Below are 72089 nucleotides of genomic sequence, written 5' to 3'. Positions count from 1 at the left end.
CAATACTGTGGGGTTTTCGAGATGTGAGATGCAAGACCTACGAGTAGAGTGACATGTGACCCCTCAGAGGAGAGAGGAAGGGGGTCTACCCATCCCTGTGTTAAACCATTTTGGCTATCCCCCGGAACTTTCACACTACATCACGATATTAGCCCTTGCAAGGTTTTAGAGTGTTAGAATCCCGCCTATCCATAGATATTGTGGGATTGCGGGATACGGGGTTGTTGCGATGTGGGAACCTGCCATGTGGAGGAGAGAGAAGGGGGGCGGGGCGGCCCGGCTATGTTTTGCCCACCTTTTCTGTGAGAACTCTTTTGGCTCTCCCTGGCGGTGTAGCACTTTGTCGCAAATCAGCCCCCCCACAAAGTATTTGGGGTTTTTTGTGACCATGGACCTACACTGACATCTGATTTGCGGGATTTTTTCTCATGCTTAACCATTTTTCTTAATTTGCTGGGTTTTTGCATGGCAATGTTGAACGTGCTTTAATTTATGCTCCAAGAGTCCATTTTTCGACTTCTATATATACCATTGGAAAGATTTTTCTGAGCACTAGGCATTAGAGGGGGGTTGATTGAGCTTTGAGATCATCTTTGGCCGGGACAGTTGCTCTAAATTTCACTGCTCTTGGCAACTTTGACTAATTGAAATCCACAATGCAGTGAGTGGCAACACTATGTAAGCTATTTTTGTTTTTAAGACCCATATATTTGAATACATGCATGTCATGTATAAACAACATGTAATTTTATATCATCTTGATAATAAAATTACTCATTTTTTTATGGGGAAAAAAGTTATTTATGAAATAAGGGACACAAATAATTATATGTAATAAAATTTCTAAGGGGGAATTATATTAAATGAATATTCTTGTCTGTGTTTGTATTGTATAAATGATCACAATATATGATGATTGGTGACTATAACAATTATGTTTAAATTAGATTTTTAGTTCAAACCATTTCCTCAACTTTATCCACAATACCTTCATGAATCTCCCCTATGGTTATATTTTTTTCTCTTTGCCCAATACGAAAGCAGTGTGTTTAAAATTTATGATAACAAAAAGATTTAAAATAAAAATGTGGGTGATAAATAATATTTTAGTGGTCATGTTAAATAAAATATTTCAATGTCAATTATGTATATATTTTATAAAAAGAAAATGAAGATAAGAAAGAATTTATTATGATCAAACATTATAGTATTTTGTTTGTCAAGATATAAAAAGATGTTATATATATATATATATATGCACACACACATGTTAAACTTGAACTGATCAAGTACCAAGGGATCAAATATATCATCTCTAAAGAAGTTTCTATCTCAAGGGATTTGATTTTTCTAAGTGTTTGATAGATTCGGGGTTAAGATGGATCTATGGTGAAAAAACATAGTGAGAAAATATTGTGAGGAATATATACTCTTTTGAATATTGTCATTGTAATAATGATATTTTTGTTTTATATCTAGAAAAATCAGCAATTGGGTTGGTGACATAAGGTCAGTTCTGACCACTACCATTATAACCCCTAGATGAACTATGTTGCCCACTAGCACGCACCCACGAGTAAGCAACTAGGAATTTGAATATCAAACTTTATACTGACATTTACTTTACATTCTCACGAAATAAAATTCTCAAATATGAACCATTATGATAATAATATTAACTAAATTTAATATTTTATTTTTTTTTTTATTAAATACTAAATAGATAAGAGAAAGTAGTTTATTTATAAATATTATATAATTATAAATGGATAAGAGGAGTACAAGTAGGGAAGAGGGAGAATAGAAAATCTTATTGAGAGTAAAGTTAAATGTTATTGAGTATATTTCGTATATCTTGATGAACTAGAATAAAATTTAAAATTTACTAACCTCTTGTAAATAAGAAGATTAACATATATCTGTTTTTCCTTGAAATAGTGGATCTAACATATTGTTTTGGAAATTTTTAGGGTTTATTTTTCGATTTCATTTTTCTAGAATTAGTTGGGGATTCATTGATATCACAAGTTTGACAGGTGAACTCTTCACAATAGAAGTGCACCGGGGGCTTTTGATGGTGTCGAATCTATATATGCAGTCAAAAAACTAGTTTAAACAACACAAATCAAGATTTCACCACAATTTTTTTCACCGGATTCCAATAAAAAAAAATCAGTTGTAAACTCCAAAATGTTGCATTATATATATATATATATATATATATATATATATATATAACATTATATTAATATTTTGTAATTTATTTTATATTCATGAATGCAATTGTGAATAAAGTGTAAAAGATATTTTATTGATTTTTTTAATTTAGTTTTCATGTATTTAATTATTTATTTATTATTAATAAAATTAGATGGTAAATTATCCAAAATCAAATGTTAAAAATATAAAATACAAAATAAAATGTTAAATTTTAAATTAAATTAAAAAAATTAAACATTAGAAATAAAAGTATAAAAAGTATAAAGTGATAAGTGATTATTATTTAGCAAGTGAGTTATGATAGGTTTTCTTATTATGTGTAAAAAAAAAATATGACTTTTATATGTTGTTGATTATATCCTTTATAAAATAAGAATTAATATAGGATTTGAATTATTTTTTAATCTTTCACAAATGATGATGATGATGGTTAACGTCCAATGAGACCAAACCACCACCATCACCATCATAAACCATGAAATATGCAAATAGTCCAATTTATTCATATTGTTCTTAGTTACAAACTATGCAATATGCAAATAATCTAACTTATTCACATCATTTTGAGTTTTTTATCATTCATGTTTTTATTTGAAAATTTACCGCATTTATTTAAATTTATATTAATATTTTGTAATTTGTATAGTAATTATTATTATTATTATTATTATATAATTTTGAGATTATAAATAAAATCTTGAATAATATTAATATGAATAATAAATATTAAAATATTTTGTTTTTATATTTATATATATATATATATATAAACTAGTATAGATTTATATTAATTTGAGATTTATCAAGTGAGAGATTATTTCTTTCAAGGTGCTAATTTTGTTTTAGAGAAATTTGATCCCCCTTGAGACTTAATAGATGTAGAATTCACATGGATTAGTGTTGGTTATATATATATATATATATATATATATATATATAGATATATATAGATATGCCATGTGTCAACTCTATATTGAGGATAGAAGGAATTGTGAGAATAATGGAGAATTCTCGAAGTTCCTATCATTATAATTTGTTATGCGGTGTTAGAGTTTTGTTTGGACTAATTATCTTAATTAGTCCTTATTAGTTTTTAGATCCTATATTATATGATTATGTTCAACTAGAATGTATTTCCTATATATGGATGTGATTGTTGGCTTGGTGAATGTAAGTGTGAATTTTTTTCTCATTATTGAGTTGCAAATCATCTTCCAATAATTTGTCTTCCATACTTTCTAAGTTGGTATTAGAGCCTAAGCATGTGTTTTTCCATGACCTTGTGTGCATGTGTTGTTGAGAATTAGGTTTAAACATTGTGTTGAATAGGCCAAGGAAGTGAACATTGAAAGAGGAGGTTGTGCATTGTGTGGAGCTGTATGAGAATGTTGTTCAATATGGTGTGGTGAAACCCTATTATGTTGTGTTGAGGTTGTCATGATCCCATGTGAATTTTGAGGGAAAGTGAAATCTGTGAAGTGTGGAAGTTGAGCATCATGAGAACTAATCACTAAGTTGAAGTTGTTGATTGGGCTTAAGAGATACAATGGGATGTTGCATAGGGATTGGGTCGATGCTTATGTGAGGATTATGAGCCAAATCTTGTGTGAGGATTGTTGTTTTCATCAAAAGGCGTTGTATAAAGAACTAAGCTTAGTTGGAGCATGAGAATACTATAAAAAATTGTGTAAATTGTATGTGTGATGACAAAATGTGAAATGTGCAAAGCCGATTAGGTCCAACGAAACCTATATGTAGAGAAAAGAAGACTGTGAAACTTTGTGAAGCATGTATAGAGCCTATTCAAGAATGAGGTGTTGAGCATAAATCCAACCAATCAACTAGTCCATGGACTATGTAATATAATTAAATATGAGCGGAAACCTAGAGTTGAAATATATGTGAATTGTTTGTGTTATGTGCATTTTAAATGTGCTTTTGGTGAGAAATTTTGGGCGTGGACTCCTTATTTTTGTTGTGTATGATAGTTGCGGTAAATTCGATAGAAAATATACATGTTTGTGTGATATGAAAGTAAAGTGTGGCTATATTTGTCCTTGTGATGTGAAGCTAATGTGAAGGCAACATTTGGGAGCTATAACTACATAATCAGGTTATGACATAAATGGGTTGCTACCGTATTATGCTACTACATAATTGTGTAAACTTGGTTTGACAATATGTTATTTACATGAACTTTTTTAAGTTGTTTTTTCATCCTGTGAAATAGATAATCATTTTTACCTACCTATGAATTATTGTGAGCTTAAAAATTATTGATTAATTTGAAGTTGGAAAAACATTTGTTTCAAAAAGGATAATCCTCTAGTAGAATCATATTTGAATGAAGAAACCATGTTAGATGGCACTAATAATGTGAATTGGAAGTTTAAAAGGAAGACATTAATGGAAGGATATAATGTCTGATTGATAACAAGTGGTGATGAAGTGAAGGTAGAGGTTGTTGTAGGATATACAATTACATCAATTCATGATTGGGAGAGGTGAGAGACTAAGGAGAAAGTGTTGTTGAGAAGTTTCGTATAAAACAAAATTATAAGACATCTAATGAGACTTCGACAACACTTGAATACTTGTATGAGTAAAATTATACAAATTTACTCCTATCCCTAAAGAGTAAGCATCTTTCTGTTAAAATGGAAGAAAATGAAACCGTTGGTAATTTCATTTCATAAATGATAAACTTGGAGATATAGGTTAAATGATATCTAGCATTGACCTAGTCACTATAAAATTAAATGGAATGTTATATGAGTGTAAAATGTTCATCACAAGCCCTTGAGAAAGGCATATGGCTCCCACTTTTGATGATTTGGAAAATATACTCATGCCAGAGGAAGAAAGGAAAAGGAAGCTTAGACCTCAAATTTCTGATTTGGCATTGATGGTAAAAGGGAAATTTCCTTCCAAAGGGAAGCCTGGGGAAGGTGATGAAGGAGGAAATCCACCACATGGAAAGCCATCATTTGGAAATCCACCACTTGCTAAGCCACAACGAGGTATGTTATCTCCAAAGTTTGACATTAGATTTAGATTTCATTACAATAGAAAGTTTAGACATTATTCTATAGATTTCATTAACAAGAAGTTTCATGAGTCCAAACATTAAAAAACAAGGAACATTAGTCATTTTTCTAATAAAGGAGAAGAAATAAATTATGAATTTAAAAATATTTGACTCATTATTTGAAAGGCTACACTATCTATTGAAATATATTATTCAAACACATGGTTTGTTGATTTTGGAGCCTCCATCCATGTAATAACCATTGGTTTGAGAACTTTCATTAATTTACTAATAATGGTGCAAATATATATCTTGGAGATGTTTGTTAACACCAGATTAAAGGGTAAGGTGTTGTATCTATGAAATTATCAAATGTTCATGTTAAAAAAATTCACAATGTGATATATGTGCCTAGCATTAAGAATAATTTAATCGTAGTTTCCAAGATAACATATTAGTGTTTGAGGTATAATTTTCCAAGTTCACATTGTAGAGCGAAAGATCTGCAAGATCACTTCAAGTTTGTTGCAACAAGAGTTAGAATTGGATGTTTATATAAGCTTAATGTCACAAGAAAAATTCATCAAGAATTGGTATAGATAACCATAACAATATAAGTTCTTTGGAAAGAATGTATGTCCACATTAATTATCATGATTTTATTGCTACTTTAAAAACTAGGAATGATAGAAGGGATTCAAATACTTAAGAATGAAAATTCTTTATGTAAAGGGTGTTCATTACAAAAGATGAATAGCGAAGAGTTTACTACTCATATAGATATAAGAAAAAGGGATATTCTTCAAAATTGTGCATACAAATGTGTGTGGTCCTATGAAGACAAGATCATTAGGTGGAGCATATTATTTTCTTATACTTATTAAAAAGTGTACTAAATATACATGGGTTTACTTCATGAGAAAGAAAAGTGATGTATTGGAATATTTTAAAGAATTAAAAATCTAGTTGAGAAGCAAATAGGAAAATACATCAATATCGTTGGATCAAATCAAGTGGGAGAATATACTTCAAGTGAAGTTATCAAGTATCACAAAGCCCATGGAATAGTATAACAATACATGGTATAATATACTCCACAACATAATGGAATAGCTAAAAGGAAGAACACAACCCTGATAGAATGTGTATGAAGGATGTTAAAATGTAAAATCCTTACAAACGCCTTTTGGGTTGAAGTTGTTAGCACTATTGTTGATTTGAAAAATAGAAGTATAAGTAACATTTTAGATCATAAGAATCATTTTTAATCTATTTATGGTTATAAACCAATTGTAAGCCATTTAAGAATATTTGGAGCAAATAATTTCTCATGTTCAGAAAGAAGATAGGAGAAAACTTGATGCAAAAGCTATCAGTGTTTTTTCATTGGTTATCATTCTAATCATAAAGCTTATAAGTTGTTTGATCAATGCAAACATTTTTTTTTTGCAAGCAGATATGTGTTATTTCATGAGCATGCAGATGAAGCCCATAAGGACAACAAGTATGATGCATGGCATATTCCTTATGATTATGATGATGTCAAAGAAGAAGTAGATGATAATAAGGAACATAAAGAGGAGAGAGTCTAATGGCATGGGCACCTTGGCAACCAAAACACACCAAGTGGAATAGATGATTCACCACAACGCAAGAGAAGAGATGAAAGCAGTGAAATGCCAAGAAGGTCATTACTTCAAACTCAACCACGAACAAAATTTAAGGATTATGTCTTAATGACTGAAGCAATGAATTTCATAGAACCTTTGAATTTCAAACAAGCAAATTAGCATAAAGAAATGGGAGATAGTGAAGGAAGAATATGAGTCCATAATGAAAAATGATACTTGGAAATTAATAGAATTTCCTACAAATAAACTACCCATGGGATCTAAATGGTTGTTCAAACCTAAATTTAGTGTTGATGGAAGTACAGATAAATATAAGGCTAGGTTGGTTGCAAAAGTGTACTCATAGAAAGATGGAATTCATTATGAGGAAACTTTTGCACCTGTAGCTAAGCTAAACATTATTAGATTAATGATTGCATTAGCTAAAAATTATAAATGGAAATTATGTCAGCCAAATGTTAAATATTCTTTTATGAATAGGTAATTAAAGGAAGAAGGATTCATTAAGGAGGGTCAAGAGCACCTTGTTTTCAAATTAAAGAATTTTTTATATGGATTAAAATAGGAACCAATATCTTAGTATGTGAATATTTACTCTTGCTTTCTTCATAAAGGTTTTATGAAAAGCAACAGTGACCCTAGCCTATATATCAAGTCATATTAAAATGGGAATGTTGTTATGATTTCCATGTATGTTGATGATCTTATTATAATAGTCAATGCTTCTAAATTAATTGATAAATTTTAAAGAGAACTATCACAAGTTTTTGAAATGAAAGTCCTTGGTAGATGAGATTATTGCTTAGGTCTTGAAACACGGAGAAAAGTTAGTCAAACATTAGTTACATAGAGAAATTATATAAGATATATTCCCAAAAGGTTAAAAATGGATCAATGTATGGAATTATTAATACCTTTATAACATAATACCAAACTCTATAGCGATGGAACAAGGGAGAAGGATGGTACATTGTATCGTTAGTGTAATAACCTTGGTAAAAAATCCATGTAATAAAGTTAATAAAGGTGAAATAATACCCAAGGTCATGGGACATGTATTCCAAGAGAAATGTTGGGCAAAGAAACATCCTAATGTGGGTGTTCATTTGGTTTATTATGGCTAAGGAAATTGGCAAAGGAAATGGAAAGACTTTGAAAGGAAAAGTGGCATTAATTAGCATTTTGTTTATGAAAATAATGGAAAATAGGAGAAAAGGAAGGTGAAAGTTCATAGGTTTCATGTGAGGAGGAAAATTAAGGACAAAAATGTAAAATGAAGAAAATAGAGGCATCATTGACAAAAAGGATTATGAGGTTCAGTTCACAACATTTTGTCAGTTCAGTTTTGGAGCTCTCTCTCTATTCTTTCTACTCTCTCATAATCTTTCACACCTAAAGAATTCTTGGAGCACTATAGCATTAGAGGAAGGAAGGAAAAGGAAGGAAAATAAAGAAAGAGGAAGCAAAGATAAAGCAAGGAAGAGTGGAATTAAAGCAGCTACATTGGGATTACTTGCAGGCATCGAGTTGCATGTATGATTTCCTTCCTATTTTTGGCATGCATGGTACATGCATGTGTGTGCTTGGTTCTCTTATTATCATTGGCATGGGTTTTTCAAGGTGTGATAGTGGTTTTCATCCTTGCCATGCCATTTCCAGATAGTAATGGTGTGATGGGGTTCTCTTGTTTTAGTTGAGCTGGATTGTCAGATGATTTTCCAAATTAAGTGGGGTGGTCTCAGGGGAGAAACACAAGGACTAGGAATCCCTAGACTGTGAAGGTGGGATTGTCGTAAAGCCTGATTGTGTATGCCCTCGTTAGGCCTAGGAATCCTTGAATAGTGAATGGCGGGATATACGTAAAGCCTAGAGGGTGGAGCCTTGTTGGGCCTAGGAATCCTCGATTGGTGAATGGAGGGATATATGGTAAAGCCTAGAGGTGGAGACGGGAAAATTCCTCATGGTTTAGGTGGATAGATCTGAAGGCATCCATGATTTTTTAGTGTCTAGTGATCTTGTGGGGCTGTGATAAATCCTAATTGTATTGAAGAGGGTTTTGCGCATAGGAATCCCTTGGTGGATATTTGATAAAGCCTGAGGCAACCTTGATTGGTTCTATTGTGAGTTCCACATTCATGCGTGGAATATAGCATGGGGCTGATTGGCTAAAAGAAAGATTTTGTTCAACCTAATCTGTGGTCTAGTGGTACATGGAAGTCGCTGTCTTGGTTGGATTATGCATACATTAATAATAACTCATTTTTTTTGGTATTTCATGTGTAAATGTACTTGCTAATATGTGGTTTTTATGGTTGTTCTACTATTTTTATTCTGTTGGATATATGCTAGTTACAAGCATGGTTCATATATTACTTTGGTTATGCATCTCATCATGATTTGATTAGTACATGAAATTTGAATGATTATTTGACCTAATAGATGATAATGCAACTATTGTAATAAGGAATCAATTTTTTTTAACAATTCTCAGATAAGTATGAGACCACTATGCTCAGATTTGTGGTTATGACTTGTATATTACATGTTTGGGATATTGTTGACAATGCTGGAAATCTATCAACCAAAGAGGTATCCTCGATCTGAAGTCCCAATTAGACCTCACACAGTTTGGAATAAGAGCGCCATCTAGGATATTGATCCAACTACCATATATTCTTATAGGTTTTCCTTGGTTACAAGGTTCAACACAAAAGAGTTATGCATAGGTAATCACAAATCAGCAAGTGAGCATGTCTGGAGAGTATTCGGTTGTATATGTGTCAATATTCTTCTACTACAGAGGGAAAGTAAAGTGAGCCTCTAGGAGAGAGGTAAAAGTACCACCTTAATAGACACACACACACACACACACAAAAGATAAATGTCTGGCATCCATTAGAATAGTCCACAAAGATGCGATGGTCATTACAACCATTATAAAGAATAAAGATATGTCCAACATCTAGTGAAATAGTTCACAAGGATATGATGGTTATAAAAACCATTACAACACATTCTCAATTAGATAAGTACTAAAATAACTGAAATAGTCTAACTAATTTAGCATAGGTGAAAGAAAACATGAACCATATAAATTCATAGAACACTCTTACAAATATTCACAATCCATTCATAAAAATGTGTTGTCCATCATGCTTCAATTATTAAGTAAAAGTCACAAGGCACATGTATACAACGAACACCACTATCCCCAATAGTGGAGCATTGGAGCCATCTCCTTGCTTGCTAAAATAACTAAATTGTATCTCTAATGCCTTGCTGAATGTGCCAAGGTGAAAATCCCTTTGCTCATACAAGGAGGTTGTATATAAACTAGTGGGGTGATGCTTCACCTTCCTTGTGACTATTTGACTACCCTCATGATTGTTTGACTTCCTCTGAATTTTAAACTTTACATGACTCTTCATCTTCCATACACAGTCTTTGGACTTCCACTTTAAAATAAATTTTGAAATAAGTAATTACATAATCCATAAGAATGATGTGGCATATGACGACCCATGAGATGATATGGCATGACACTGCTGGCAAGGAATCCTTAATAACATGGAAGTGTCAATCCATTCTTGTTGCTCATTTGTCTTCAAAAATAGATGTGCAATTCTTCACCTTCATGAGAGATATGATTTCTTCTTCATATCCCACCCTCCAAAGTGTTGTGAATCAGATGAAGTTTTCATGAAGTCCTAATCTTTAATATTTCTTTTAATCTAGTGTTCCTTCGTCTTCTTTCCTGATGATCATGCTATCTCCTCAGATCCATTTGTTTCTTTTAGCATGTCCTCCTTATCCATATCCTTCATCATCATCTTTCGATAGCATGATAGAGTTCCTGCATCTACAATCCACTCATGACAAGATTAAATCAATTTGATAAACCCATAGTCAAAGATGTTGCCTGATGATCCACATACTGAGCCAAAACTGGGTAGCAAGCTGAGGAAGATACTCAGTGACTGCGCAATTGTGCAACTCAGGTAGTCAAGGGTGAGGCTTGAGCCTTAAGATTATGCAATAAATAGTTTAGGCTTGGACTGAGAAAATATATTGTGTAGTTGGGGAGCTCAAGGAGCCAGGTTGGCGACTTGAACAATGATTTTTCCTATTGTGCAGTTTTGAAAGACAGAGGAGTCCATGTGATTGCCAATTTCACAGTTCAAGAGCTTAGGGCTGAGGCTTGAGACATAAGACTACATAATGCACATTTTAGGCTGGAATGTGCAGGTAGATTGTATAGTTTTGAGGCTCAATGAGTCAAGCTACAAGATTTTCCTTTTTTTTGTCAACTGCACAGTTCTGGGAAGCAAATTAGACTTGGTGATTATGCAGTTGCATAGTTAAAGAGATCAGGGTTTGGGATTGATCTTAGATACTGCATAGTGCATAGTTGGGGCAAGGATGGAGGGTTGAATTGTGCAATTTTGGAGGCCAAGACTCAGGCTTGAGAATTGAAACTGCACAGTGCACGATCCTAGAAGGAAGGAAGTACACATTGCAAAGTGTCAAGAGGAAATGTTATAACTTGAGGGTTGGGACTACACAATGCATAGTTCAGGAAGGCTGGATAAGGCTAAGTTGCTGGGAATTGTCCAAAATTTGGCTAAGTGTGGGATCAATAAAACTGATGTGGGTAGTGATAGAACTTGAGTGTGCTCACGCACTTAAACACTTGACAAAAAAACATAGATCATCTGGAACACATGAACACATACTTCCTTTAGTGTGACAACCTTTGTGACAACTTACGACAAGTGCGACACTAAAGATACACTTTGCGATGACAATGACGACACTTGTGTGATAATGCATGAAACTTTGGGAATGAGTGTAAAACATTCCTACATGATAAGAAAAACTCATTATCATAAATATTTCCCCTTGAAGAAAACAAAAAATCCACTTTACATGATGAGCAACAATTCCCATGCCAAAACACAACCCTTTCTATATGAAAACAAAATTGAAAACAACACTTCAATATGTGAATGACGGTGAAAACCACACATTCCAGGGAAAACATAACATGAAAATGACACTAATTAAAGGGAAATCGAGTGAAAAACATTGTATTAAACATAAAAACAACACTTGTGATGGAAAAAGTGCACAAAAGAAACAATTCAAGAAACTCACCAAAATAGAGGTATGATCACAAAAAAAGTGAAGGATTGTCAATGTTAATGCTCAGTAGCTACAAACATGGGTTGAACATTGCACAAGAATAGTCTTCATGAACTATTCTATGATTTTTCAAGCTTGCCTAAAATAATACACTCATGAACTTGTTGCGGATTGAGCATGTGTGAGCGAGTGACTTTGAAGCTTCTGATCCAAGAAAGGAGCTAAAAAGGCATATGATGAACAAGAAGTGACTACGGAAAGAATAATGACAAGATACACAGTAGGCTCCCAAATTTGAGTGTACGCAAAATTTTAGAGGGTGTTTGTTGCAGTGACAACACTTGGTGACACACATTGGTAGAACTCCAACTTCTCTACCTTGGTCAATTCCTTTTTGCAGTGCAGGTTTTGTCTATAGACAGAGTGATGCAGAGCACCCTTGGCCTGAGGACAATGCTCTGAAGTGCACTGTCTCCCATTGAAGGCTGCGTTGATCCTCCTCAGGACAAAAATCACTCCTTTGAGTTTATTTTTTGCCAAATTTCCTTCTATTTCTGCTTGCTGAAAGGTCAATGATGCTTGTGTCTCTAAAATCAATTTGTGTTTCCTTTGCAAACCCTACGTTGTCTTTGATTATTTAGTGTTTCTTAAGTGATTTATTTATCACTATCAATTCATTCTCAAAGTTATTTTATAGTTTATTAATCTTTGTTCAAAAGAATGTGTTGTAAAAGTCTTCATTTCTTTCAAAACAGAACTGTCATAAAGTCTTCATTCTTGCAAAAAGATTGATTGATTGTATGTGCATTAGTTTCCTTTTGTTCATCACAACATTAAGGGAATTGAAAAGAAAAAATTGCATTGTGCATTAAAATAGTTTGTGTGTGCTCATAGGAATAGTTTAGGGAAATTGAATTAGATATGGTCTTTGTTCTTTGATTATAAGAATCTAATTTCTCTATCCCTACTAGCTAAGGTTTTCATTGTCAAAATTGAATGAAAAGGATGCTTATCATTTTAGTTGCATTCTAGGAATTGAAAATAAATCATGTGGTGAACCTTGAAAGGCCAATTTTTAATCAAGATCAAATTAAAATTAAGATCAATTAACTTTTTTGGAGCATTGTCACCTAACGCAAAACATTTAGAGGTTCTAGGCTAGAGACGTGTTCTAGCATCGTAAAACATAGCAGCTGTCATTAACTTGTCTGTGATACATTCTGAGTGTGATACCTCATTCCATGTATGTGAGTATATTGTAGCTCATCCACGTACCTTAAGGTATATAGGGTGGTCTTATAGTACGTAAAGTATATGGGAATTCTCTCACTGTGCGGTTTCGCATTAGACAACACTAATATGGATTGGGCCTCCACATACTTTCAGGTATATATGGGATGAAAACACTAGGTTTCTATCCATCCTTAGGTAACTGAGTCGGATGCCCTATACACTGTGATACACAGAACAGAACATTCGGGGAGATTTCCTGCCCGTACTTCTTGGTTCACCAAGAGGTATTCTGCAGTTCATAGTTGCTTGGTAAACCTTTTTGCCTAGCTTACCCCTTTTTGTTTATTTCTTTTTGTAATAAAATCAATTAGCAATCGTGGAGGAAAATCAACCCTTACCCCATCATTTACGGAGAGCAGTGAGTAAACCGCCTTTACCGCCCGAAGCTACACCTATTCGGTTGAAGCAGTCTCATTTGACTAGATCTAGTACTTCACAAGCTTCTGGTTCTTCATCTGAATTACCAGAAACACCTATAAGTACTTTCACCCTAGTTACTCTATGGTTACTAGTACATCTATTACTGAAGTGGAATCTCCACAATTACCTGAGGAAACTAGAACTGAATCTAGTGAAATAGTAACCCAAGTTGTTCAACAACAAGTTGATTCTCAATCCAAAGTTGTTCAACAAGAAATTACTTTTGAACCTGAATCTGTTCAACCAGAAGTGGATCCTGAACCCATCACTGTTCAATCAGAAGTTACTTCTAAACCAGAATTTGTTCACGAAGCCCAACCTGAACTTATTCTTTTACCAGAACATTTGGATATTGAGTTTCAACAACTAGAAGTTGTTACCTTACCAGAAGAATATTGACTGGTACATCCTTAGACATCTGTAACTGTCAAGACTTCCTCTTTATCTCAAAAACAAATACCAGAAATCTATTATGGACCAGACGATGAAATTCTTCCACCTAGTTTGATTTCGATAGAAGAGGAACCTGAGGTAGAATCACCCAGAACTCCATTCCATTTTGGAACTGGACTTTATCTGTATCCTCATACTCCTCATTTTACTGCTCCTTTTGATCCTGATTACTTTCAAACACCCATTGATTCGTTAGGAAACTTATTTGGACATTTGACTATGGTAGAGTCAACATCCCAGACCGTACCATCTATTATGGCTATGACAGAATCTTCTGTCGCAACCTCTTCGATGTTTACTACGACACCTGAGTCACACTTGTATGGTGTTCTGTCTATCCCATCGGGTTACCAATCTTTATCAGGAACCCACTCAGGTGTTGCTTCTAGCCCTTGGTCTTCACCAATGTCCTCTACTAGAATTTTATCTGGTTCTTCATTAACGGATACCAAATAGCTGGACCCATCAAGTTCATATCAAGCTGGTTCATCTGGTTACCATCCTATGTATTTGCTTTACACTGGACTACCCCCATATGGAGAACAATATGCACATTCTCCTTATCCTCCATTTTCTAGGGGGCAACCATATGTCAGTATGTCGTCGTCTTTAGGTCAGCCTGGAATGACTGTCTGTCAGTGGCAGCCAACCATGCCCGTTCAACCTAGGCTTGTTTATCCATCACAACCTATGAAATCTATCTCATCCATACCTACAACACCTATTGTTACAACTTTACCGCAGTCACAAGCTTAGATTATTGTATCTCAACCTGTGCAAGCTGGTCCTTCAACCTCAGACCCCCAAGTTTCAGGTATACAGATCTAGCCTTCTCAGGCAGTTTTACAACAACCACTTGTGTCTAGAGTCCAACAACTTTAGGCTAGTTTATCTTTTCTGGAATGACTCAGACTACACTGGTTTAGTGTACTCACAACCTGGTCAACCTTACATCGGTGGGAAATAACTGTTAAATCAATAACCATTGTATCAACAGCAGCAACAGTTGCTTCAATAGCCTTGGTAGCCCCAATATCAACATCAACAATTCCAATAATACCAACCTCAACATGGACTTGGACAAAAAGCTTATGCTAGGTTTGGTAAGCAACAAGCTTATCCAGGTCCTGGTCAACAAGCCTATGCTGGGTTTGGACAACAGAAAATGTATCCCAGTGCTCAACAACAACCTTATGCCAGATTTGCTCAACAAACTTACCCTTATCAAGGTTACCAGTAGCAGATGCCTTATGCTGGTATGCAAAGGCCTATTGCCCAAGCAATCCCATCTTACCCTAGATATGCTCAACCTAATCTCAGTAGACAGTTGTCTTTCATTGTGACACTTAAATTACCATATCTAAACTGGCTCACCAATGACCCAATTCATTATGCACCTTGGTGGCCAGTGATTCCTCATAAGTTACCTTCCTATATTCTAAAATTCAATGGAAACCCCTAGAGAAGACCTGTCCAAACATGTCATGAATTTTCATTTATGGTGTTCATCAAACTCCTTGAATGATGATTCTGTTAGACTATGTATTTTCTAGAGAACACTTACTAGTCTAGCTGCAAAGTGGTATATTGAGTTACCATGAGCTTCTTTTGATAACTTCACTACCTTAGCTACCACGTTTTTAACCCACTTCCAGTTACCCATATGATATGAGACTAGAATGGAGCTATTAACCAACTTTAAATAGACTACTGCTACTCATATCTTTGATCATATTCATGAGTGGCATCATTGTTGTCGAATGGTTAAATCTTATGTTCCTGGTCATCTTCTAGCTAAGTGGCTTATAAAATACTTACTGCCATATATCACTGAGGATGTGGCAAAAGGTGGAGTTTTCACTGTAGAGCAAGTAATTGCTCGTGCCCAATATTTGGACTTGATTTATACCTAGTCTGGAATGCTCTATGAAAAGATCTCGAATGCACACCAGCCAACTTTCATTGTTCCTCCTATACCATCGAGTAAGGACTTTCACTATTCCTCCTCCACCATCGAGTGTAGACCATCTGGTCAAACACTTTCCATTTCCAATCAAACTACAAATGCACATGATAACACTCTAACTTCCGAAATCAATGTCATCTCATCTGACAAGGGAAATAATGAAAAGCAAACAAGAAGTAAGAAGAAGGGGAAAAATAAGAAGAAACAAAATAATTCCCCTCAAGTCAAATCATTTGATTCATCTCCTTTGGCTAGGAAACCTCGTTACCTGTGTTTGATCTATAACAATAAGCATTTTATGAAAGATTTTCCTCACTGCTCCAAAGTCTCAAAGATTTTGAAGAATTCTAACACATCAACAATATTGACTGATCCTTTTCCAAAATCGGAGACAAATATGGTTGCTACAGACCATGCTTCCACTTCCCAAGTTCTTATGTTATCTGCCTCTACGCCTAAAATTGAATTTTTGGTGTCAACACGAAGTAAATATTATGGAAATCAACCATCGTCATCGACTAACCAGGCTGATCAACCTAACTCTTTGTCTTCGACTTCGAATGATCCTATTCCACCACCTTTTGCACCAGAGTTAACAAAAAAACCTCCTAAGGGAGTTGTACATAAATCAACATTTAACCCTCCAGCTTGAGCTGCACAAAACTATAATATAATAGAAGATTTGGCTTAGTTACCTTCTGTTATGCCAATGCTCGAGGTGCTTCAGAACTATCCCTCCCAAAAGCAAGCTTTGTTGTCAACAATTAGTGGAATCGATCCAACTGATTCCAATCTTGTGGTTTTCAACCATGCGGGTTATACACCACAGTTACCAGCACAATTAGCATTCCGGATTCAAGTAAATGCCTTGAATAAACTTGTTCATTGAACCATTATTGACAAGGGGGAATCTACTTGTATTATGTCTATGAATTGCTAGAAAACACTTGGCTCACCACCTTTGTCATGTTCACCAACAATGTTAAAAGCTTTTGATGGACGTACATATACGCCTTGTGGAATATTGAGTAATCTGCAAATCAAACTAGGAGGCAAAATAGTAACTGTTGAAGTTGAGGTTGTTGATGGACCCCTTGACTACAACATTTTACTAGGAAGACCATGGGTTTATGCTATGGCTGTTGTGGTTTCAACGTACTTTCATACGATTGCATTCCCTCATAAAGGTGGAATCATAGTTATCAACCAACTCGCCTTCTTTGCCTCTAGTTCATAGGCTACTGGAAGCATTCTGTTGGTACACAAACCCCTGCTATCTCTTCAAAACATTGGTGTAGGTATCTTTAAAGATCCTTCCCTAATGGGTACTTTTTCACTACTGTCACCATAAAACTTGGTGGAAGTGGCAAAAGTTGAGACTTGCAACATGATATCTTCCACTTCATATGATTTAAGGAAGATTACCAATAGCTTTGAAGTTGATAGTCGTACTAAAATCATGCCGCTAAGCCCTATTGATCTAGCATAGCAATCAATCTTTCTGGCTTGCACGACAAATCCAAATCCATTTTCGTCAATTGTATGGGTAGATCATTCATTAGAATATGGTACTTCCTCCGATCCTTTTTCACATATATTTTCTACTGATGAAGGAATCATCCAATCAATGATGATGGAAGGAGAACCATGGGAAGATTATCATCATTGTTCCCATCTTCCAGATCACATAGAAGATTATTCAAATGAACTAATCACCCTTCAGTTGTCGATTTCCTTTCAAATTTTGTTTTCATAGATACAGTAGATTCCGAGCGAAACCTGTCAAATATCGAAGAAACTATTTCTATCAATATTTCAACCAAACCTAACATTGTAGAAAACATTCATGTTGGCAAATATTGTTCTCCATCAGAATTTTATATCTACCGTGCTCTCTTTCATGAATTTCGAGATATATTTGCATGGTCATATGAGGAGATTCTAGGAATTGAATCTAGTATAGTTGAACATGAAATAAAAAAGTATCCTGATGTCAAACTAGTGCGATAGCGCCTTTGTCCTATTCATCCAAAGAAGGTTGCTGCTATTAGAGTAGAAGTTAAAAAAAAAATTCATGCTGGTTTCATTTATCATGTTCCTCTTACTGATTAGGTTTCCAATATTGTTCCTGTCATGAAGAAACAAGGGACAATACGAGTGTGTTGATTATAGGGATGTTAACTAGGCTTGTCCAAAAGACAATTATCCTACTCCCTTTATCGACCGGATTATTGATGAATGTGCCAGATGTGAAATACTCTCATTTATGGATGATTTTTTGGCTATAATTAGATTAATATCCACCTAGAGGACCAATCTAAAACTGCTTTTATTTTTCCATGGGACACATTTGCTTATAGGAAACTCCCTTTTGGTTTGAAGAACATAGGGGAAACATTCCAGAGGGTGATGAATTATGCCTTCCATGACATCAAACATATTTTTCAACTATACCTTGATGATTTACCTGCTCATTCACGAAAACGCACTTATCACCTACAACATTCACAATTTACCTTCTCATTCCCTTGGACAACTATATTTTTACGATGCCGACACTACAAAATATGACTCAATCCACACAAATGTTTGTTTTTTGTTGGTTCTGGTCATTTGCTTGGATTTGTAGTGTCTAAGGAGTGAATTCAGCTCGATCCACTTATGGTTTAGGCAATCCTTGACTTGCCCCCACCTTCCAATCTACTACAGTTACAAAGACTCCAAGGAAAGGCTAACTTTTTGAGGAAGTTCATTCCCAATTATGCTAAAATGACAAAAGGATTTACACATTTATTGAAAAAGGGGATACCCTTCCATTGGGATTAGGTCGTCCAAGCTTCCTTTGATGCTCTTAAAGATACCTTGATTAGAGCCTCATTAATATATTCCCCGAATTATCAAAATGACTACTTCTTGTATCTCGCTGGTGTAGATACAACCATTGGAATAGCTTTAGTCCAAGAAGAATATGGGATTGAACATCTGATACATTATTTGAACCACAATCTCAATGATACAGAAGTTAAGTACTCTTACACCGAAAAGTTGGCTCTAGCTACTGTTCAAGCTGTATAGAGATTTCTCTATTACATCCTACTCCGAAAGATGACTGTCATTTCGGATTGTAGTCCTTTGACATATATTTTTTCATGTCATTTGCTAGGGGGCAAATACTCAAAATGGATCATAATTTTGTAGGAGTTTGATTTGGAGTTCATCAAATCCAAATCAAAGAAATATCTAGTCTTCGTCAGGCTTCTTTGCGGCCTTCCCTCGAATGCCATTGATTCAACATCAGAACCATAAATCCTGGATGAGTCTCTTTTCCTGATTTTGTCATATAACATGTGGTATGGAGATATATTGATTTATCTCCAAACCCAAACTTTTTGGCCTGATACCTCTTGCTCACAACAGTGACGTATATGATACCAAGCCGAATATTATCTAATCATTGGTGACACTCTTTATCGTCATGGTATCGATACGATTTTGCGAACATGCCTCACTCATGAGGAATCCAGGAAAGTTTTGAATGATTTCGATTCACGTTCTTGTGGTGGAAATTTATTTGGTTATGCTACTGTGCACAGAATTCTCCATGCTAGTTTCTTCTGGCCTTCCATATTCAAAGATTGCATAATTGATGTCAGAAGCTATCACGCATGCTAGATCTATGACCATAAAGCTAGATTACCACCTGCACCATTGCATCCTGTCATCGTTGTTGGACCATTCGCCAAATGGGGCACTGACTTCATGACATGTAATCCCACCTCGGCCAAGGGGCATGGGTACATTATAGTCATTGTTGACTATTTCACAAAATCAGCCGAGGTGATGCCAACATTAAAAAACAGTTGCAAGATGGCTACTCTTTTCTTTTTCAACCATGTGGTTGCCCGATTTGGTGTACCACAGTCTATAGTTACAGATCATGGATCGCATTTTTGCAACCACATGATGGTTGAGTTAACTGCCAAGTTAGGACTTTCACATGATAGTTCTACTCCTTATTATCCACAAGAGAATGAAAAGATTGAGGCCATCAACAAAGTCCTGAATCGAATGCTAGTCATAGTACACAAAAATGTCAAGGCTCGTGTTTTCTCAGAAGGAGACCTAGTCTTGCTTTACAATCAGGAAGCTAATAAACTAGGAGTGGGAAAATTCAAACCGCTTTGGATGGGTCCTTATATTGTCAAGTGTGTTTTAGCAAAAGGTGCCTATGAGTTGGTGGATTATGATGGAATTCCATTGTCATAGCCCCAAAATGGGTTTTATCTCAAACCTTACTGTGCTTAATTGAGTGTAGGTAACAATCACTGTATATATGATTTTATTTCATGTGTGTGTGTTAGTGTGTATTTTAGAGTTTTTATGTGGTTAAGTAATCCACTTTTTATTTGTTGTAGATGTCAAAAATTTTGCAACCATTTGTTGGTTACGCCGACAGTGCTAGTCATAGTACGCAAAACCTATCTTCTACAGCATGGGCCATTTTCACTCCAAGTGGCGAGTTAGTGAGTTTCCAAGGGATTTGTATCGGCTGATCGACGAACAACATCGTTGAGTATAGCGTGTTGATCGAACTTCTCTCTGATGCCATTTCACTTGGAATTAGCCAAATCATCGTTAGGCTAGACTCACAACTCGTTGTACTACAACTAACAAACATTTATACTGTCTGAAACCCAACAATTCTTCGTATGTTCCTTAGAGTTCGTATTTTGGAAAGACATTTTGAGTACATTAGATATCAACATATTTCTAGAAACTTTAACACATTAACTAACTTATTAGAAAACTATGTGTTAAATAGACATTTGCAACACATGTAAAAGTAAATTTTCAATTCACATCATTATTTGAATAGGATTGCACATAACCATATATATAAAAATTATGAAAGTAAAAATAGATAGATGTTTTAAAAGTTTTTACAAAATTTGTGACTAAGACATGTTTGGTCATCTGACCTAAAAACTCAAAATACATGCAAAAATATCCTAAGTAGACCTAGTGATGCTCATGATAACAGGTCACAGCCTCAGTTATCATGCATAAGAGCCACATCCAACGGCCTGGAACACCAATAGTATGGTGCTACAACCTCATAGGTAACTCCTCGATCCAGACATCTGGAATACCAAGGGTCAACCCCCTATATGATCCTGCAACCCAGCTAATGTCTTGGCCAAATCCAAATCCTGGAGAACTGCTCTCCCAACATTTCTCTAAGCTGGCCCACCTGCCTCCTATCAGTGCCTCATAGGTTGAACAATACCCACATATGCATGCATGAGAATGATGTTAGTTTAGTCTTGGAACATCAAAACACAAAAACATGTAGAAACTTGAAAATCAAAAAATATTTTGGTTAAAAACAATTTACCTATAGCACCCCATTGAGCGCCCACTGGTAGACTCAACTCTGGATCTCCATGAAAATCCATCCATGAGTATGGATGCTCCTGGATGAAAATGTGTTTTCAATCGAGCCAACTGAAGAATGTAGTGGAAAATGTAATCGATGACTGACCAGCATGTCTAGCCATCAATTCAACCCACTGTTGCATTCATGGATCTCTAGGACCAGCCACACCCAGTGTTACATGATGGGGTTGCATCAATGGAATTATTTCTAGGGTAAAAGTAATTAAGAGCAATCCATAGCTAAATTTCTTTGTCTTACCGCTCTTTACCTTTGTTAGATGCTCTTTCAATGAAGAAAGTACTGCGTCACACCAGTTGAATAAAGTTGGCTTAATACACTCAAGAGCATATTTCACATATGATCTGTTCCCTAGATGAAGTGTCACACTACCTACCACCTTTACGACGGTGAAAAGGATTATTCTTAAAGGAAAATCATGGATATCTTTGATGATTATCTTTCCGTCCATACTAGGCTATCTACCTGGCCGACAAAATTGTCGAACATAGTCCCTCACTGTCTCCCCTCCATGGGAAGAACCTCAAAGAGATATGGGGGCACCACGTCTCGACAACCTTGTAAGAAAGTAAACATCATCAATCACAATAGGGACAACCTTGTCCCTTATGTGAAAAGTCCGATTTGTCGGATCCCATGCATGAACTATGAAATGCAATAGTTTTGATTGTTGCCTCATTCTGAGAACCTGAAGTATTTGAGCAACCCATAGTTTTTGAGGGCCTCAATTGTACCCAGATCATTTATGAAAACCATGCCTTATACTTCATGCTCTCTTTCTCACCAAGTAATAGACATTTTGATCCGATGAAAGCCTAAAATCAAACCATAACCTTAGTTAGGATCCTTTTCTTGCAAACAACTGGAGAATTTTTGGGTCAATTTGGTGAAACAAGTTTGTGAAACTCACCCAGTGCAGCCCAAGCAAGGAGACACTTAGCTACAATGTAGAATGCCTTATGTCTAGGTGCTCCCTAGTGCAGTTTTCGACATGCAAGCCTGCATTGATCCTAGGGTGAAAAATTCAAACCCCAGAGTCCCTAAAAACCCTAAAAACTTGCATTAAATAGTAAAAGAATGACATGAAAAGAAAGAGGAGCAGTAGATCTCCTACATGGTCTAGACGGAACAAGAAATGATCCACAAAATCTCTCGAAATTAGCTGATGAAGATTGAGGTAAAAAATAGGGTCAGAGCACAAACAGAATGGTAAATATCAAATGGTGAAAATAACATGGTAAATTCTTGTTTTTATATTTATTTCATGAGCATTAAAAGAGTAAAATTTAGTATTTACCTATTTTTTACCAATGAAACATGTATGTTTAATCCATTTGGTGTTGCTTTGAACAGATTTACAGTTGACTTACAGAATTTGACGTGCACGATCATGAATTGTAATTTGACCACAAAGCATACTTTTATCTCTTTTTCGAGCTCTGTTAAATATCGAAAAGGAACCCCATTGTAGTCATCTTTAAGCTCTTTTTAGACTCTTGAAATATGAAAAGATTGTCGAGCACTTGTCCATTTCAACTTGTTAACGGATTGGAAATGACATCTACTCAGTATAAGCTTAACCCTTTTTTGGGCTGAGATAGATTATTAATGAAAAAGGAATGCGTTGAACAAACATGGTGTTATAGACATTTTTGTGCCTTACAGCTATAAGCATGAAATGTCCATAATTCAAGGGATCCAAAGACCCCAAAGATGTGGTTACAGCTCCTAAAGGAACAAGGTCAACCAATGACAGCTTCTCCCAGAAGTTCTCCACCAAAAACCACTCAGAAATAGTCAATTCAGGATCAATTCAGAGGCTCCACTAGCTGCCTGCGTTGAAATGCAGAGACTACACTGGCTAGGTGCACTGCAACGCAGGTGGAAGCACTACCAGGGTGCGCTGAGCGGGAAATGACAAATGGCAAGCTCATTCAACGAGGTGGAAAAACCATGGAAGCTTCCAGAATCTTCTCCAATGACACTTGCCTCAATGAATTCGACTAGTGATGAGTAAGAGGTTCTCAACCTCCAAGTGGAAGCAAGAACTGACAGAGAGAAGCCACAAGTCAAAACATAAGCTGACTCATCCTCTCTGCTTACATCTATATATGGATCTCTCACCCAGAGGTTCAGGAGGCTGGAATTTTGTACTTTGCAGAGAATTGCTGTTGGTTTGAGATTGAGATTAGTACATTGGGTGATTTATGCTTTGTTGGAGGAGAGGAAGGGATTCCTTTGTTGGGAGGTAGATGCTGGATCAGAACTCACTTGGTTGTATCTCCTCTTGGACTTTCTTATTCTATCAATAAAATATTTGAGTTTCTCCTACATGATGTGTACCAATGATGTTTTGTTATGCTTACATGTTTAGCTTAATCTGATCTTGAGCTTTTTATGAATGTATATTTGTATCTTCGTGTAGTTTCTCTCTCTTGTGATCTTGCAGGAATTCGGTGAAGCTGGGCCGGTGAAGGAGCAAGAAGCTGGGAGCTACTGAAGAGAGGAGTGATTGGGATCGACAAACTAGCGGAAGACACAGGTTAGTTACATCCTTCTTCCTCATTTACATTTCATAAAGAAGAATACTCAATTAGTTTACCTTGTTTGTTGCTAAGGCACTATCACACCTTAGAGTGGGATAGGGGCATTCCGAATTGGATACTTTTCCCAACAACAAATTGGCGAATCCACTGGGGACAGTATCTTGTTAGTTTATTTGTGTTTCTATTGTTGTTCTTCTCATAAACTCAGGAGTGCCGAATCGAAATGCATTTGCCATTTTCAAATGCAAAGTAGAGATCTGCCACTCTAGTCCACTCACTGGGCCTGTTTTTATGATCTGAACATCTGATCCACAAGTGCTCTAACAACCCTTTGTGATAGATCTTAGTCCTCCTTTAAATCATCCTCCTAATTGTACCTAATTGATAGCTTTTATCTGGCCAAAAACTGTAGATTAAACTGCAAACTGTGACCCAGAACCCAAAGACAATTCTCGTTTCTGCTTCAGCGCAGACTCTGTGAAGAGGTTCTGCATTTCAGCGCAGGTCCCGTGAAGGATACCTGCGTTGAATTTCAATTTCTCTGTGCTGAGGGTGCGTTGATCAGCCTTTGCCTTGTGCAGCTGTGGTTCCCTGCTTCCTTTTGCTCAGTTTTATCTTTGTTTCTTGCAGCCTGTTATCAGTCAGTGTACCTATCTGAAACCCCTTTTCTTTGCCTCAATTCCACCTCAATTGTATAAAGAAACTATATTTGTTCTTTGTGTATTTGTTACATCATTTGCAGTTTCCCATTACAAAAGTAAACTAGTCATACTGTCACCCTTAGATCTAGACCTGTTGTAAGTGTCGTTTTGATCTTAGGAGTGAGTTTGTTTGCTGTTCATAGTTGATTACGCTTTTACTTTTGTCTTTTGGTTTGAATTTATGCATTTCTAGTGTCTAAACAAGTAAATCATAAAGTGTCGTAATCGTCTTTTTGATTTCGAAAAAGGAGCTTGTTTATGTTTTCACTTGAGATCGAATTCAAATTTGTACAACAGCTTTCTTTTTAGGCATCAATATTAAGAAATCGAAAACAAATACATGCATATGTGCATTTTCATTTTGATAGTTTGCATGCTTTGATTTGGGAAAAGTGCATTTACAGTGTGCTCTATGCTCTTTGAGAAAAGATGGTGTCTTTCTTTTCCCCTTGTAGCTAGGATTTTCATTGTTGAAAAGATATAAAAGCTTGCTTATCATCTTTAGACTGCATTTAGGAATTGTATCATACATCTCGTGGTGATCCAAAAAGGCAAACTTCTAAGAAAGATCAAACTAAAATAAATTGAATGAACTTAACAATGCTTTGTAACTTAACGCACAACATAGAGGTCTAGGCTAGAGATGTGTTCCGGCGTCGTAAAACCTTGTGACTGTCAATCTCGCTGATGGTTGGGTGATTCCTCCTGAGAGACGATAGCGCCAGTACGGATTGTGCTCCCACGTACCGTCGAGTATATATTGGGAGACCCCTATAGGAATAAAAACTTTATCCTTAGGAAGCCGTGTCGGCCGCCCTACTGATCACAATGCACTGAACACAGCATTCAGGAAGATTGACCGCCCGTACCTTAAAAAGTATTCTGTGGTTTTGCGAAAAGTTTAGCACACCCTCTACCTAGAACTCCAGAGCAGTTCCTTTTGGCCTTTTTCAAACTCTATAATGGAAAAAGTCCATTCGAGCATTTGTCACTTCGAGCTCGTTAAAACATCGAAGGAGACTAGAGTCATCTTTAGATTTTTCTCGACTCTTTAAAATTGAAAAAGCAAGTTGTGTCTAAGCGTCGTTAAAATTTATTTTAAACGGAACAATCACCCTTTTTTTCCTGCGTTGATCTTTAGGTTGAGAAAATGGAACCCACTAACCAAGGAATTCCCCTTGCTGGAAATCCTAGTCCCTTCTCCTCTTGGGGAGATGTTGGTGCGCCCCATATGGCCACATTTTCGCTTCCAAGACTGACAATTGGCTTGCCGGTCTGGCTCTTCTCAACCAATGTCGTTTAGAACACCACTATTCTTGAACAGTCGAATCAACAGTTAGACCAGTCTAGAGTTACCCACCAGCCTTCTACTTCCTCTAATTCTTCCTCTCCTCCTTCCTCTTCACTTGACGGAACTGGTAAAACAAAAAACCAAGTTCCTAAGGAGAAGAAGGAAAAGAAGAAGAAAGAGAAGAAGAAGAAGGAGCCAAAAGCGACTGGGGGAAAACAAGTGTCGTATAACAAAAATCCACACACAGCACTGACTAGGCCTAAATCACCATGTGTCATATGCAAGGGAGACCACTTCCACAGAGATTTTCCCTGCATCCCTCAGATACTAAGGGACTGGTCTCCCCGTTTGCACAATCCGGTGGCATCAACCTCTGATAGCCATGTTGAATGCATACCGTCAACTAGCGAAAGTGAAGTCCTTGGACAAAAAGGGAGAACTAGATCTCCCTGTAGATTGTGCGAAGGCAACCACGCCATTCACCGTTGTCCCTTCTTAGACGAAGCGAAAATAGTTTTGGATTATCGTCCGGTTTCACCATTACGACTCCCTCCTGGATATAAAAAACTCTTGCCGAGTCCTTTGTTAGTTGAAAATCCAGCTGGCCCGCTCAAATGGTCAGCTGAAGCGACGGTCATTGAAGATGAACCAGCTGAATCCATACCCGACGAAAGTCAAAAGGTCGAGGCGGCAGTTGACCCGGTCTTGCCTTCAGAGGATTTATCTTCGAATGATACAATCACTGAAGAGGGTAAAGATGACACCATCAAAATTCTCTTCATCAACATAGACTCCGACGAGCACGGGGGCAATTCCCCCATTTCTTTATCGCAGGAAGGAAGTTCGTCAGAGCGATACCCGACCGTCTACTCGGTCCCACCACCAAGCAACCTAGTTGTCTCCTTTGACTGGAACCAACTAGGCAGACCCCGTTTGCCAGCAAGAATACCATTCAAAATTATCGTCCAAATATACAGAATGGTCATGGATGGCACCATCATTGATGAGAGGGAATCTGTGAGTATCCTTTCCTCTATTGCTTGGAAAGCGCTTGGTTCGCCAGCGCTTTTGCCTGAAATGAGAAATCTGACAGGCTTTGATAAAGGAACCAGTCGACCTTTAGGGATCCTCCCCAATGTGCCTATCACATTGAAAGGGAAGACCGTTCAAATGAACGTGATGGTCATTCAAGGACCCTTGGATTATAACCTACTCCTTGGACGAGACTATATATATTGCATGGGAGCCATCGTCTCCTCACTCTTTAGAGTAATGTGTTTTCCGCACGAAGGAAGAGTGGTCAAGCTCGTGGACCAACTTTTATTTCCCGGATCACGCATCGCAAATAGTCATATACCATCCCTAAATGGTCTCTTCACACAAGAAATGTCTCAACCCACGGTCCATCCTCCCGATGAGCGCGAGTGATTCGGAAGGATATGACTGGAACCCACGGGGCATGCGTCCTGGTCTGCTTCGGCAGGAAAACTTTGGGTATAGGGTAGGTTTCCGCGGGAGAATATGACTAGTCCGTACCCCGTCCATGATTGGAAGAGGGTTTGTTCTAGAATAAGATTCTTTTGTCAAAGTTATGTGTTTGACAGAACAAAGTCACTCACCTTTGTTCATCTCGGTGGACATTGCCGAAGAAATTTTTTGTTCGCTACTCGAATGAGACAAATCTTTGGTAACCGGAAAGAGGTAGGCCTCTCTCGGTAAAACAAATGTTTTGGTGGAAGTGAAGTAGGGGTAACCTTGAAATCGTACTTTATACCTGGGGGCATGCAAACCTTTTGGAGTGCAAGCAAGGGGCGGCTACTTATTTTTTAAATTTTTAGGTCCTCCCTTTAAACCTGTAGGTCTAACCCTTTAAACTCGTAGGATTAGTCGTTTCCGAACTTGCATAAAGAAAGGATTCCAGAGCAAAGCTTTGTGAGGCGCAAGCTCCATAAAAAATGGAATCTTACATGATACATTTTTATCATATGACTGGATTATCGAGCAGTTTTAGCACACAGTTCATGCTCATTAAAAAATAAACATAAGATCGAGCAAGTGTTTCAACCGCGTTTAAGCTCGCTAAAAAATGAACTATCCTTCGGTAAATAACAACCGTGAATGTAACATTATCAGCCACTAAAGCCTTGGTCATGTTTGCACCGTCACCTCCACTTTTCCATTGGCCGATCATTCACCTCCATATTGATTGTTTACCCATTTTGAGGAACAGCTGCGAAGAGTGATTTCACTAGCCATCCTTGTGACACTGCCGTGATTGGAAAATTCCAACCCTTACCTGGAATCAGCTGCTAACCCGTTTTATCACTTGTTCCTCAAAAGACGAGTCTTCTTTAAGCTCTTTTCATCTGACTCGTAAAATATGAAAAGATTGCCGAGTTTTGGCCTTGCAGCTCGTTAAAGCGACCGGAAGTGCTATCCCTCCTCTAGATTTTAATCTTTTTAGACCTGAGGGATTATTGCACAAAAAGATCGAGCGCTTGTTTTGTTCGGATCGTTAAAACTATCGAAAATTCATCCCTTCTGTATTGTTTTATACTTTTTCGGACTTAAGGGATTAGATGACAAAAAAGGAATTTCGGAGTTGACTTTACATACCTTTTCAAACTCTCTAAAAATGAAAAGGACCGAGTTATCTTTGTCGCTAGACTCGTTAAAAACATTAAATAGCGACAAACTTGTCTTTAGACGAGAACGAGTTTCACTATCGCTAGGCTCGTTAAAACATAGCGATGGGTTTGCCTGAAGGGGAAATTATAGAACAAGCATATGTTATCCTCCTCAAGCTTGACAAAAATAAAGAGGTACTGGTCAGCAATGACTGGGGAAAAATTGGGAAGAAACTCAAAGAACTTTATTGGTAGCAAGTCGCTCTTGAACATGACACTTCCACTCCGTGCTAGAGTCAGGTTGGGTTGTTTCATTCACCGGTCACATCGCCATGGTCTCACCATACCATCCACCTTTGGGGTAAATGCTACCAATCCATCACACAAGTGTCGCCGATATGTTCAAGAGAAGTCAACCGTGTCCCATCCACTACCATACATTATCCTTCATTCTTTCATGACCGCCACCCTGAACCATATATCATCAGATCGTTTTCACCTCCATCAAAATCATTTGCTCCGTTCCGTGTCACTGATGTGGGATACATTAAGGCCCTCCTTTGACGGATCGCTTCTTGTCCACATCAGCTCATTATCCAAGAAGTTGATCTAGGGACACCCCCTTCAGCACTTTGAATCTTGCATGCCTCAATGGCAAGTTTCTCACTTCCGGCGACAGGTATACATCAATGACCTTCGACCGAAAGATTTTGCGTGGTTTTCGACGCTAAGTCCTTTATTCACACCACGTGAATTGTACTGCAGTACCTTGAGGGTCATTATCATTATCGGTGATTCCTCTCGCGCTTGTTAACGGTTTACATCATTGACCGGTAATCAAGCAATGTCTTTCCATGTTCGACTTCAGAACATTTCTCACATGGATCGACTTGTACTTAGAGTGAAGATCGGACGAGATTGAAGACCTCGGATCTAGTTTCATCCATCCGGGCTGCAATATATATTCAGGAAAAATAAAGACATTGACATGTACAGCATTGCAGCACAGACAATCATCCTACCAAAGGATGATGATTTCAGCAGGATCATCAGTCTATCATCAGACAATTGCCTGTCCTATGTACATAAAAATGAATTTATAAAGCTGAGCATGGGAATGCCCACCTCAGCTAGATCATGAAAACAGTATGAAAAATAATGTATTGTATTGTATCTTATTACAGGTCTCCTCCTAGCATTGAATGAACTTCGGATCCTCCTAATAAATCATTTCACCCGATAAACGGCCTCATACTTTAAGGGGCAACTGTTATAGACATTTTTGTGCCTTACAGCTATAAGCATGAAATGTCCATAATTCAAGGGATCCAAAATCCCCAAAGATGTTGTTACAGCTCTAAAGGAACAAGGTCAACCAATGACAGCTTCTCCCAGAAGTTCTCCACCAAAAACCACTCAGAAACAGTCAATTCAGGATCAATTCAGAGGCTCCACTAGCTGCCTGCGTTGAAATGCAGAGACTACACTAGCTAGGTGCACTGCAACGTAGGTGGAAGCACTACCAGGGTGCGCTGAGCGGGAAATGACAAATGGAAAGCTCATTCAACGAGGTGGAAAGACCATGGAATCTTCCAGAATCTTCTCCAATGACACTTGCCTTAATGAATTCGACTAGTGATGAGTAAGAGGTTCTCAACCTCCAAGTGGAAGCAAGAACTGATAGAGAGAAGCCACAAGTAAAAACATAAGCTGACTCATCCTCTCTGCTTACATCTATATATGGATCTCTCACCCAGAGGTTCAGGAGGCTGGAATTTTGTACTTTGCAGAGAATTGCTGTTGGTTTGAGATTGAGATTAGTACATTGGGTGATTTATGCTTTGTTGGAGGAGAGGAAGGGATTCCTTTGCTGGGAGGTAGATGCTGGATCGGAACTCACTTGGTTGTATCTCCTCTTGGACTTTCTTATTCTATCAATAAACCATTTGAGTTTCTCCTACATGATGTGTACCAATGATGTTTTGTTATGCTTACATGTTTAGCTTAATCTGATCTTGAGCTTTTTATGAATGTATATCTGTATCTTCGTGTAGTTTCTCTCTCTTGTGATCTTGCAGGAATTCGGTGAAGCTGGGCCGGTGAAGGAGCAAGAAGCTGGGAGCTACTGAAGAGAGGAGCGATTGGGATTGACAAACTAGCGGAAGACACAGGTTAGTTACATCCTTCTTCCTCATTTACATTTCATAAAGAAGAATACTCAATTAGTTTACCTTGTTTGTTGCTAAGGCACTATCACACCTTAGAGTGGGATAGGGGCATTCCGAATTGGATACTTTTCCCAAAAACACATGGTCCATAGGTTCTCTCTTATATTGTTTTACACTTTTTCGGACTTGAGAAACAAATATACGAAAAATAACTTGTGGATTTTTCTTTTTGTCCCTTTTCAAACTCTCTAAGCATGAAAAGGACTGACTTATCATTGTCGTTAGACTCGTTAAAACACCAAATAGTGACAAAATTGTCAATCATGACAAGACCGAGTCTCACCTTCGCTAGGCTTGTTAAAACATCACATAGTGATGGATTCACCTAAAAGGTGGAATTATAAAACAAGCATATGTTATCCTCCTTAAGCTTAATAAAAATAAAGGGGTATTGGTCAACAATGACTGGGAAAATTGGGGAAAGGGGTAAACCACTTTCTGGCAGCAGGTTTCTCTTGAACATGACACTTTCACTTCATCATTGTGACTATTTGGGCTGGGTTATATGCTTCATGGTCATAATACCTTGGTCTATCATACCATCCATTACTTTTTTTTGGGTCAATGCTACCAATCCTTTTAGTGTCACTGACATGTTCAAGAGAAGTCACTCAGTTTCAAATTCATCCTTTGCAATACTCATAAACCTTCATTTTCATGACCGCCATTCCTAAACCTTGTGTCATCAGTAAAATTCCGTCTCCAAAATCATTACACTCGTTTCGTGTTGTTGGTGTGGGATACATCAAGGCCCTCCTGCAATGAGTCGCTTCTTGTCTACATCGGCACATTATCCAAGAAGTTGACTTAGAAACACCCTTCCAGTACCTTGAGGCTTGCATACATCAATGGCATGTTTCTCGTTTCTGACGATAGTTGACATCACTAGCATTCGACTGAAAGACTTTGTATGGTGTTTGACATCAAAAAATACATTCACACCATGCAGAATGTGCTACAGTACCTTGAGGATCATTATCATTATTAGTAATTTCTCTCACGTCTGTTAACGGCTTACATCATTGGTTGGTAATCAGATGGTCTCTTCCCATGTTTGACTTCAAATCACATATTCGCATGGTTAGACTTGTACTTGAGCGAATGATTGGATGAGATAGAAGACCTCGGATCTAGTATCATCCATCTAGGCTGCGATTCCAGGAAATGTACCAAATCATCCATACAATGGCTTTACATTGATGGTCATCCTATCATGGGTCTATATCTATAGATGACTATCTATGTAATTGTAATGAAAGTTTATATGTTGATCATGGGTATGCCTTCCCTCAGAGATTCATGAGAAAAATCAAAATATCATTATATTATGTATTGTGATCGATGCAGGTCACCACTTTGAATGTCTCCTTTCCTAAGAGTTTCTTGGCCTGAAGCCCTCTAGAATTTCCTCCTTGAGGGACCAATGTAGCCTTGTTCAGGGGTAAGTGCACTTCAGTGTAGGTAGTCCCTGTCAAGGAGCTCTGCAGAGCACCTAGGCCCACTTTGACTTGCATTGGGTGAGATTGAGTGAAATTCACATAGGGTTCTGGGAATATTCTTATCTTCTCGAGCCATCGAGAAGATTCCCACACTTATCATCTCCTATGAGCTTGAAATTGGATAGGGAATCAGTTAAGTAACCTCCTATCCTCTCATCCCTTCCTCCATGGAAACTAGCTCTAAGTTTGGAAGGCCATTCAATACCCTCATTTATGAACAAACCTCCTCCATTTTCCTACAAATTGAGCACTCATCTAAGTGATCAGGGGATGGAATTTGAGAATTTGTAAGGAGATACTGTTGGTGTGGTGATTGAAATTATAAGCAAGTATTGTTATGCTGCCAGAGTGTTGTGCTATTGATGTGATGTTGGTTGGAACCCAAGTTGGAATAGTGGCAATGGATTAGACTTCATGGTTGTAATTCTTCCTTCTACCTAATAAAGTGGTTTACCCCTTTTTCCATATTCTTATTTTGATATATGATGCTTATATGTGTGAAAGTATCTGATTCCATTTACTTATAGTCGATAGATCTCTTGCTTTGATTAGTTCTTTGTTTTCTGTTTATGCTTGCAGGTACTTTTTGACTGAGTTAAGTTCGAGAAGGAGTGATGGGAGTCATACAAAGGAGACAAAAGGAAAGAAAAAGAACAAGTAGGTATTTTGATTCCCTTTGTATTATTTATTATCTATAGAAAAAGGATAAGTGCTTTAAATCTGTTGTTCTAGGTATAGCTACCTACCTAGGGAATTAATATTTATCCGTAGATGAAAAATTCCTCATAATACAAATATGTACAACAACACAATCTTTGTTGTATTAAACCGGCTGAGTAAGACAATAGTCTAGGGCTCCCATATAAGGGATATAAGATACAATAACAATATCATTGTAGTCTCTATGTCATATCCCGTCTTTTCAGTCCTTCACTTCCATTCTTCTCTCTAACTACCCTTTAGTCCATCAAGAGCCAACACATAGAGTATACAGGAGGGTTACCACCTATTATTGATGCAAGTCACTTCTGCTTCAATGAACACAGGTTGATCCAATATTCTCTTCTATGCTGGCCAATACCTGAGCTCCAATGTACCTTCTAATAGCTTCTTTCATCGATTGAATAGATACACAATAGGCTCAACCTTCACCCAACCTTCAGCTGTCAATGTCACTTTGTGATTTCTTTTCAATTGCTACTTTAGTCAACCAACACACTATCATCCAACAGTCCAATGGTACCCAATAATTCATTGTGAGATCTGCTCCTAGTTGAGGTCTCCAACTTCCCAAGTCAACCTAAACCAATGGCTCCCATAGGGTACTTATCAAACTAATACAACCACTGATCCTCATTGTGGAAATTTCCTACTAGTTAGGGCTTCTAATCAACACATTAACCCTCCCTCCTTGGCTTCCACAGGATGCAACTATCCACACACTAGGGCACGATCCCAAACATCAAATCAACACAAACTCTTCATCAAAGCATACATTTTTCTTAGTTATGTTTAACTACATTTTATTTTGGTTCTGGTTAGGATTGATAGCTTGTTGCTACAACTCCTCTTTTCTCCACCAAAATCTCCCTAACTATTGCGTCTTTGCTTCCTGAAATTTCTCCTCTATTACGTTGCTCCTTGAGACTTATTTTAAGACCTTAATCCCCTCATGGATCCATGTTCTAGGCATAGTAGCACATGCATCCTACTCCAATATTCTGTGGCCTCATCAATAGAGGTAACATTCACACAAAACCACCCATCAAAGAGGCCAGAACATCCTCTCTCCAAATGGTTGTCTTCATCTCTCAATTCGGACATGAAAGCAACACTTAATCTCACACAAACAACCAAGAAATTACCACCATATTTGTGGTTTTATTTTTGCAGCACCTTAGCCTTGTTGTGGATGTAATTTATCTCCAAAATACTCCTTTATTCCCATGTTTTGTCCTCTTCTTGAGTTCAGACTTATTTCAGAGATGTATGTTTATATTTGATGCCCTTGGATGGATGTGAAGTGACCTCCAATGCCCCTCATCTATATACAATTCTATGTGGTGTTAAAACATAACATATGGCACATCAATTGTCAAGCCAACCTCCATTTGGTGCCACATTAACCCACAATGTCATTCAAAATTTCATATCTCACTAAGGAAAACTCAGAATTTGACGATTCTTAAAGCATTGGATTCTCCTTTTTGCCATCTGTCATCTCATTTCATCATATGCCAAAAATTATCCATGGTTTTTTCCCATATCACGAAGGGTGAAAAACCACAACCTTGGGTTCCAATCCTAGAAGTGATTGTTGTGGTGCTCCACCCTCCAAACCCTGAATCCTAGAGCTTGGGCTACCTCCCAAGCTACTTAAAAATCAACAATCCCTTTAGAGAAGCATATATAAGACCTTTGTCATTGGTTTTCTTCGTTATATTTTCCCCTTGTCCTTCTCTACTTGATCAAATTAGTCTAAAAAAACTTAAACATAAAAAATTGAGTGTAGGAATGAGTTTCCATAATAGACATGGAGGTCATGGTTCGACACAAGGATTGTATTTTCCGTTGAAACATCATCGACCAAAAGATGTAACCAAGACAAGGAAGACAGTTAGCCAAATGTTGCAGTGTCACAAAGTCCTTTTCTATTTTTCCACATTCCCTTTTGAGCCAACAGGGCATATTCATGCAAGGTCTCATAAAATGAAAGGAAATAAAACACACAACAACGAAACAAAACCAAAAGACCAAAAATGGCTAAAGAAAAACATGATGTGAAACCAAAACTAGAAAATCAAAACTACATGAAATGAATGTAGGATGAATGTGAAGGTAAACTAAAATGCAACTAGACCTACTAACCTAACCATCTAGAATATCAGGGTCACATATAATGGAATTTCTAGTGTAGCCACCATAATTTTTCCCAACTTACAATCACAAAGGTGATCGATTAAAACAAATATAAGACAATGTGCAATGGAAAATATAAGAGCGTGTATAACTTTCACAAAAAAATGACGGTATTTCTTGTTAGTAGAGAGATATGTCGTAGTTACTACCTTTAACCAATTCATATTCTTACCCTTTCGACGAGAACCATCATTCAAAACATCTAAGAAGCTTCTCACAGATGTGTCTCCATCTACACCAAACTCCTTAGCAAGCGCGAGGAAAGATCAAAACTTGTTATTTGCGACAAAGCTTGCTAGGTAAGATTGTTCCAACCATTCAATGATTAGATCGTAAAATTCATGATAATCCTCTTGAAAACCCCGAAATATTTGAAAATATGAATTTTCAATTAGAGGCATGAGATTATGATGAGAATCTTGTGAGGGAAAATAGATCTAATCATATCCAGCAAGCATGCCAATATGGTAAGGAACTGACATAACCATCAACAAAGGATGAAGTGCCTCAACTACTCAACAAATATCTTAATAGTGAAAGTTTGGACCATAAATATCAAAGGATTTAAAACAATTGTCATTGGATATGCTGGTCAAAAAATGATAAGTTGAATGATAGTCATAAGAGACATAATACTCATCATATGTGTTGATTAAAGCATGAGATTCCTAGTTTGTAATTAACAAAGATAAATCAATTTGAACAACTTTGCGAGTGGTGTGAACAATCGAACCAACTTCCTCGTAGGTTGAATGAGATAAACCATTTTATAGTAACTTGTGACAAATTGTACAAGCATCATAATCATTGAAAGAATTTAAAAGGGACGCCAGCACAACAAACACATGAGACTGGTCAGGACATAGTGAACAAAGAATAATTTTATTCACACAATATCTCATGCATTCATTATCACTCAATAGGATTTTAGGTTTAATGAAGGGAAAGGTTTGCAATATAACATCCACAATAAAATATGGGAGTTGATTGTTAAGAGATGAATCTGATAGGCATGATTCCTTTGGTCAAAGATATTCTTTCAAATGATAAACTTTGCAATTCCATGACTTTATGAAAGAAACATATTCCAAACCCAAGTTTGATTCAAGAGATTTTCATGAAGATGAATCAACTCAAGAATATTCTTGAACTTGATTAGAAGTAAAATCTTGAAAAATTGAAATATTACATCCAGAATACCAAACATATTTCAAAAATAAATTTGCATCTAGTGAAACCATGCAAAGAGAAGTATTGTGTGAGAGAATCTAGATCTGGCTTAGTTTGGGGGGCTCACCAGAGTTGCAAGATCCTGAAATAACCATCAACAGAAGTTGAAGTGCCTCTATTTCCTGTCAAGTCCCGAAATGTTTACAGTTTGTAAAATCACATATTGAAGATTGAAACATATCGTGCATGGTTTGAGGATAATTGCTACCATTGGTTTCAATAAGACCACTTCTCACCGGATGGAAACCATCTACGTCACTGATTTGACCGTATTTCTCAACTTCAACAACCAGATTACTCAAGTTGAAAAAGTCTTATGATCGCAAATACGCAGATGTATGAATTGGAAAAATTTCAAGAGAAAGCTAATTTAAAGAGTTGTCTTCATGCAAGTGTAGATATGATGAGGGATGGAAAGAGTACTCAATGATTTTATTGTTTTCATTTTCGTCATGGAAATCTCACCACCTTGTGTGGATTAAAAGGTTAACTCATCGAATGAAGAACTTGAAGAGCATGGATTATCTTTGCTGGAAGTAGAAGCATTGCAAACAGTAGAGCACAAGGGTTAGTGATATGAAGAGCAGGTTTTGATAAAAGAAACTTCTCTGAATGAATCGTATTCTAGACCTAAATTAAAATATTCATGAGAAACCAAAATATCGACTGGTGCACTTGGGCATTCGTCATCACTTACATTAATAGAATTATCATCATCAAAATGGTTTCTTCCCAGGGTTACTGATTGATTGAAAGAATTGATTTCATTTGATTCACTACCAATATTAGCATATTGAGAATTATCCAAGAATGGAAGAACATTATTTTGACATGGAGAATTATGAAAAAGTGAAGAAATATTGAAAGAATTTTCACCTTCCTGATCCTCTACCTATGTAATGAGACTTCCTTCTATCTGATCACAATTTGAAACAACAACTCAAAAATCAAGAGAGTGTGAAAAATTTGTTGGTGTAGTAGATTGATTGGGTGGATCATGGTACAAAGGTTCATGGCACAAAGATGATAGAGGATAACAGAAATATAGATTAGATTCAAGACGAGATTTATGAATAGTAACATAATCTTTCGGAATAGAGTAGTTCTTCTCCATGGGATTCATGAGGCATTTTGGGATTTCCTCCATTGAATCTGAATCATGACAAGCATAAGAAGAATGCAGAGATGGATTAGGAATTTTATTAGCAAATCTCCCAACCTTTTATCATCACATGGAGGAACCCTCATCGGAACAGGAAAAGGAGGAGAACAAGGAACAAAATGAATAGTAAGTTCCTCCTCTAAAATTAGGAGTGTCTCATGATTTACAAGAGTTTGGGAAGGAGAAACATAAGGTGGTTTGGATTCACCGTGCAAAGAGTTATGAACCAAAAACTTGAACTTGTGTTTAGAAAAATCCTATTCCGTATTTTCTTAAGGAAATTCATAGAAAAGGTGAAGGAATCAATTAGATAAATCCTCAACTGATTCATTAGGCTTCATTATTATTTGATTAATTATTTTAACAACATCTTAGTAATCATACCTATTGAATTCTTTATGAAGCTCCTTCATAAGTTGGTCAAACAAATGGATCAAAGTAGTGGTAACGTATAATACAATCTCTTAACATGACCTTCAAATGTAAGGGTGAGCAATATAGCCATAAAATATGGGCAATGTATTCCATTAGAAAGGAAAATAAACAACTTGGAAGAAATGTTTATGAAGATTGAATTCACCCTCAGCATCAAACTTAAATTAGGATAGCTTATGGAAAAATTTCCCAAGGATGGTAAGCTAAAAAAATCCCAAGATTATAATTTGGGGAAGAGCCATTTTGGATAGGATATTCAAAGTAGGCTCAATGAATAGAACTTGTCGGCTAGCCCTCCTTTTAGTGCTATTGGATTGACGGCGCTTGAAATCCATCAACCAAGGGGGTCTCCCCAATGTGAAGTCCCAATTAGACCTCACACCATTTGGAATAGGATCCCCATCTAGGATATTTCCTGACTGCTATATATTATTATAGGTTTTCATTGGCTACAAAGTTTAGCACAAAATAGTTATTCACATGTAATCTCAGATCAGCAAGTGAGTATGCCTAGTGAGTGTTCATTTGTATGTGTGTCAATATTCTTCTACTGTGAAAGGAAAGGAAAGTGAGCCTCTGGGAGAGAGGTAATAGTACCACCCTAAAAGAGACACATAAGATATATGTCTGAGATCCAGTGGAATAGTCCACAAAGATGTGACAATCATTACAACCATTATCAACAAGAAATAGTTTTCTAACATCCAGTGGAATAGCCCACAAGGATGCGACAATTATAGCAACCATTACAACACATTCTCAATTAGATAAGCATTAAAATAACATAAATAGTTCAACTACTTTAGTACAGGTGAAATGAAAGACGAATCGTAAATATTCACTAAATAGTCTTACAAATATTCACAATGAATGCATGAAAACATGTCGGTAATCAAGATTCAAGTATTAAGTAAAATAAAAGAGACACATGTATACAACGAACACCGCTAGCCCCAATAGTGGAGTGTTGGAGCCACTCCTTGCTCCCCAAAATAACTAGCTTGTCTCTCTAGTTCCTTTCCAAAGGATCCAAGGTGAAAATCCCTTTGCTCATACAATGAGGGTGTATATTTAACCAATGGGGTAATGCTTCACCTCCCTTGTGACTCTTTGACTACCCTCATGATTGTTTGACTTCCTATGACTTTTCAACTTTTCATGACTCTTCACATTTTGTACACATGCTTTGGACTTCCACTTTACAATACATTTTTGAATAAGAAATTACATAATCCAAAAGAATGATGTGGCATATGATGACCCGTGACATGAAATGGCATGACACTACTGACAAGGACTTCTTAATGACATGGAAATATCAAGACATTATTGCTACTAATTTTTCTTCAACAATAGATGTGCAATTCTTCACCTTCGTGAGAGATACTTTTTTCTTCATATCCACCCTCGAAAGGGTCTCTGAATTAGATGAGGTCTTCATGTGGTCTTGGTCTTTGATCTTATATTGTAATCTAGTGTTCCTTCATCTTATCCCCTGATGATCATCCTATCTCCTGAGCTCCATTTGTGTCTTATAGCATTTCCTCCTCCTTCATATCCCTCTTCATCATCTTTCCATAGCATGATAGATTTCCTACATCTTCAATCCACTCATGACAAGAATACATCAGTCTAATAAACCCCTAGTCAAAGATGTTTCATGATGATCTAATGACTGAGATGGAACCAAATAGAAGGCTAAGGGGGAGGCTCAGTGATTGCACAACTCAGGTAGTCAAGGGTTAGGTTTTCTCCTTCAGACTGCACAATACACAATTATGGCTTGGACCGAGCAAAAATATTGTGTAGCTGGGGAGCTTAGGAAGCCAGGATGAGGGCTTGAACACTGATTTCTACCATTATGCAACTCTGGAAGATAGAGAGTCCAGGTGATTGTGCAATTGTGCAGTTCAAGAGCTCAAGGTTGAGACCTGAGCATTGAGACTATGCAATGCGTCGTTTAGGCTGGATTGTGCTGGAAGATTAAGAAACTTTGAGGCTCAGTGATTTAGGTTATAGAGTTTTTCATTATTTCTATCAAGTGCATAGTTTTGGGAGAAATAGTAGACTTGGTGATTTTGCAGTTGCAGAGTTCAATATGTTAGGTTTAGCTATTGATCTTAGAGACTATGCAATGCGTAGTTAGGGTCAAGTTGGAGGGTTGAATTGCACAATTTTGGAGAACAAGGCTCGGCCTTGAGAACTGAAACTATATAATGCGTAGTCCTAGAAGGAAGGAGATGTGCATTGTGTATTTTCAATATTGTAGCTTGAGGGTTGGGACTGCACAATGTAAAATTCAAGAAGGTTGGATGAGGCTAAGTTGTTGGGAATTTTTTGAAATTTGGCTAAGTGTGGGATCAATGAAATTGATGTGAACAGTGATAGGACTTGACTATGATCACACACTTAGAAACTTGAAAACACAACATAGATCATCTAGAACAGATGAACACATACTTCCTTAGTGTGACAACCTTTGTGATAACTTACGACAAGTGTGACACTAAAGATACACTTTGTGACGACAATGACAACACTTGTGAAAAAGTGCATAAAACTTTGGGAATGAGTGTGAAACATGCCTACATGATAAAAAAAACACATTATCACAAATATTTCCCTTTGAAAAAAAAAAATCCACTTTACATGATGAGCATCAATTCCCATGCCAAAAGACGATACTTTCTATATGGAAACAAAAGTGTGAATTCCACTTACAATATCTAAATGACGGTGAAAACCACACATGCCTGGGCGAAGATGACATGAAAATGACACTAATTAAAAGGAAATCAAGAAAAATCCACAGTCATAAACATAAAAACAAAACTTGTGATGGTAAAAGTGTGCAAAAGAAACATTCAAATACACTCACCAAAATAGAGGTACGATCGCAAAAAAGGAGAAGGAATGTTAATCTTAGTGCATGCTGACTACCGACATGGGTTGAACATTGCACATGCACAATATTTATGGACCATGCTATGCTTTTCCAGGTTTGCGTAAAACAATGCATTCATGAACTTGTTTCGGACTAAGCATGTGTGAGAAAGTCACTTCGACACTTCTGATCCAAGAAGGGAGCTCAAAACGCATCAATTGACCAAGCAGTGACTATGGAATGACCGATCAGAAGATCTGCAGTAGGCTCCAAAATTCGAGTGTATGCAAAATTTTAGAGGGTGTTTGTCACAGCGACAACACTTAGTGACACACACTATTAAAACTTCGACTTCTCTACCTTGGTCAATTATTTTGTGCATGGTCTAGTTCTTCAGGAAGTATTGATTCATCATTGAGCTTACCATAGCTTCACCACTTACCCCGTGCATAAACATAGTCCCCTTCTTTCCTTTACTCAGCTAAACAAAAACATAAGATCAATTATCACACAATGTTTTGAATCAGGATAGGGTAATGAATTTTGCGAGCTTTAGATTTTCATAGTGTATTTTTTCTTCTCTGGTGTTAGTCTGCTTCCAACATGCCTCGAATATACCCTAGTGGAGTCACTTCATGGACACAAACATTTCTCTGTTGCCAGTAGGCATGGAAAATTCCCCAATAAAGTTTCTTGCTTCACCTCTCTGCGTAGGAAGCCTTTCTCTTCTTTCACATTTATATATTATTTTATATAGGACTATGCATCAACACTTATTTATTTCATGGGCAGAAGATGGATCTAAACGTGTTAAGAGCATGAGAGGTTGTCCCTTTAGATAAGCATATATAATATCTTTGATATTAGTTTTCTGGTTTAGATTTTCCCCTTTTCCTTCTCTACTTGATTAGCCTGAAAACATCGAAACATAAAAACTTGAGTGTAGGCATGAGGTTTCCAAAATAGACATGGAGGTCATGGTTCGACATAATTCTTTCTTAATTCAAGTATGTTATTTTACGTTTGAACATCATTGACCAAACGATGTAACCAGGACAAGGAAAGAAGATGGAGAGTTAGGCAAATGTTGCAGTGTAACAAAGTCAATTTCTATTTTTCCACTTTCCCTTTGAGACAATAGGGAATCTTCATGCAAGGTCTCACAAAATGAAAGGAAAGAAAAAACACAACAATGAAACAAAACCAGAAGACAAGATAGAAATTGGCCAAAGAAAAAACATGTTGCAAAACCAAAACCAGGAAACAAAAAACAAACTACAGGAAACAAATGTAGGATGAATGTGCCGGTAAACAAAAATGCAACTAGACCTACTCCTAATCTAATCAGCTAGAAGATCTAGGTCATGCATTGTTAGGTCCCTATAATACTAATGTATTCCCTCATTGTTATTAGTGTAGCCCCCTTATTGTTACTATTGTGCCCCATAGAAGCCCATTATTCCCTCATTTTTATTAATGTATCCCCCTTATTGTTATTGTTGTGCCCCATAAAATCCCACTATGTTATTGTGTTGCCCTTACATTATTATTGTTATGTAGGTTCTGATTATATTGTGACCCCTTAGACGCCTATATATAGAAAGGAGGTTGTGTCATTTGAATCATCCAATAATTGTTCATTTCTGTAATGTTTCACCTTCGAAGAGGCTTATTTTTAAGGTGTTGATCTATATTTTATTCTATTTGTGATTTGGTTTCATAACATTTGGTATCAAAGCTTTGGATTCTAGGGTTTTGCTGCTCCAAACAGGTCATCATTTAATTTTCGCTATAACGTTTTTTTTTTCTTTTCCCTGCAATGTTTCAGAATCTAAAAACAAAACCCATTTGAGCTGAAATCACGCTGAACCTTAGGTCCAAATTTCAAATCTTTTCTCTATATATTTTTGGAGATATGATCGAAGGAAGTTAGGGTTTTTGCAGGGTACAGAATTATATCCAAAACAGGTGACCTTGGGAACATCGACATAACTTTCTCTCTGAGATTCATATTGAAATTTCTTAAGAAGTTACAAAAATAGGATGGAGTGTAGTTTTCTATGTAGAATTGTCAGGTCCAAAGGTGGAAATAGTGATCTGTGGCACTTCGTACAAGTCTGCACTACTGAAGAAGTCTATAATCAAGTCAGTGTGGGAGATTTGGCCTAAGGCTTTCTGAAGACTCCAATATTGACTAGACCTGTGGGGCTGGAAAGAGGTTTCAGAGGGATACCAAAGGATGCATTTGTATACCTTGGAGATATAAAATTGTAGGGATACAACATATTCAATATTGAGCTCATACGAAGCAAAACAAATGTGTGTAGTATTTCTAAAAATCTGCGTAAGTTTCGTTTGAAAAAAATATTTTGAAGTGGTTCAAAAGGGAATAATGAAGCATATTTATCATTAATTGATGCCCCAAAGAAATAAAATGGAAACACCTAGTAAGAAACTTGCAAGCTCCACTATGAATCATGAAGAAGAGGAAGAAATGCAACATGATACATCAAAATTGCAAGACCAAATGCAACAAATTTCGCTCTTGCAAAAAGTAACAAAAAATGAATTGGAAGCCATGATGAATGTTAAGATAGATGGTATAAAAAGGGACATGGTAGTTTTAAATGATGGTTTAAAATCAAACATGGAATCAATGATGAATGTCAAGATAGAATGATTGAAAGAAGGTTTGGCAAAGTTGCTAGAAGAAAGGCGTCCCATTGGTGACAAGGCAATCCATGAAAATCATGATGAGGACAAAGGAAACATCAATCAAGATTTTAGAGACTCCCATGTGGGGTTTAAGAACCACCACATTCCAAAGATATAGATGAGGAAGTTTGATGGCAAGGATCTGGTAACTTGGATACTACAGAAGAAGCAATATTTTGAACTACAGGATGTGCAACCCTCACAAAAGGTATGCGTGGCATATTTATATTTAGAACCCAATCAATTTGTATGGTATAGATGGCTTTATTCTCATAAACCACTTGTCACCAGGTCAATTTTTATAGAAGAAATGATAGCACATTATGAAGATACAAAGATAAACACCTTCTTTAGCAAATTGATAAATCTCAAACAAAAGGGTTCAATGGTGGAGCACATTGAAGACTTCCAAAAATCGAATATTAGGGTAACCAATATTCCATAGAAGCGTAGGATTTATGTCTTCATAGGGACTTTAAAAGATAACATCCAACATGAGGTTCACCTTTGGGAACTTGATTCCTTAGAGAACGCATTCATGGTGGCAAGAAAATTTGAAAGCAAAATTATGGAAACAAGGAAGTCTACCAATCACAACTATAAAGATGGAAGTGTTATTGGTCCTAGTCTTCCACAACCTACAAGGTTGACACCACAACAATTGGAGGAAAAAAGAGAAAAAGGAATTTGTTACAGTTGTGATAGAAAATACACTAAAGGTTATAAGTGTGTTGAGAAGAAATTATTCTACATAGATTGTGAAGAGGAGGAAGAAAGGGAACAAGAATCATCAAAATAGGAGGATATACAACTGGAATCAACCCTAGAGAAAGAAGAAATAAATCCGACCATATCTTGTAATGCATTGGCAGGAATTACCGCTCCTCAAACTCTCACGATAGAAGGACATATCAAGAAGAAAAAGGTAATAGTGTTGATTGATTCAGGTAGTACCCATAATTTTATTCATTGTACGATAGAAAAGGAATTAAATTGCTTCCTATATCCAGCACCAGAGTTTCAAGTGATTGTTGCAAATGGAGGAACCATAAATTGCTCTGGAAAGTGCCATAATATCAATCTATCCATGGGAGAATATGTATTGAATAGTCCAATGCTTTCCATTCCAATGGGTGGTGTTGATGTTGTACTAGGAGTCCAATGGTTACAATCTTTGGGTACGATAACTTTTAATTTTCAAGAAGTTTCTTGAATTTTTTTTGGGAAGGAAAGGAAGTTGAATTAAGGGGTATCATTGGGAAACCAGGAAAGATAATCAACTCTAATAGCATGACAAAGCTTCTAAAGAAATAACAACAGGGTGTAATTACACAATTATGCTCTCTAGAGGTTCAAACATCGAACTCATCTATTTCTCCAGACCTCCAAAAAATCTTGGACAATCATTCCAAGGTATTTGAGACTCCCAAAGGCCTCCCACCTATTCGTGATCATGATCATGCTATTCATAAGATTATAGGAATTATTCCTCCAAACATCAGGCCTTACAAATATCCTTATGCCCAAAATAATGAAATTGAACATATGATTGCAGAAATGCTAGAGGCGAGTATAATTCAACCTAGTCAAAGTTCTCTCTATGCACCATTAGTATTGGTGCACAAGAAGGATGGTTCATGGTGCATGTGTCTGAATTATAGGGAGCTCAACAAGCTCACTATTAAAGATAAATTTCCCATTCCTTTCATTGATGAATTATTGGATGAATTACATGGAGTAATTTACTTCACCAAGTTGGATATTCATTCAGGATATCATCAAATAAGAATGAAGACTAAAGACGTTCTGAAAACAATATTTAAAAGTCATGAAGGTCATTATGAATTTTTGGTTCTGCCTTTTGGCCTTACCAATCCACCTTCTACATTTCAATGTTTGATGAATTCCATTTTCAAACCCTTCCTTAGAAAATTTGTGTTGTTATTTTTTGATGATATACTAATCTACAACAAGTCTTGGAAAGATCATGTTGACCATGTTGACAGGGTGCTCAAGCTATTAGAGGAGAAACAATTTTATGATAGAAACTCCAAATGTTTCTTTTGAGTACAATAGGTGGAATATATGGGTCATATAATATCTAATGAGCGTGTTAAGGTAGACCCTAGAAAAATTAAATCCATTAAGGAATGGAAATCCCCACATCCATAAAGCATCTACGAGGATTTCTCACGTTGACAGGGTATTATCGCAAGTTAGTTAAGAATTATGGGAGAATAGTAGCACCTCTAACAACATTACTAAAGAAAGATGCATTTTCTTGGACTCCAGAAGAAACTAAGGCCTTTGAGCATCTTAAAGAGGCAATGTGCCAAGCACCGGTCTTAGCTACGCTAAACTTCACAAAAACATTTATTGTGGAATGTGATACCTTGGGAAATTTAATTGGTATTGTTTTAATGCAATAAAGAAGACCCATTACTTTTGAAATACATACAATCAAAGGAAAGTATTTACACAAAGCTATTTATGAGAAGGAAATGTTAGCAATACTACATGCACTTAAGAAATGACGACCTTACCTAATGGGAAGGCACTTCAAGGTAAAAACAGATCATGATAATCTTAAATACATTTTAGAACAAAGATTATCTTCAGAGGAACAACAAAAATGGGTCACAAAGATGTTGGGTTACGACTTTGAAATCATCTACAAAAAAGGGAAGAAAAATGTTGTTGCAGATGCACTCTCAAGAAATGATGAGGATGTGGAAGCATTGCTTTGTGCCATTTCTATTATCCAACCAGATTGGATAACCGAAGAGAGGGATAAATGGAAGAATGTTGAAGAAGTGTGGGCACTCATTCAAAATTTGTAGCAAGATCCTAGTACATCTGATATGTTTACCTAGAAAAATGATACATTATGCTACAAATATTGCTTATAACTTTGTAAGAATTCCTAACTCAAATAAAATATTATTATGGAATTGCACACCTAGGAGGTCACTCGGGATATTTAAAAACTTACCATAGGATTAAGAAGGAATTTTTTTCTGATGGCCTTAAATCTGATATTCAAAAGTTTGTGGCAGAATGTTGGATTTGCCAACAAAATAAAGTTGAGACAATTATGACCCCGAGACTATCACAACCTTTATCCATTCTAAGTCAATGTTGGGAGGACGTTTCAATCGATTTTATCACAGGTTTTCCCAAGTTCAAAGGAAAGAGTGTCATCATGGTGGTAATTGATAGACTTACCAAGTACACACACTTTTTTGCATTCACTCATCCATTTAAAGCCAGTACAGTTGCTATTGCATTTATGGAAACAATTCAAAATATACATGGAAACCCGAAGATTATTGTAAGTGATAGAGATCCTATTTTCACTGGAAATTTTTGGATGAAATTATTTTCTTGTCTGGGTACTCAATTATCTCATAGTTCATCTTATCTTCCTCAATCTAATGGGAAAACTGAGATAGTGAAAAAATGTTTGGAAGGATGTCTTCGTTGCATTGTGTGGGATAAATAGACACAATGGGTCAAATGGTTGCCTTTGGATAAATGGTGGTATAACACTTCCTTCCATATTGTAGTAAAAATCACCCCATTTATGGCACTTTAAGAATATCATCCACTATCCATCACGTCATCTTTAAGAGAAAATTCTAAGGTTCAAGCAGTGGAAAATCACATAGAGAATCAACAAAAAATTCTCTAACTCTTAAAGGATAACCTCACTTTGGCACAGAATAGAATGAAACAACAGGAGGATCAACATCGCAACGAAGAAGTTTTGATGTTGGAGATTGGGTATTTTTACGGCTACAACCATACAAAAAAATGTCCCTCAAGCAAGCTAAGAAGGATAATAAATTATCACCAAAGTATTATGGTCCTTACAAGGTGTTGCAAAAAATTCGTACAATAGCATACAAATTGGAGCTTCCTACATGTTCCATAGTGCACCCAGTTTTCCATGTTTCATGCTTAAGTAAGGTTATAGGTGACAACCTCCCAGTTCAAACAATATTTCCAAAACTTGATGAGGAAGGAAAAAGCATATTAGAACCTGAAGAATACATAGAAACAAGAACTCGAAAGTTGCGAAATTGATTAATTGCAGAGTATCTCATCAACTAGAAGAACTTACCCGTGGAAGATTCCACATAGGAGGATGAGAATTTTATACAAAAGAATATAGAACTACTCAAGCATTGAGGACAACTCTTTTTTTGAAGGAGAGTGGCATGTTAGGTCCTCATAATACTAGTGTATTCCCTCATTGTTATTAGTGTATCCCCCTTATTGTTATTGTTGTGCCCCATATAAGCCCACTATTATTATTGTGCTGCCCTTACATTATTATTGTTATGTAGGCTCTAATTATATGGTGACCCCTTAGACTTCTATATATAGAAATGAGGTTGTGTCATTTGAATCATCCAAGAATTGTTCATTTCTATAATGTAAAGGAGGTTGCCCCCTCAAAGAGGTTGATTTTGAAGGCGTTTATCTATCTTTTCTTCTATTTTGTGAGTTGGTTGCATAACATGTATAATGGAATTTCCAATATATCCACCGTAATTGTTACCGACCTACAATCACAAATATGTGATCGATTAAAACAAATATAAGACACTACACAATGGAAAAGATAAGAGCTTGTATAACTTGCACAAAAAAATCAAGGTATTTCCTGTCAGTAGAAAGATATGTTGTAGTTACTACCTTTAACCAATTCGCATTCATTAAGGTAAGTTTGAGGTCTAAAATGGGCCTCCTAAGGAAATTATAAAATAATATTCCAAATAATAAAATAATATTAGATTACATTATCAAATTTTAGAGGGGAAAAAGAAAAAACTATCTTTTCAACTCGTATTTTCAACTTATCTCCCTATGGGTTTACTCAAATTTCGAGTGGAAACACTCCTTGGATGCAAAATTTGATTCATCATCCAAGTAGTACCCATGTTGCATACTTTTGATGGACCCTACTATATGAAAAATGATAAATACATGAAAAATGTGATTGCAATCACGCTTTTTCATGTATTTCTCATTTTTCATGTAACAGTGTCCATAGAAAGTATGCAACATGGGTACTCCTTGGATGAGTAATTAAATTTTGCATCCAATGAGTACTCCCTCTCACAATTTGAGTAAAACCTTAGGGAGATAAGTTTAAAATACGATTTGAGAAAGTAGTTTTATTATTTTATTATTTTTTAATATTTTTATTTTTTTACTCCAAAAATGGAGAATCATCCCCAATGGTTGACATCATCATCTTGAATCCTATTAGTTCCTATAAAGTTTATCCTGGTTTTACATTTTTCTAGGAGGCCCATTTCCGAGCTCAAAATTCCCCTAATGCTTTCCCTTTCCGTGAGAACCATCATTCAACAAACCTCGGAAGATTCTCGTAGATATGTCTCCATCTACACCAAACTCCTTAGAAAGTGCAAGGAAAGATCAAAACTTGTTATTTGTGACAGACATTTCCAGGTAAGATTGTTGCAATCATTTAGCGATTGAATTATAAAATTCATGATAATCCTCTTGAAAACCCCAAATGTTGGCATTATGATTCTGGTTTGGCTCTATGGTACAGGTGTTGTACTTGATGGAAACTCACTCAAGTGGCAAAACTCTTTTCAGGCTCTTAAAATGATGGAAAATAAGAGGTTCGCAGGTGCATCGCTCAAAAGGTGCGGACCCGTAGGTTCATCGTCCAGGGAGTGCGAACATACCCACAAGTTCACCATTCATAAGGTGTGGTCCCCCAGTTCACTCACTCCAATGCAGATAAGCGCACTCACATGGGGTATCCTATGTTTGTCCCTTGGTATTTAGCCTGTCTTTTATGATCCTATGGTTTTGGCCCATGGTATAGGATCTAATTTATTGAACCCCGGTTTGGATCCCTTGTATTGGTTTTTGATGGTTTTGTCCCATGGTGTGGATAAGGGTTTGACTGTAAAAAGGGGAAGGAGATCACTTGGCTGGTCACTAGTGAGAAATTGAATATCTTAAGATCTGAAATTTTGGGTGTTTGGTTTTACAAAGCTAAGATCTAGATCCAGGAGAAATCTTAAGGCGAATCTATTGATAAGTCGCGAACACTTGGGCGCATGATCATATCTGTGGATCTAACTGATTGTGGCACATTGGAGGACTGTTAATTTGGCCCTAATCAGAGGTTTGCAGGTGATCCATGGCGTAGGTGCGGGGGTACGCAGTGCAGGAGAAGACGCAGTGCGGTGGTACGCAGCGCATCAGAAGGCACAGTGCGAGGTATGCAGCACAAAAGAAAGCAAAGTGCGGAGATGCGTAGAGGCACAGAAGGAACAGTGCAGTGTACATGGTCTGACACACAGTGCAGTGCGTATCTGAGTTGAGGTACGCAGTTCAGCAGAAGGGGAAGTTGCGGTGGTACGAAGAGCATCAGAAGGATACAGTGTGGATATGCGCAGTTCAGGCACAGAAAGTCTGTGGATACCCGTAGGTTTATATTGTTGAAGTTGCGGACCTGTCTTGAAACATTTATTGGTTGTCTTTTATCTATTGTTGCAGAGTTCTGGGTTTAGATTTCTGGTATTACTTTTCTGTTTACACCATTCTAAGTAGTTGGGTGATTTGCATGTACTTGATAATTATTTGATCTTCTTGGATCTAGTCTGAATATTTATGAAACGTGGTCCTTAAAGAAGTAGAAGAGCAAAGGGGGTTGTAGCTCCCTTCCAGGAGAGACTGGAAAACGAGAGAGAGTTGTAGCTCTCTGCAGGTTGTATCCTGCGTATTGGTAAAGGACTGCACCAGTACAAAAACCTTGTAAAAGAAGTTTGTAAATTGAAAGAAGATAGAGACATATTGCAGTAGGTGGTTTTCACCCACATTGGGTTTCCACCTTATATCTGGTGTTCTTTGGTGTGCTTATCTATTTTTCTGGTTCTTGTTCATTATTATATGGTACTGACATACAAATTAGTGATCAATATCTGAAGAATAAATTAAAGTATAAATATGGAAGGCATATTGAAAAGAATTTGATAATACTGATTCACCCCCCCTCTCAGTGTTATTTCCAACAATTGGAATCAGAGCAGGTTCTTCAGAAGAAGCTTGATCACTTGAAGAAAGATCTTGCATCATGAGAAACTACGAGAGGGAAGTGTTAGCCTCCTATACCAATAGGTTTTCATCTCTCATGATTGATAGTGGAAGTGCCAAAAATGTTCACCTTCCATGCTGCTAAGGTTCCATTTGTGTGAAAGAAGCAGACAATTAAAAAATGTAAAGAGGGTATGCCTTAAAAGAAAAATCAAAGGGCAAGAAAATGAATTGGTCAAAGAAAAAATAAAAGAAATGAACCCCAAACAAAGACCATGAAAGTGGCTAGTCCAAATAGCCACTACTATTTTGATGGGTGGTCCAACAGCTCAAGCTGGGCCTCACCATGTTTTAAATTGTATGTTGTAGACTAGAGAGGAAGTACCTGTTCAAACAGCTCAAGCTTGACAGATGACTAGGTGGATAGAGAAAGAAAGGAGCCCAACTGCTAAATCTGGGCCCTTGGAAGTCATAAGGGTAGACTTAGATAGGAGGGCAGCAAAAAGAAAAAGAGAATTATCAGGGTTTGCAAGGCCAAGTGCACCCATCCAAAGGAAGAAAAAATGTTAGGCATAATAGGCAGGGTAGGCAGTGGAAGGTTGCAGAAAGCATGATCTAAGTATATCAATTGGCAAAAATCACAATGATGTCACCAGCAGGAGAAAGGCAAGACCAATGGCTCATTTGGCAAACTACTAAACTATCACTAACTTCCCTCATCCCCTTCAAAAGTTTTTACTAACCTCCCCATGAGCACTGCAGGATCTGCCTGATCAGTCCTCCTTAGACTCTTCATTTGTACAAATTTCATGTCAGAAGTGACTTCTTTCTTTGAAAAGAAGCCACATTTCTTGTGTAAAAATTCTTTTCATTTTGATCTACTCCCTAACTAAGTCTATTTTCTAAAAATCTTAGTATCTTTCACTTTCCATTCACATTTCCCTCCAATACTAACTACTAACTGTATCTACACTAAATCCCCTATGTTCCCCTTTCCCTATTACTATAACACCATGGTGTATAAACCCCAAGCAATGTATAAATATCCCCCCTTTAGCATTATAGCTAAATAACACTTCTAAGGGAGACATTAGTCCACCAGGGACTATAGTCAACCCTACTTTGGGATTACCCTAACCTCTGGTTAGAGTAATAACCTATACTCAGCCTTCATTTTGCTAAAAAATTCATAAAAACCCCCTCTCCCCCTCTCAAACCTAACATTCATATGTTTTTATAAAACCCGACAGTTTAACCCATACCCCAAACCCACAGCAAACCCCTTAACCAAAGTATAAAGCCCCGAAATATTAAAATGAATATTTTATTGGCCGGCGGGTCCCCCCCCAACTTGCACGACAGGTCGGGGCGCCCACCAGCCCTTGATCTCCCGCCCCCCTTCATCCAATGGTGGGTGGGCGATTTGAGATTTGAAGTCACCGCCATTTAACGTCAGGGGAACGGGCGGTTTCCCCCCCCCCCCCCGTATGCTGGACGCATGGCAGGCAGCGGAGGTGTTCGGAGCCCCCCTCTCCGATACCACCTTCTCCCAAAAGCGGTGTGGGGAGACCACTTACCACCCTCCCGCTTACCACCTCCTTTGTCACGTCAATCCATGTCATCCTGACGTCATGTCACCGGCCCCCGCCCTCGTGCCTCGTGGCCCTCCATGTCACTTTGCCACCCCACACCGCCCGCCACCGTGTCTGGCCACGCTGGCCTCCAGCTCAGCGCCCATGTCACCTTCCGTACCCGGGCCCGCCATGACGTCATTCTGACGTCATCGGCAGAAAAGCACCAATGACCCATTCCAAATTTATCGTTAAAAACGCGCTATTTGGTCGTTTTATGTCATTTTCGTTGGAAACAAAGAAGAGCCGTTGTGAGCTGTTCAGTGCGAAATTTACCTCCAAGCCACCAAATTCAAAGCTGCAGACGCCGCAAACTCACCAATTTACTTGCATTATTCATCCACTGTCGACCCGAAGGCTCTCGGCGTTGTTTATCCAGGTATTTGCCAGAATTCACCTGTTTCACCCGTGTTTTTGCCATTTCTCTGCAAATTTTCCATAAAACACCTGTTAAATCCCAAATTGAAGATTGTTTCTTAGTTAATTCTGAACTAAAGCCACCTGCATTGCCCCCTGCTCCAAAAATTTGATGTTAAAACAATAATTCGCGGCCTTAATTTGCAAATTCATCCTCAAGCTACCCGACATTGTTCCATTTTTCCGAGTGCAGGCTTGAATAGCTGCATTTCACCAATTTTAGTCCTGCCCGCTCTCTGCATTTTATCCTAATTGGTCCCAATCACTGTGAATTTACCCAAGCAAAGCAGAGGCAAGCCTACCTAGCCTGCCTATTTCTCTTTGAAGAACATTTTTAGCATTATTTGCATTCAATCTGTCACCTGAGCTTTGAGGAACCTTGCAAACCATTACACTTACCTTGTTCCATTCAGAAACTACATAATGGCTGCTCCTGCACCCACAGCTCTCAGTGTTGCCCCCATGAATCCACCAAATAAAGAGTTGGAGTCCCTACCTCCTGCTGACAGGGATTACCTCATCCAAGACTTTGTGGGTGATAGGAACCATTTGCAGACCTTCAGGGAATTGAGAGACGATTATTTGAATGGCAAGGATACATATGGGATATGGGAATCAAATCTGCCATATTACTTTCTCCCATCTGTTAACATTTTTCCAGAGATTATTCGCCTATGTGCTGAGAATTATGATGCAAATCACAGAGCTGTCAAGTCTCCATCTGGGAGCATCCTCTTTCACATTAATGCTGAGTCCATCAACCAGATGCTCAACTTCAAACAAACTCAGCTGTTGTTTCCTTTCTCCATGAACTATCTGTTGGATACAGGTGCCAAGATGTCCACTGCTGACATTTAGAATATCACCCAGACATTTATGAGGCCTGACCACCAGCCCACAGGGCCACCTGCCTACTTATATGTCCACTTTACTGATATGGGCAAACTTCTGCTGGACATGATTTCATATGTGTTGGGCTATAAAACCAGTGAATTTGTTGATGAGACAGTGCTGGTATTACTAGTTGCTTATAGCCCAGGCCAACCCCCTGCCTACAAATATAATTTTGCTAAATTCGTGGCCAACAAGATACATGAGCAGCTTTTCAAAGTGGACAGGGAGGGTATCTTCAAGTATTCATCTTATATCTACCACATGTTCATGTACTATCAGTCTGAAGCTTTTCCATGCTACATCAAAAAGCTGGATTCTAGAGGAGAAGGAAGATCTGTTATCTTCTGGACATCTATCTTCCATCAAGTCCAAAATTCACCATATTCATATTGTGAATTTATTGATCAATTTGTATACCCAGTCTCCTACTTATTGATGAGGTCCCCTCCTCCCAGAGTGTCATTTGAAATACAGAAAACCCTGCAGCTCTTTAAAAACTATAAAATAGGTGATTGGTACCTATACCAGGATCATACTGTCATCAGAATCTATGGCTGTGAGCTCTGTCCATACAGGCTCCCAAAATATGTTCCCATGAGACTGTTTGCCTTGGAGTATTATAGGCAGCTCATTCACTCTGACCTCACCCACTTCCACAGTGCCAAAAAGAAAGCCCACCTCAAGTTCAAGCACCACCTGGGCCCCTTCATCATGAACAAAAAAGAGGGATGGCAAGATGCTGAGCAAATCCTCAAAGACAAGTACATGCTCTCAAAAAGCTTCCAGTGGGTCCCTTATGACCCTGAAGGCTTCATCTGCGCCAGGAGGGTTAAGTACAGGCTGTTAGGCTATGAGCATTGCAAATATCCACATATTGAAAAGTATGCCAATCAGCAAGAATGGCTGCAAGATACTTTAATTGAAAAACTAACTGAAGAAGAGATAATGCAAAATAATGTCAAGGATTTGGAAAAAACTCTTGACTTGGATTCTGTGCAGCAGGTAATCTTCAAGCAACCACATCTAGTGGGAGAAGGAACTTCAGCCACAACAACTGCACCAGCCACCCAGGCACCTTCCACAGCAGCATCAGGTACAGATAAAGGTAAAGGGATAATGGGTGTTGAAGAGGAAACACTAAAAGAATAGCTTGCCTCCTCAATTGGGCAGCAACAAGAGCAGACCCCTCCACCACAAACAGAGCCACCAGCAGCACCAATTTTGCAGACTCCAGCACATGAGGAGGGAGGTAGGAAAAGAGACAGAGAAGAGTCCACTCCCGCTAGTGGATCCTCCCAGCAACCTGAGGCCAAGAGGCAAAAGGTTGACTCCCCAGTAATAGAAGAAATAAGTGAAGAAGTCCTTGACAGTCCAAGGAAAGATGGGGAAGGTAGCCAGCAAACGAGCACAAGATCCTTTCAGCAGGAGCAGGGATTGTAGCTTGGCTTGGAGGTGTCCTCCTCCACTCAGCAGAGCAAGAAGCCTTCAAGCACCAAGGCTTCCTTCAAACAAATAAAGGCACAGAATGATTTGCTAAGAATAGAAGTATACAAACAATTTCTCAAGGCAACACCAGCCAAGCAAGAAAGGCTAATGTCTTTGTATGACATACAAGAGGAGAAAATGATCCTCAGCCACTTCAAACCTAAGGTGTCGTAGCCTAAATCAACTGCAGATTATGTAAGAACAAGGGTGGAGGTCATGGCAAAAGACATTCACCCCATGGACCAAATAGAACTCCACAAACAAACTGGAGAGATGGTCTATGCCACATTGGTGGACAGGGCAACAATGGCCCATGAATTAAAAGAATCATTGAAGAATACCAACATTCAGTTGGATTTTGAGAGAATGTCCTCCATGGCCAAAGATAACAGGATCAAATCATTATAGGACATCATTATAGACCTGGGACATGATCCCAAGGACCCAAAGGGCATGAGGGCCCTCATGAAGAAAAAATAAGATGATCTTAATGCATTGAAGAAAAGGTTAAAGCTGCTGCCCACCGAGCACCCCCAAACAGCAGAATTGCAGAAGGAAAAGGAGGCCAATGAGAAACTTGATCTAATAATGCAGCTCAATCAAAAGGTCCTCGATTTGGAAAAGGAGCTTGAAGGGGCACTACAAGATAAGCAGGGAGAATCCACATCCCAAGCTCCTCCAACTACTTCAACCACTGCAACAACTACAGAGGCAGCAGTAGCCCCTGTAACAACTACAACAACAACAGATGCAGCAGCAACAACCACAACCCCAGAGTCCAGTTTAAACATGGAAGATTTGACTAAGGCTATCAAAGAAATGGAGCTCCAGGCTACTGAGATTAAGCAGGCCAAGGAAAAGTTGGCAGAGCTAGAGGCCAAATATGACAAATCAAAGATGACTGTGGCAGAGCAAGGTAGAGAAATAAAGGCCCTGAAAGAGAAAACAATGGCCTTGGAGAAAGAGCTCAAGCTAGAAAGTGTTATGGCAGAAATAAAAAGAATTTTGTGGGCCCGAATTGACCAATCCATTACTAGACAATGGAAGTCAATCAAGATTGTGCATGAACAAATGGAACTAATTGCCAAAGCACAGATCGAGATCCAAAAGGCCAGAACAGTATTGGGGAATAGGCCTGAGCAGGCCAATAGAATGATACACTTTTTGAACACTCAGACCCAGGAGGATCTAGCAGCCATCAACATTGTTAACAGAACAGAGGTTGTCCTCACAGCTAAAAAGGTGCTAACTCTCAGGAATTATGTACAGACTGTAGAGAGAAAGTGCCACGAAATACAGGCTGAGGTGGATGAATACAAGCTCAAAATGGGAGCACTACAAGGAAAGGGATTGCCCAGCCTACTAACCAGCACAGGGAAACTGCTCCCCCGTGAGCAATATGCTGCCAGGATGTCAACTTTTATTGAAAATCATATTACTGCAATTGCCAGTACTTCTGAGGAAGCAGGGCCTCCAAGAGGGCAGGGCCTTCTTGACAAACTTGAAAATCTGTTTTTTATTGAAAATGAAATCCACCACCTTTTTGAGGTTCCTCCTAATTTTTACAGGTATACAGAGGCAGATGAAACATTGGTGAAAATTCGAAGACACCAGCTGCCCAAAGAGGATTGGTGGCAGGCAATGCTACAAATTTTGCCACAGTAGTCTCAGTTGCTCGGTCCCAGTCAGCTTCAACTCAACAAAACGAAAAAAGCATAATAAAGACAGCACTTTAGGCAGCCGAAAGGGTGACTCAGCAAAGGACAACGACAGCAAGCAAAAGATCAAAAATACGCCAATTTTGGGCAGCATATCTTTAGCCGACTCCAACAGTCACAAAGTCAACATTCTCTGACCATTTTTTGACAGCTAAGGCACTGAGGAGTTACTACAACATTTACTTTCTCAGCTACAATGCTCCAGGAGTTGGCACGACATTAATGAAACATTTACTCATCAGCTAGATATTTTCTTATGTAAATTATGTATATATACCTCCCCTGGCAACGTATGAGGGGTTGGTGATTTTATTCTGAGGCAAATGTATTGTATATTTTCAGATTATCTAATGCAAAAGGCTGGAAAAGCTCAGTGATTTCCTGAATGTCTGATGTCTTGGTGATGCTATGCGTGCTGTTGTAGAATTCCTGTGCTTTCTGATGGAACAATAAGTTTTTCTCAATCTATGTTTTGTCTTCTTATGTTTATTAAATCATACACATGTCTCACTAATCTAGCAGTAGAGAAAAGGAATAGTACAGGAAATGTTTGGTTACACCTTGTGCTCAATCTTTATTGTTGAAAATGTTTTCTTCAGAATTGATCATGAACATGAATTCTTAATTGCTCATGTTTTCATTAATTCTATAAATATGAATGTTATGTAGAAATTCTTCACTGCTTCTAAATAATATTCTCAATGTTTCTCCATACCAGTTTGTTGAAAGATTCTTAATTGCCTTTCATACCCTGGTTACATCACACTTAATCACAGATTCAAAGAATTGTTTCTCAGACACTTATCTGGCTCTGCAGCGTCACTGCTGTATCAACACAGACATATCAAACGAGTTAAGCACCACTGACTCCATGCCCAATGGCCTAGAACACCCTGGTAAGCACATATATATCTTGACTAAAGTCATCATCCAGCAAATTCCAAAAACAAAACCTTGAGCATCATAACTAGACTAAAATATTATACAAACAAAGTTAAATCATAAAGAGAGAGCCCCCTCTGGTCATAGGTAGGCTAGAACCTGTGACCCAAAGATTGGTTAGTGGTTACCTCGGCCGTATTCCCTTGGGAGTCAAAGGGAACAACATGAGTGATAACAGGAAGCATCAATTAGGCCACTGATTTTTGATGGGACAAACTTTGTTTATTGGAAGGTAAGAGTTACTGCCTATCTTCAATCTCTTGGTACAGAAGTCTGGGATATCATAGATACAGGGTATACTTTTCCTTCAGCAACTCCTACAGATCCGGTTGAGAAGAAGAAATAAGAAACAAATGCAAAGGCGGTCAATACTCTATAAGGATGCCTATCTCAATCAGAATTTGTCAAGGTAATGCAGTTTAAATCTGCAAAAGAGATATGGGACAAGATTGTTCTGAGCTATGAAGGAGATGATCAGGTAAAAAGAGAAAAACTTCAAACCATCAGGATTCAGTATGAAAATCTCAGGATGTATAATGATGAAAGTGTGGCTAACTATTTTCTTCGTGTAGATGAGATTGTTAATTGTATGAAAAAATTGGGTGAAGAAATAAAAGAGGTTGTTGTGGTTGAAAAAGTTCTAAGATCTTTGTCCCCTAGGTTTGAATCTAAAGTTTCTGCTATAGAAGAGAAGGAGAATCTACAAAGCCTTAAAATGTCACAGTTGCATGGAATTCTAACTACTTATGAAATGAGTAAAGGAGGTCCATCAGACAGGAGAGAAGTTGCCTTCAAGGCTTTAGGAAAAGGCGAGTACTACGAGTCAGGACACGTGTTAGAAGAAGAAGAAGAATCAAATTTTGTCAGAAATCTTCAATGGGGTACTGGACAGTTCCAAGGTAAGTTACCTTTCAAATGCTTTGCCTGTGGGAGAGTTGGTCACTATGCTGCCAAATGTCCTCACAAGGATAAGGTTGACAAAGGAAAGGAACCTATTAGATGGAACGAGAAACAAAATGCAACTAAGAAAAGTTACTACACTCATGAAGACAGTGATGGCCTATCAAAGAGTGACGAAGATGAACGAGGTAATGATTATAAACTTTTAATGGCCTTTGAATATGATGATTACATGGATGTTATAGATGTGGATGACTTTTATGAAGAGATTTGTAGACTCAAGACATGTTTAGAAGAAAAGAATGTGATCATTGATACTCTGCAATTTCAACTTGATGAAAAAGAAAAATCTCTTGAGAAGTTAGAATGTGAAATTGTTGACCTTAGAAAAGAAATTGAGAAAACAAAGGTTCTTAATCTTAAGTTTGTTAAAGGATCTGAAACTTTGGATGAGATTATCAATGTACAATGTTCTCCACTAATCAAGACAGGTCTATGTTATAATGGAGAAACATCTCAAGCATCCACCTCAAAGAGTTATCTTGATGCAGCAAGGAGGAATGAGCAAAAGCCCAATGGAGATCATCAGGTAAAGCAGGAACGAATTACATCAAGAACAAATAGAGACTACCAAGTAAAACAGAGGCAATCCATCTTAGGGTGAACAAAAGCTACAACCAGCCATAGGTAAAAACTTCTCAATTTGATTCAAGAATGGATGACAATAGAAATTACAATCATTTGGCTGGTAGATTTGATAATCACAGAAGTTTCTTCAATGGCCAATGTTTCTCTTGCCATAATTTTGGTCACAAAGCAGCTCAATGTGTTGCCTATAAGACAATCATGACTAGAGAAGCTCAAAAACAAAGAAGTATGACCGGGATTACGAAAAGGACCTATAACAATTTTTCGGCCCTTGAAAATGAAATTGAATGTTCTATTTGTAATGAGTTTGTTCATGAAGATTCTGAATGCAGGAGCAGGTTTCGTCAGACAAAGGAACAAGCCTCAAGCACCCGAACATGGAGAATAAAGGAACCACAACCAGAAAGATGTGGGATAGCTTTTTATGCAGAAGGACAGGAAATATATGGTACATCAACAGCGGATGTTTGAAGCATATGACAGGTGATAAAGAAAAACTTGAATCATATACTGCTTTAGAAAAGGGTAAGAAAGTTTCTTTTGGAAATGATACCCCTACAGCCATAAAAGGAAAAGGCACTGCTCATTTGAAAGAAAAGGTCAAAGTTGGAAATGTTTTGTATGTTGATGGCTTGAAGCATAATCTACTGAGTGTCAGTCAGATGTGCGATCAAGGAACCGAGGTAATATTTCGATCAAATTGATGTAGCGTTCGTGATCTTGATACAGGAAAAACAATGATCAAAGGCAGAAGAACTCCAAATAATCTATACATATTTGAAGAAGGACAACAACAATGCTATTTGAGCAAAGATGATGAACATTGTTTATGGCACCGGAGGTTGGGGCATCTAATCTTTTCACAAATAAGGAAAGCATGCAAATACCAGGCAGTTCGTGGTCTTCCAGATACATCCCTAGGCAAGTAAATCATGAAAATATCGAAGAGGATGAAGACTACTCTCCAAATCAGACAAATGATGAAGAAGAACCTCAAAAGGCACTTGAGGAGAAAATAAGGATAGAAGAGAAGACTCCATCAAGGTACGTTCAAAAGAATCATCTAGAATCTCATATTTTGGGGCAGAAAGAAGCAGGTGTAAAAACACGAAGAACAATTACAGAAGCCTCAAGCTATTTGGCATTGCAAAGATGAATGTTGGGTCAAGGCGATAGATGAAGAACTTGAGCATATCAAAAAGAACAACACTTGGGAGTTGGTTCCCAGACCAAAAGATAAGAATGTCATAGGGAGAAAATGGATCTTCAAAAATAAGTTGAATGAAAATGGAGAAGTAATTAGAAACAAGGCCAGACTTGTGTGTAAAGGGTATGCTCAATAAGAAGGAATAGACTTCAAAGAAACTTTTTCTCCCATTGCTAGACTTGAGGCCATCCGAATGTTCCTTGCTCTCTCAAGCTTTCAGAAGTTCAAAGTTTTTCAAATGGACGTGAAATAAGCCTTTCTGAATGGGGACTTAGAAGAAGAAGTATACATTGAGAAACCAGATGGTTTCATCCTTGGGAATTATCCAAATCTTGTATGCAGACTAAAGAAGGTTCTCTATGGTCTTAAACAGGCTCCAAGGGCTTGGTACTACCATTTGGACAAATATCTTCATCAACAAGGTTTTTCAAAGGGGTCAACAGATAGAAATCTTTACATAAAAATTGAAAATGACAAATTACTAATACTTGTTGTGTATGTAGATGATATTATCTTTGGCAGCAATGAAGAAGCTATGAGTCAAAGCTTTGCCTTGGTAATGCAGAAAGAATTTGAAATGTCTTTTCTTGGAGAACTGACATATTTTCTTGGATTGTAAATCCAACAAAATGAAAGCGGGATCTTCTTGTCTCAAACCAAGTATCTCAAGAAGATTTTGAAGAAATATGGCATGGAAGATGCAAAACTAGTATGTACCCCCATGGTCACAGGATGTAGCCTCAGTACAAATGATGAATCAGCAGCAGTGCATCAACCAACCTACAGATCTATGATTGGAAGTCTACTTTATTTGACAGGTACCCGACCAGACATCATGCATGCAGTGGGAATAGTTGGAAGATTTCAGGCAAATCCAAAGGAAACTCATCTTCAAGCACCGAAGAGAATTTTCAAGTACCTTCAAGGAACTCAAAACTATGGCTTATGGTATCCTAGACATACAGTTCTCACACTTCATGCTTATATAGATGCAGATTGGGCCGGAAGCGTGAATGATGGGAAGAGCACAAGTGGTGGTGCATTATTTATGGGTTCCAGATTAGTATCTTGGTTCAGCAAGAAAGAGAGTTTGATTGTTTTATCTACAGCTGAAGCGAAATATGTGGTTGTTGCATCTTGTTGCACTCAACTCCTTTGGATGATGCAGACCTTGCAGGATTTTTAGATCACTTGTACTCCACCTATCTCCATATTATGTGATAATACAAGTGCAATCAGAATTTCAAAGAACCCAGTCATGCATTCAAAGACCAAGCACATACCGATCAAGTATCACTTTCTCAGGGAACAAGTGCTTGAACAAAAGGTCAAGTTGGAGTATGTTCCTTCTAAGGAACAAGTTGCTGATATACTCACCAAACCATTGCCCAGGGAGACCTTTGAATACCTCAGGCAAAAGCTAGGGGTTGTTGATGAATCATCCTGTTGTTGAATCTCATCTGTTTCAGAGATTGTTGGTTGTACGTGAGGTTCATATGGGGTATATGCGTACATTCGCTGGTTTATGGATTGGTGGAAGATTGCATAGCACTGTTTCAGGGGGAGCACATATAATGCATTGTTGGCATTATGGTAGCACAGAAGGCAAACATGGATACACTGCAATATGTCTCTTTCATTCATGGTGTATGGTGGATTATGGTTTGCAGATCTGATTTACAGTCAGGGGGAGCATGATCAGTAGAACAAAGACTTAAGCATGGTCTCAGGGGGAGCATAACCCTTTGCCCTTGATGTCAAAGGGGGAGAATGATGATGAGGATCTTGAGATTGCCATCAAGTCCAAAGGGGGAGATTGTTGGCATTATGATTTTGGTTTGGCTCTATGGTACAGGTGTTGTACTTGATGGCAACTCACTCAAGTGGCAAAACTCTTTTCAGGCTCTTAAAATGATGGAAAATAAGAGGTTCGTAGGTGCATCGCTCAAAAGGTGTGGACCCGCAGGTTCACCGTCTAGGGAGTGCAGACATACCCGCAGGTTCACCGTTCATAAGGTGCAGTCCCCCAGTTCACTCACTCCAATGCAGATAAGCGCACTCATGTGGGGTATCCTATGTTTGGCCCTTGGTATTTAGCCTGTATTTTACGATCCTATGGTTTTGGCCCGTGGTATAGGATCTAATTTATTAAACCCCGGTTTGGATCCCTTGTATTGGTTTTTGATGGTTTTGTCCCATGGTGTGGATAAGGGTTTGACTATCAAAAGGGGAAGGAGATCACTTGGCTGGTCACTGGTGAGAAATTGAATATCTTAAGATCTGAAATTTTGGGTGTTTGGTTTTACAAAGCTAAGATCTAAATCAAGGAGAAATCTTAAGGTGAATCTATTGATAAGTCGTGAACTCTCGGGCGCGTGATCAGATCTATGGATCTGACTGACTGTGGCACATTGGAGGACTGTTAATTTGGCCCTAATCAGAGGTTTGCAGGCGATCCACGGCGTAGGTGCGGGGGTACACAGTGCAGGAGAAGATGCAGTGTGGGGTTACGCAGTGCATCAGAAGACGTAGTGAAAGGTACGTAGCGCAGAAGAAAGCAAAGTGCGGAGATGCACAGAGGCACAGAAGGAACAATGTGGAGGTAAGCGGTCTGACACACAGTGCAGTGTGTATCTGATTTGAGGTACGCAGTTCAGCAGAAGGGGAAGTTGCGGTGGTACGCAAAGCATCAGAAGGATACAATGCAGATCTCCGCAGTTCAGACACAGAAAGTCTGTGGATACTCGCAGGTTTATATTGGTGAAGTTGCAGACCTATCTTGAAACATTTATTGGCTGTCTTTTATCTATTGTTGTAGAGTTCTGGGTTTAGATTTCTGGTATTACTTTTCTGTTTACAACATTCTGAGTAGTTGGGTGATTCATTGGTTGTATAAGGAGATTGGGTGATTTGCATGTACTTGATAATTATTTGATCTTCTTGGATCCAGTCTGAAAATTAATGAAACATGGTCCTTAAAGAAGTAGAAGAGCAAAGGAGGTTGTAGCTCCCTTCTAGGAAAGACTGGAAAATGAGAGAGAGTTGTAGCTCTCTGCAAGTTGTAGCCTGTGTACTGGTAAAGGACTCCACCAGTAGAAAATCCTTGTAAAAGAAGTTTCTAAATTGAAAGAAGATAGAGACATATTGCAGCAGGTGGTTTTCGCCCACATTGGGTTTCCACCTTATATCTGGTGTTCTTTGGTGTGCTTATCTATTTTTTTGGTTCTTGTTCATTATTATATGGTACTGACATACAAATTAGTGATCAATATCTGAAGAATAAATTAAAGTATAAATATGGAAGGCATATTGAAAATAATTTGATAATACTGATTCACCCCCCCTCTCAGTATTATTTCCAACACCAAAATCTTTGAGAAGATGATTTTTCAATTAGAGGGATGATATTACAATGAGAATCTTATGAGGGAAAATAGATATGATCATATTCAACAAGCATTCCAAGATAGTGATGACTTGAGATAGCCATCAGCGAAGGCTGAAATGCCTCAACTGATCAGAAAATATCTGAATAGTGAAATTTTGAACCATAAAGATCAAAGGATGTAAAACGACTGCCATTGGATGTGTTGGTGGGAAAATGATAAGTTGAATGATAGACATTAGAGACAGAATAATTATCAGATGGGATGATTAAAGCATTAGATTCCTAGTTTCTAATTAACAAATATAAATCAATTTGAATAGCCCTACAAATTCTCTAAACAATCGAACCAAATTCCTCATAGGTCGAATGTGACAAACCATTTTCCTGTAACTGGTGAAAAATTGTACAAGCATCGTAATCATAAAAATAATTTAAAAGGGATGCAAGCATAACAAACACATGAGACCAGTAAATACATAGTGAACAATGAGTAATTTTATTCATGCAATAAACCGTGCATTCATTACCACTCAATAGGATTTTAGGTGCACTAAAGGGAAATATTTTCAATATAACATTCGCAAGAAAAACCGGGAGATGACTATTAAGAGATGAATCTAATAGGAATGATTCCTTTGGCCAAAGATAATATTTGAAATGATCAATATCACAATTTCATGAATTTAAGAGAGAAAAATATTCCAAACTGGATTTTGATGCAAGAGATTTGCATGAAGATGAATCAACGAAAGAAGATCCTTGAATTTGATTAGAAGTAAAATATTGAAAATTTGAAAGATTACATTCGAAATACCAAACATATTTTGAAAATAAATTTGCATCGAGTGAAACCATGGAAAGAGAATGATTGTGTGAGAGAAATTAGATCTACCCTTGTTCTGGGGGCTCACCAGAGTCACGAGATCCTGACATAACCATCATCGGAAGTTGAAGTTCCTTGAATTTACGAAAATTCCTAGAACTTTTAAAGATTGTAATATTGGATTTTGAAGATTGAAATAGATCTTGCATGGTGTGATGATAATTGCTACCATTGGTTTCCATAAGACCACTACTCACTAGATGGCAACCATCTGTGTCACTGATTTGAATAGATTTCTCAACTTCAACAACCTGATTACTCAAGTTGAAAGATTCTTTTGTTCACAAATATGATGATGTATGAATTGGAGAAATTTTATGATCAAGTTGAATTGAAGATTTGTGTTCATGCTAGATGATGAGGGATAGAAAGAGTACTCAATGATTTTATTGTTTTCATTTTTATCATGGACAATCTCACCACCTTGTGTCGATTGAAAGCTTCTCACCAGATGAAGAACATGAAGAGCATGGAGTATCTTTGTCGCAAGTAGATGCATTGTAAATGGTAGAGCACAAGGTATAGTGAGATGAAGAGGAATTTTTGATAAAATAATCTTCTCTTATTGAATCATATTCTAGATCTAAGTTAAAATCTTCATGAGAAACCAAAAGATCAGCTAATGCACTTGGGAATTCATCATCACTTACATTAACATAAGTATTACCATCAAAATGATTTTTTCTGAAGGCTATGGGTTGATTGAAAGAATTGATTGAATTTGATTCACTATTGAGATTAGCATATTGAGAATCATCCAAGAATCGAAGCAGATTGTATTAACATGGATGATTTTGAAATAGAGAAGAAATATTGAAATCATCTTCACCTTCCTACTGCTCTACCAATGTATTGTGAATTCCTTGAATCTGATCACAAGTTGAACCAACAACTAAAAAATCAAGAGAGTGTGAAAAAATAGTTGGTGGAGCAGATTGATTGGGAGGATAATGGTACAAAGGGTCATGTCACATAGATGATAGAGGATAACAAAAATCCATATTAGATTCGAGACAAGAGTTATGAATAGTAACACAATATTTTGGAATGGAGTAGTTAGTCTTCTCCAAGAGCTTCACAAGTCATTTTGGGATTTCCTCCATTGAATCTGAGTCATGACAGGTAGAAGAAGAATGAGGATATGGATTAGGAATTTGATTAGTAGATCTCCTAATCTTATTATCATAGAAAGAAGGCACCCTTATTGGAACTGGAAAAGGAGGAAAAGGAAGAAAAGAAATAGTAGGTTTCTCCTCTGAAATTAGGGTTTTCTCATGGTTTACAAGCGTTGGGAACTAGAAACATAAGGTGGTTTGGATTCACCGTTCAAATAGACATGATCTAAACACTTCAAATTTTGTTTAAATAAATCCAAACCCATATTTTATTCAAGAAATTCATTGCAAAGGTGAATGAAATGATCAGAGAAATCCTCAACAGATTCATTCTTAGTTGATTAATTCTTTTAAGAACATCCTAGTAATCATACCTATCAAATTCTTTTTGAAGCTCCTTCGCAAGTTGGTCGAATGAATGGATCGAAGTAGTGGGTAATGTATGATACCTTCTATTAACATGACCTTCAAATGTGAGGGTGAGAAATATATACATAACATCCTTGCAATGTATACCATTAGAAAGGAACAAATGGGAAACTTGAAACAAATGTTTAGGAAGAGTCAATTCACCCTCGCCATAAAACTTAAATTGGGATAGGTTATGGAAAACTTCTGTAGGGATGGTAAGCTTAAGATATTTAGAAAAACATCTCGGGATTATGATTTGTGGAAGAGCCATTTTGGATAGGAGATTCAAAGCAAACTCAACGGGCACAACCTATCTTTTGGCCCTCCTTCTAGTCCCATTTTGTTTATGGTGAAAGAAATCTGTCAACCAAGGGGTTCTCCTCGATGTGAAGTCTCAATTATACCTCACACCATTTGGAATAGAAGCACCATCTAGGATATTGGCTCATCTGCCATATATTCTTATAGGTTTTCCTTCACTACAAATTTCAGCCCAAAAGAGTTATGCATAGTTAATCTCGGATCATCAAGTGAGTATGCTTGGTGAGTGTTTGGTTGTATATGTGTCAATATGCTTCTACTACGAAGGGAAAGGAAAGTGAGCCTTTAGGAGAGAGGTAATAGTACCACCCTCATAGAGAGACACATGCACACATAAGATATTCATTTGACATCCAATGGAATAGTCCACAAAGATGTGAAGGTCATTACAACCATTATTAATAATAAATATTTGTCTAACATCCAAAAAAATATTCCACAAGAATGCGACAATTATGGTAACCATTACAACATATTCTAAATTAAATAAGCACTAAAATAACTTAAATATTTAAACTACTTTAGTACTTTTTATGGCCTAAATCTATATCAGGTTGAGAAAGGCAGGTCTAGGGTAACATCAAACCATGCTTAACCTGGTAGCTAGCCCTACCAGGTCGGGAGAGGGATTTCTCCTTATCAATCTCAGGAAAATATGGCAAATGAGACTTGAGATGACTAATGTAAATACTAATTTTAGGCTAGGTATATGCTCAGAGGAGTTTGATTTATTTTTATGATTGTTTGTTGGATCAGATGAGGATGGCAGTTTTGGGTCTGAGGAATGAACTCAGATTTGCAGAGGTTTTTGTGGGGCGAGGTAGGAAAGTGTTTTAGCACTTTAAATTAGGTGTAATGATGACTCTAAATACTGGTGAGGAGTTGGAGAAGGAATGCAAATATCATGAGTCCTCTTCAAACAATAGAACACACTTGATTCATTTAGTTATGTAGAAAAAGAGAGAGAGAGATAATGGCACACATAAACATATGATAAATTGAATCATAAGGAAAAAACAATACTAATTCACCTTGCCACAAGAATCCCACAAATGCTGCAAAACCCTAGTTTATTTTCTTACCAAACTGCAGAAGTGATGCACAATAGTGCTCAAAGCATCCACAAGAGTCCAACCTTGAAAAATGACTGAAAAAACACATGATATAGACATCCAAACCACCTGTGCTATCCATCAAGGGTTGAACCCATGAGAAAATGGGTGGTTTCAACCATATCTAAACTAGGAACACAAAAGTAGGCAATGGAATAACTTGCCTCTAAAACTTAGGAAACCAATTCATTACAGCTCAAAACCACCTACAATTGATGTATCTACCTCCTTAAGTCAATTTTCATTATTTTTACATAATATTACATCAATTTACATCATATTACATCATGAATTTGACCATGAGAGAGAAAAATTCAAACTGGTAGAAAACTAGGTGAAATTTTGAGAAAACAGGCAAAATTGACAAATTTTCCTCCTATGCGTAGTGCCATTTTTTTTGTGCGTAGCGCTTTTCCAAGCCACTTTTGGAAGGCTTATCGAATTCCAAATTAGGTGCAGGATAGCTCATTGGAAATATTGGTGAGTCTAATTTCTGGGACAACTTGAATTTTTTGATTTGAAGTCCATTTGCCCCTCCAAAAATGCAACCTCCCAAGAATGCTTTCTGTGTGGCCAAAAAGTGGCAGAGAGGGCATTTTTGGGTGTTTTTGGCCCTTTTGGAGGTCCAAAACCTTTCAAAACTTCACAGCCATTTCTGAGCATGTATAAATTTTCATGGTGATTCCAAAAATGTAAAGTTTTTTTGCAAATGGAGGCCCCCAGCCGAAAGAACCTGTTATTTTGCCTAAAAAATTCAAAAATGTTAAAAACTTCACCAAATTTCTTGAAATTTGGCATGAGTGATCTTTGTTAGGTGCTATGCTAGACCAATGATGCTTCAGCCAATATCTTGAGCTTATCTTGCTCTCTTTTCCTCCTCAAAGTTCTCTTTAACTTGGCTTTTATGCTTCTTATCCTTGTCTTACAAATTCTGTTCTGGTCCAAATAGTGATAAGCCATGTGGCAAAACATCTTCTTCTCCTTGTTATCTTTCTCAAGAAATTTCTCCAAGTGAATGTTTACCCTCTCTAGCCATGATTCTCGGTCAGCCTCAATTTCTTGCTCAATGGGTGTCAATTTGACATTCCTTCTTTTTGTTGCTTGCCTATTTTCCCTAATGTTTTGCAGCTCCATGATTGTTTATTTTTCCTTGAATTTATTATTCTATTGCTCAAGGAGTTAATAATCCACTTAGCCCTCTCAAGGTCAAGTGATAAGGCATGGATGTTAGCTTCTTTCTCTTTTGTGACCTCCTTGACTCTTGAGCTTTGGAAACCCAAATCAGTGTCCTCTTCTTGAATCAAAACAAAATCTCTATCTTGACCTTCAGATGGCCCTTCATCATGCAAAGGTTGCTTTCCTTTATCCTGTACCTATACTGCTGAAGAAGAAGGCAAAGCCCCTTTCACCCCAGGTGAAGATAGCATTTGCCTGTGGTCTGGTCAAGGAAATGAGACCCCTTCCACCCCTAGTGGAGATAATACTCGTTTCGTAGCTGCAAATAGTCTGCTTGTGCATGTTTCATAAGTGAAAAACATTGGCACACCTGTTATTTCAGTCTCATGAACATCTGGCTAGTTTGAAGGTCCTCCTTCCTCTTGAAGCACTGATGGGGTCACCTGAGGGCTTGTGAAAGTCTGATGTGAAATGAAGGAATCCCATGAAATATTCAGCAAACTTAGTTGATGCAAAACAACAATTTTAATCATTGAAAAATGGTAAATGCTATGGAACTAGTGAGGAAGAGGCTTCCTTTGCACATATTTAGCCATCTTCTCAAGATTTCTGCATATAAAATATGGGAAGTTAATCATCCTCACTCTTGTGAAATGCATCTGCAATCTAGCATGGTAAGTATACAAACGAGAAAACCTCCCTTCACAGGAGAAATACTTGATAATAAGTTTCATGAGTGGAGCATAAGTATCTTGCAAGTATCTGAAAGGAAAGACCTTACTGATTTGCCTTTGATAACTAGCCTTGATGTAAGGCTCATAATGCTCTCTACCCACACGCTGCCCCTTATTCCACTATTCACCCACATTAGGGATGCTTGTTGCTGCTGCAATGGTTTCGGGTGTCAAAGTGAAAGAGACACCAGCTAGGTTCACCTGGCCATTGTGAAGATGAAGAACAAATAACCTAATAAGTTCATGGTGATATTTCACCCTCTCCACCATTTCACAAAATTGGTAACAAGACTGGTATTTAAAACATGTTACTGCAAGAGGGCAAGCTAGTAACTCCATGAGAGTGGTGGGCTCCTCCCAGATATGTTTTCCTCCTTTATGTGGTTTTTTTCGTGCATGAGCCTCTTGGGGAGAATCATTGATAGTTTCATCATCCCTCTCATATGTTGATTCTGTCTCCATACTTGCAAATGTGGAGTGAAGAATGATGAGCATGAAGAGATTTTTTAAACGTATAGGGTGACTGATGTTTTCCTTTTTGGGAATAAAGGGATTGACTTATAGTAGAACTGTAAATGATTGTTTTGATGATGGAAGTAGAGTTTTAGGGAATGTATAAGATTTAGGAAATGGGAATTAGGGTTTAGAGAATGGATAGGTTTAATGTTTAGGAATTATGTATAGGGCTTAGGGTTTGGTGGTAATACGGAGTGAGTGCCAATGGGAGAGGGAAAGAGGAAGGGATTTATGGAAATGTAGTGCAAGGGCATGGGATGTAGGAAGATAATCAGAAGGGAGTTAAAACAACAAAAAGCAAAAAAACCTATGCAAGCTTGGTAAGACAATTTTGGAGGCAGCTAGGGTTTCATTAAAAAACACTCAAATCACCACCATAGATGAAAAAATCCCTTGCTAGATCAGTTGAGAGGATTTACTTACTTGTTGAGAGGTTATTTGTGAAATTTGAGGTAGAGGAAAGCAATTAAATGTGATTTGGAGTTCATCTAGCAGATGTGTAGCGTTGCCTCCCAGGTGCATAGCGTACTTTCTATGCGTAACGCATGATGAAATCCCAGTTCAAAACCTGTGCCCAGTGCGTAGCATCAAGCAGGTGCATCGCACTAATGCCCAGGTGTGTAGCGTCGGTGAAAGTTTGAATTTTTGCTGCAAATTTCACTTCTTTCTCCCACAAACCCGATTTTCTCCCTCTCTTGCACAAAATGAAGTTTTTCAAATACAAAGAAAAACTTAATATCCTCTTCATTTTAATTTTTTCATTTACAAACCCACTTTCTAGAGTCCTTTTCACTTTGCTTTAAAAACCCTGTTTTTCATTTTGCAGTTTGACTCTTTTGATCATTTGATGAGTTGATGCTTTGATGTTTTTGTTTCTTTGCAGTGGTTGGAGTTGGCAAGGTGACCAAGGGTAGTAGCTGTAGTTTATTACATATGAAAACATTGAAATTACATAAAATTTGTACATGAAATAGAACAAACCCTGTTTTCACCTCAAAACAGAGTTTTGAGGTAAAAACCTTTTATGAATCATATCATTAGTGAAATTTGTAATTTTATGAACTTATTAGACATCCTCATGTGCCTGCTAACCTCTTATTGAGTTTTTGAAGACCATGGTAGCAAACCCTAGACCTAGTGAGACGTAAAAATCCCTAAAATGACTTTGGCAAATGGAATGAAACAAAATGACAACAAATAACCTGTACATGTGAAAATAGGCCAGCAGATAAATGGCATGAGGTAAATTTAAAAAGAAACACTACCATTAGTTGATCCATGACCTAATGGAATGCAGCTGATTGGATGAGACACCTAATCTACATGCAAAAAGAGAAATTTGATCACTGATGGAGGGATGAAGATACCGACACTACCATTGGCTCCAATGGGGATGGTAGCTCCTGGAGGTGCCAAGAACCATAGATCTTTGGAAAGTAGACCAGTGCCTTCTTCCATTGGGCAATGGACTCAATAATTTCCGCAAACTAAAACTAATATGTTGACTCAAAACTAACTCAATTATAAGGACTGATAATTGGCTCAAAACAGACCCAAACAACTAGCACTAAATAACCCAAAAACTGAAGCCAGACATTTAGCTTTATAGCCTTCACTTCGGGCCTCAAACTGAATGAATGACAACAGTACACACTTTGCA

The sequence above is a fragment of the Pinus tabuliformis genome, chromosome 2_2 (genome assembly GCF_031772625.1).
Source record: "Pinus tabuliformis cultivar Carrire ecotype Pingquan chromosome 2_2, CPIR1, whole genome shotgun sequence".
Lineage (NCBI taxonomy): Eukaryota > Viridiplantae > Streptophyta > Pinopsida > Pinales > Pinaceae > Pinus > Pinus tabuliformis.
The sequence above is the reverse complement of the archived record's forward strand: the minus strand, read 5'-3'. Positions refer to the sequence as shown.